This window comes from Solanum verrucosum, unplaced genomic scaffold, assembly GCF_900185275.1.
Source record: "Solanum verrucosum unplaced genomic scaffold, falcon-dt-bn FXZP01000278.1, whole genome shotgun sequence".
Lineage (NCBI taxonomy): Eukaryota > Viridiplantae > Streptophyta > Magnoliopsida > Solanales > Solanaceae > Solanum > Solanum verrucosum.
The window spans coordinates 3,436,979-3,509,067 of NW_026020332.1; the positions used below are offsets into that span (position 1 = coordinate 3,436,979).

The 72,089-nt window shown below is 30.9% G+C and overlaps 6 protein-coding genes across 6 annotated transcripts; 5 read left to right on the forward strand and 1 right to left on the reverse strand.

Moving 5' to 3' along the window:
- The first annotated feature begins 13,012 nt into the window (after positions 1-13,012).
- On the forward strand, positions 13,013-15,358 carry LOC125836227 (probable cinnamyl alcohol dehydrogenase 6). Its single transcript, XM_049515345.1, has 6 exons — positions 13,013-13,143; positions 13,255-13,368; positions 13,521-13,748; positions 14,226-14,514; positions 14,778-14,931; positions 15,019-15,358. The coding sequence occupies exons 1-6, from the start codon at positions 13,049-13,051 to the stop codon at positions 15,219-15,221; spliced, it is 1,083 nt and encodes a 360-aa protein (XP_049371302.1). The 5' UTR covers positions 13,013-13,048; the 3' UTR covers positions 15,222-15,358.
- Positions 15,359-19,541: 4,183 nt separating this feature from the next.
- On the forward strand, positions 19,542-21,015 carry LOC125836592 (O-fucosyltransferase 23). The gene has a single exon (XM_049515779.1). It carries the CDS (start codon positions 19,667-19,669, stop codon positions 20,975-20,977), a length of 1,311 nt encoding a protein of 436 aa, XP_049371736.1. The 5' UTR covers positions 19,542-19,666; the 3' UTR covers positions 20,978-21,015.
- A 2,237-nt stretch (positions 21,016-23,252) lies between these two features.
- LOC125836206 (E3 ubiquitin-protein ligase RSL1) lies at positions 23,253-29,169 on the reverse strand. The gene is made up of 3 exons (XM_049515324.1): positions 28,218-29,169; positions 26,746-27,506; positions 23,253-23,920 (listed from the first exon to the last, which is right to left on the reverse strand). The coding sequence occupies exons 1-3, from the start codon at positions 28,689-28,691 to the stop codon at positions 23,539-23,541; spliced, it is 1,617 nt and encodes a 538-aa protein (XP_049371281.1). The 5' UTR covers positions 28,692-29,169; the 3' UTR covers positions 23,253-23,538.
- A 4,373-nt stretch (positions 29,170-33,542) lies between these two features.
- LOC125836588 (putative pentatricopeptide repeat-containing protein At5g43820) lies at positions 33,543-37,180 on the forward strand. The gene is made up of 2 exons (XM_049515774.1): positions 33,543-35,564; positions 36,892-37,180. The coding sequence occupies exon 1, from the start codon at positions 33,580-33,582 to the stop codon at positions 35,209-35,211; it is 1,632 nt and encodes a 543-aa protein (XP_049371731.1). The 5' UTR covers positions 33,543-33,579; the 3' UTR covers positions 35,212-35,564; positions 36,892-37,180.
- Positions 37,181-39,727: 2,547 nt separating this feature from the next.
- LOC125836598 (fe(2+) transport protein 1-like) lies at positions 39,728-42,289 on the forward strand. Its single transcript, XM_049515789.1, has 3 exons — positions 39,728-40,482; positions 41,438-41,587; positions 41,826-42,289. The coding sequence occupies exons 1-3, from the start codon at positions 39,847-39,849 to the stop codon at positions 42,129-42,131; spliced, it is 1,092 nt and encodes a 363-aa protein (XP_049371746.1). The 5' UTR covers positions 39,728-39,846; the 3' UTR covers positions 42,132-42,289.
- A 22,823-nt stretch (positions 42,290-65,112) lies between these two features.
- Positions 65,113-66,414, forward strand: LOC125836599 (fe(2+) transport protein 1-like). The gene is made up of 3 exons (XM_049515790.1): positions 65,113-65,709; positions 65,830-65,979; positions 66,065-66,414. Exons 1-3 carry the CDS (start codon positions 65,113-65,115, stop codon positions 66,368-66,370), a joined length of 1,053 nt encoding a protein of 350 aa, XP_049371747.1. The 3' UTR covers positions 66,371-66,414.
- The last annotated feature ends 5,675 nt before the right edge of the window (positions 66,415-72,089 follow it).

Sequence of the window (72,089 nt, forward strand, 5' to 3'; positions counted from 1 at the left end):
AACACTAATTTACTAAATCTAAATAGATGAAGATGAACCAATTACGATAGGTTTTGATAAATGAATTTTGAAATCACCGGAGAATGAAAATGAGGGCATAATTAGGCTAAAGTTTGAGAAAACTTTGCTCAAGGATAAAAATGCAAACTGCATGTAAAGTTGAGAGAAATAGAAAACATCAATACCACATCTGAAGTCCTATTTCATTCAAATTCATCACAAATAAAAAGTTAAGGATCCTTTCACTTCATATGAGCTTTAAATGATAAATTGTTCATCAGTTTGCTATTAGAACCTGTCTATCACATTCAGGTTCTGTCATATTCATAATATATAAGGCTAATTAAATTAGTCGGCAACCATTTTAAACATCGAATGTCGAGAAAAACTTTGTATATATACTGGTATACATGAACATAGTGTAGCACAGATACATAATAATATGTACCTGATAGAGTTGAAGAGAAGATTGATTTTGAGTTTCAATTATCCAAAAAAAAAAACAGCTACAAGAAAAGGAAAGAAATTATCACAAGTACGGAGCCTCAATTGATTGGATACAGAAGTTATTTTTAAGTTCAAATATCGATTAAACACCAAAAAAAAAGATATGTTCAGCTCCTTAGAGAGTTGTCCATTGAATTGAAGAAAAGAAGAAAGTTAAACTTAAAGAACGACAATCCTTCAAGATTGAATCTTCATAGCAAAGGTTGATGAGTCTATGAATAGCTAATATTGTCCTAAATTGAAATAAACTTAGAAACAAACACTAATGATGAACAAAGAGAGTTCAGAAAATAATTATTTTTCCTCTTCGCAATAGAGAGTACGAATTACCAATATTTCCAGCAACCTCATAGAAGATATAGAAACCAATCAATGTGGAGTATATGAGTACAACTTGAAATAATTGTTAGCTTATCATTATCTTGAAAATGATTGAAACAAACAGGACATTCACATGAAGTTGTGGGTTTTTATGATTCAAACAAATCGGACATTTCATGAACCTGTGGATTCTTATGATTCAAACAAACAAATTGCAGCTTTTCTTGTATTGAATATAAGGAGTGATTGAATTAGAAATTTTATGCCTAAGAATTGAACTTTGTTTTGTCAAAAAGAGATTCGATATTGAAAGAATGAAGGAGAAAGATCCTTAACCAACAGTAAAAACAATGAACAAAAACAACAGAGCAATTAAAACAGGAGACTTAGAAAATTAGCAGAAGCAGATTTGAAGCAGTGAAAAAAAATAAGATGGGAAAGAGTTTAAAGTAGATTCGAAGTGAGAACTCTGGTTGTTGTTATTGGATTTTTGAGCACAGGTGGACAGTCGGTAAAAACCACTATTGATGCACTCTGTACATCAAAGTTATATACATATTTATTTACATTTTCAAACATGCACAGGAAAATAACATACAGTTTATGATACCCAACCTAAGAATCCAAAGAAAACCTAAGAATGGAAAGAATAATGGAAAAAACTATCATTATAGGTTCTTTTGAAGAGTTGGAGACATTACCGAAAAATTGGGGAAGAAGAGAAAGCAAAACTTACTTACTAAGGGTTAGAGAAACATCGAAGAAACATTTGAGGCAAAACTGAGATCCAAAAATGATGATCCGGATTTGAGGAAGAGCAAAAGCCAGTGATAGAAGAAATCTAGAGCAGACGGTAGACTGTAGCGATGAACAATGAAAGAAGGGACAAAGTGGATACACATGTGACAAACAAATTACCCCAAAGTTAACATTAGAATTACCTATTTGCCCTTGTTCGTCCTTCCCTACTCCCATTTCTAAATAGGAGTAATATTTCAAGTTAAATAAGAGTGTTGGTATATTATTGGATTTGATTCATGTAATCCTACATTTTTTATTTTTCACACGGTATTTGATATTTTTACCAAGGTTTTAACTATCCAAATCTATATTGTGAGTTCTTTCCACATTAATTCGGGTAAGAATTTTATTCATATTCCTATAAGGATATGTTCACTTTTCTTCCATAGTAATTATATTTCGAGTCCATGATAATGTGTGTATATTATCCGCTTTGATTCATTGAATTTGATTTTTTTTATTTTTCACGCGGTGATTAGTTTTCTTGTTGAGCCTTTGACTATCCTATCTGCGTTATGCAATTTTTTTCATATCTAGAACTCAAATTCGAGATTTCTAGATAAGGATGAAGATGTTTTATCCATCTACTACAATCCTTATTGATAAATATGACATATTTATCTATCTGAATTCTGAATTACGTCTTATTATAGAGATATTAAAAATAGAGAAACTTTCATAAATGATTAATTTTTATTTAATTACAAGACGTAGCTATAGTTTCATTAGCTATCAAGATTAGTATTTGTATATCTCATGTTTTTGAATGTCATGTATACAAATATAACTAGCAATTAATACCATTAATTGACGCGGTAAAATCAGTTTAAACGTAAAAAATATTTCACGAATCACGCTAAGTATATTTCCTTATAATTTCTTATCATAATGGACTCTTCAAGCTATAAACTTCTCCCTTGAAACTCTGATCTTTGTTTACTGATTTCAACAACCGAAAATCTAGTTTGATTCCTTCATTCATAATACAACAACAAATATTTTGCAATTTGAAACTAATAATACATTTTGATTTCTAAATTTCAAAGTTTATGATATAAAACTAATTATTTTTGTTTTGAATGAGTAATTAGAAATGAAGAACTGAATTGAATTATATATAAAAGATATACAAATGATAAATATATATGCAATTGATGCATATATATATATATACCAATAAGTAATTGTATATTATTCTTGGAAACATACAATAAATACGACAAATACATATACCATTGATGTAAATACAAAAACCTACAATATTAATAGCATTAATACAAATACAAATCCCCAAAATTCGTATACAACATCATGTAAAAATTAGAATAACACAACTCACGAAACAACACTTAAAGCGCATATTAACAACAAGTTTTTTATGAATTCCTCATCTTTGTTGAATCATTAGACTTTTGTTCTTCAACGTTTCTGCTTCTATTATTTTCTTTAAAAAAATTTAGAATTTGTTGCATCTTAATTAAGAAAATTTGGTGCGTAAATTCTTTATTGGATCTAATTTCTTTATCCAATCTAATTTAGCAACAGATCCTGCAATACTTTGAAATGCTTGAGTTAGACCCAAGTAAAAAGATGGGCTTCATCATTTATGAATATGCATTTATATACCTCACGTAATCTCTTTGATAGAGTTTGTTCAACCGTCAACTTGCATAAAATTTTATCATCTATTGAAAAATTAAGATTGAATGGAGGTAGATGAAAATTGTTAGAACAGAAATATATAACAAAAATATAATCTAAAAATTCAATTGAAAACTGTCAATATTGGTTACCTGAAATTAGAATATATAATCAAAAAAATTCAATCAATTTTCTTTGTGTTGGATTTCATTATCAGTCAAGGCATAGGACTTTGGACTTCATATTGGACACAGTCTCAGCCAATGACTCTCTTGGGCCTTACTTGGAATTGCTCAAAATCAAAATTAATGGAACTTTTGTTATAGTGGGTGCACCAGATAAGCCCATGGACCTTCCATCATTTTCATTAATATTTGGTAAGTTATATTAACAACACTTTATTTTATATTTTAAGGATTGTGTTTGCAGATTTTCTAATAATAAATAACCCTTTAAATTGTGAAATGCAGATAAGAGAACTGTGAAAGGAAGCATGATTGGAAGCATAAAAGAAACACAAGAAATGATAGACATTTGTGGGAAGTACAATATCATGTGTGACATAGAGATAGTCGCACCTGATAAGATTAATGAAGCTTATGAAAGAATTGAGAAGAACAATATTAAATATCGCTTTGTGATTGATGTCGCTGGTCAATCATCAAAATTTTAAGTTTTTTAGGGAATTTTTAGAGGTTTAAGTATCGATGATATATTGTGTTGGATGAGTGTACATCTTATTTCATGTACTAGGTACGCTTATTTTATAACTATGAAATTGATTGTTGTGGGTCTAATACTTTGTTTTTGTGCTTTTAGTTTTGGGAAAACTACAACCCATTAGGCAAAAAATTTATCCAAATTGGACCCAACCTAATATATTTACTCTGATTGGACCCAATTCAATTTTTTTATTCTGATTCACAGTTGATTCCATCGGAGTATGTATATACTCTAATGGTATTTATAGAGTTTGGTGGTATCTATATATTCTAATAGTATCAAACATTACTGTCCCTTTCTCCTTGATGTCATCAGAGTATTTATATATATATATATATATATATATATATATATATACTCTAATGGTATCAAACAATAAACATAAATTAGTAGTTAATATAAAAATAAGGGGTACCCGCTTGTAAATCGTTGCCTTTTTGGGGTACAAGTGTTCTTTTTCCTTTGGTTTTTTGTCAAAAGAACATAAGTTTGGGTTTTATCCATCCCATTCAAAGGCAGGTCGGTGTTATGGGCTTTAGCCCATTTATCAGATTGGGCTTGATTTTACATGATAAACTGGAGGGACAATTGTATATGTGACCCAATAACGTGTAGTCTCTTGGGCTTGACCTATGTTTCATCAACTCCATAATATTGCACCAAAGCTAATAGGAAAAACAAAGTAGAGCAACTTTCACATATAGCAAACATAAAAATCATATTTGTATGTTATAGTTATAGTTTGCATAATTGCGCTCCATAGCAAATTTTATGTTTGCTAATTGCTATGGATCTTTTGATTTGTACAATTCGCTAGAAATATCCAATTTTATACAAATTGTTCTGTTTTGTATAAATTCATTTATACATTGTAATTTGTATAATAAGATATGTATTTTTATAATTATAGGTGTATAGGATGAAAACATATGTATTTGTATTTGTATTTGTATATACATTTTTCTCTCGCTTTATTCAAGTACAAACTCATTTTATATATTTTATACCGAAATGTATAAAATGGCTAATTGTATACTGAATCAGATGACAAAAAAAGGGGATGTTTGCTGCGAATTACAATTAAAATAAACTATGGCTATAACATTTAATTTGAATTAATAGTTTGTTATTTTATACAATTTTATGTACTAGTTAGTAGTTACTTCTCACTCCACTATGACAAATAAAGAATTTAGCAGCAATAATATAATAATTATTATATTATATTTATCAATAAAAATAAATATGAATATTTATAATTAACATTTTTAAATGAATATGACTAAAGATTTTAGAAATAGGAGACAAGTAAAAATAAACAGAGGAATTTAATAAATTGGCTAATTAAATACTAGTAGTAGCAAATTGGTCGAAAAGGAAAAATTGTAGCAAGTTGGTCAGTGTAGTTGGGAAACAACCATACCGGCATCTTAGGTATTATGATAATTAATAGAAGACTTAATTCACCCCACCCTCAACCCCCTCCTCTTTTTATTTTTTTTCAAAAAAACTTAAAACAAGTCAATTTAAACAGGCTCTACCTCCTCTATCCTCATATAGACTTTAACGTATGTGAATTTAGCTTAGTTAAATTTGAATATAAATATCAGACATCAAATAAAAATAAAAATAATTGAATAGCGTGCACACTAGATCAATTGTGAATAAAGTTGGCCAAAGTCACAAGGTGTTAGTGAAAACTTACAAGATAACAATAATACAAGATTACAATTGAAAATAAAAAATGAAGAAATAAATCTCTTCAGATTGAGGCGCAGATATCTCGCTCTTTTTAAGGAGATTCAAGCCCACTGCAGCAAATGTTTTCACCGGTCCAGCAGTAGTCCTTCTTGACTTGTCCCCTCCATGATACAACAGTCTAATCACAATATATAACTCAACAACTCTGGACAAGAGTTGAGTCCAAAACTTCATAAAAAAGAACACCTCCCTTCAACTAATAAGAACTCTCTTTTTGACAAACTTTATGCACTATATATTTTTCTTGTGTGTTACAAATCAAATGAAGACCACCACTATTTATACTAGAAGAAGTCTTCCTAGCAATGAATAGGAAGATAATGGTGTAGTAAATAGTGAAGATAATGATCTTAGGAGTTACATAGGTTATAAGATGTAATGGAGAAATAAAGAGTAACAAATAATGTGGGCAACAAATGCCCCTCAACGTGTAAGTGCAACTCAACGGACAAAAGTCGATGTATGCATTCTCTAACTGCCAATGAAGAAGCAGTAAAGAAATGTCCACCAACGGCAGCAATGAATAGAGGCACTAACTGCTGAATCATTCAGCATTCTTGTAACTCCAAATAAAGCAAATTAATATATTAAGATATTAATATTAAAATGCTAATAAACCAACACAAAGTTCTCAACTGGTTCGTACACTATATAACCAACTGTCTCAGCTACTTGGTAGTTTGTATGGTTGTGTGCCAGACAAAAAATCAGGACGATTAGTTTAGTACTAAAAACTGAACAAATAGTGGGTTCACATGGTTAAAGATGCAATTAACAGACAATCAAATATAAAATATGATTCCAACTGATCCCATATAATTATTTACACAAATTCCCTTATGAGACAAGTTAACCCCCTTGACCAACTTGATTTATTTTAAGGTGGCCATAAATGATAAATATAGCAAATCTTGTAATGAATTTTATATTATATTAAGGTTGTTAGATTTATTTGAATCTCCCTCTGCACTTTGTCTTCTCTTTAAAGTAGTGAATCACTCCTCTATAGTTTCATTAGCTATCGAGATTTGTATTTGTATATCTCATATTTTGGAATGTCGTGTATATAATTATAACTATCAATTAATCCATTAATTGACGCGATAAAATCAGTTTAAAATGAAAAATATCCCACGAATCAAGCTAAGTGTATTTCCTTATAATCTCTTATAATAATGAACTCTTCAAGCGATAAACTTCTCCCTTAAAACTCTGATCTTCATTTATTGGTTTCAACAATCAAAAACTAGTTTGATTCCTTCATTCATAATACAACAACAAATATTTTTCAATTTGAAACTAATAATTCAATTCAGTTCTCCATTTCTAATTATTCATTCAAAAATAATAATAAAGTTTTATATCATGAACTTTGAAATTTAGAAATCAAAATGTATATAAAAATATAAAAGATATACAAATTATATGCTAGATAACTATTTGGGCACATGCGACTGATGTATATATACAAATACATAATTGTATATTAATTCTAAGAACGATAAATATATAACAAATACATATATCATTTGATATACAAATTAAATGTATATAATTATCATTAACAAATTCAATCGTATAAAATATACAAATGATAAATGCTAGACAACTATTTATACATAGGCAATTGATGCATATATACCAATAAGTAATTGTATATTACTCTTGGAAGCATACAATAAATATGACAAATACATATATCACTGATATAAATACAAAAACCTATAATAACATTAATACAAATACAAATACAAACCCCAAAAATTCGTATACAACATCATGTAAAAATTATTATACAACTCATGAATTAAACAACACTTAAAGCACAAATTAGTTATTTTTGAACTCCTCATCTTTGTTGAATCATTAGACTTTTGTTCTTCAACGTTTCTGCTTCTATTTTTTGCTTTCAAAGTTTTCAGAATTTGTTAAATCTTAATTGAGACATTTCGGTGCTAGAATTTAAACTTTTTAATGGATCTAATTTATTTATTCAGTCTAAATTTAGCAACAGATTCTACAATATCTTGAAATGCTTGAGTTAGACCAAAATAAAAAGATGGTGCTTCATTATTTGTGAATATGCATTTATATATCTCGCGTAATCTCTTTGATGAAGTTTGTTCAACCGTAAACTTGCATATAATTTTATCTCCTTATTGAAGAACTAAGATTGAATGGAGGTAGATGAACATTGTTTGAACAAAAATATATATCATACAAATATATAATCTAAAAAATTCAATTGAAACCTGTCAATATTGGTTACCTGAAATTGGGAAAACACAATTTGAAAGGAGAAGATCAATATTCGAAATTTGAAAATGCTCGAGTGAATTTAGGAAAAAAATTAAAGAATATAACGGATAAGAGAGAATTAATGTGATGTATAAGAGAAAAGAAATAAAATACGAGAGAGAAAGAGGGTATATACAAATAGAGTGTGGACCCCTTTTAAAATAACAATTCTAGTGAAATTGTAGTTAATTTTATTTTTGATAGACTTGATTGGGCAAAACTTTTTCTTGTAATCAAGTCGGAATCTTGGATTTTCTCATGCTTGGAAGATAATTAGCCATGAAAAATAGGTCTAGGTTATAGTATAACAAGTTACATATTTACAATATATGAATTCATATCTTTTATAAGCAATGTACTTCAACTCTTAATTAGCTAGTCAAACTTTCTTTTGACTTGATTTGATCAACCTACCGTCAATCACAAGAATTATATAAGTAGGTCGCGCCTTAGAGACAAGTTGATAAGGATGAGAGAAAAAACAAACAAACTTCTACGCTAACATATTCTAAAAGAAATGAGGAATATCTATACATTGGGTAGATCTCTCATAGGAAAGAAAAAGAGTAAAGGAAAGTTATTATAAGATCATAGAACCATATGGTCAATGGAGGAGATACATATAGTGGAGGTATGTCGATGAATACTTTTTTGTCAAAAAATTTTAAAATATAAATATTTTTATGTATATATATATATATACTAGTTTTTTGACACGTGCATTGCACGTGATTACCAATTTCAAAAATATATGTTATAGTAAATAGTATTGTTTATTTAAGCGAAGATTTGATTAATAATTTTAGCATAAAATAATATTGCAGATTTTTTTTGAATGTTCAACGTAGATTGTCATATATATTTCTTATTCGCACAAACCTATGAAGATGGCCAATGAAAAATTTTATTAGTTAAATGCAATAATGTATATATTTATTTCAAATTGATGAGGTTAATCATGTAATTAGTCTTATCTCACTAATATTACCTTATAGACAATATTTGCTTTGTATTTTTCTTCTCATCTAACCAGATGTGTTTTGCATTTGTATTCCACGTTAAATTGTTTAGATGTCATATGAACATGTGAAGAGAACAACTACATTTTATATATTCACATATTTTCACATCGGTTGTGATTTATTTTTAAAATAAAACTCGGAACATTTTAAAATAATATATTTTGAAGTTAGAAGATCTTGTTAACTTTATAATGCATTTGTGACATATATAATACTTTTATTTAAATACAAATATCTACCCAAATATAAATATATATTTGCATTAATGAAAATATTTATCTCATAAAATTAACTATTAAATAAATAATAAAAATTAAAATAATACAAACTTCAACTGGTGTTATTATAAGTTATATGAACTTTTCTTCATCTAAAATACTGAAATATTAAGATATAGTAAATAAATAAAACAAAAGGGAAATGTTTATATAGTAATTACTATTTTGAAGCAAAATCATGAGAGTCGAAATCACAACATTAATAAATAAAGTCATTCTTTTGTCTTGAACATCAAAAACAAATCGTGACAATTCTCTAAATTATGGAAAAGATATTCAGAAGCATACATCTACATCAGAAGATAAATTGTTAACAAAAACAAATGAATTTAGACTACATCATGTTAACTTCATCTATTGGAACATGACATACTAATGTATATATTAAGCAAAAATATAATTATTATATCATCAAAATTATTTTTCTCAAGTACTCGAGGTTATGGAATATACTCTCTTAGGATAGAATGATTTACTTCATCAGAATAGTGGTACCTCATATTCCGCTAAACTTTGAACTCGCTCAACGATAATAAATCACACAAAAAAAATTAAAATGCAAGAAGAAGAAGAGTAGAAGATTAAAAAAAAATTGTGGTTGAAAAATGAGAGGAAACCCCTCTATTTATAGTCAACAAAGGGTAGTATGAAAAAATGTTTTTTGTGTCTTATCTGAAAAATCATGACCTTTTCGAGAAGTCATAACCCTTTCGAAAAGTCACAACTTATTGAAAAAGTCACAACTCTTTGAAAAAGTCACAACTTATTGAAAAGTCACACTCTTTGGAAAAGTCACAATTCATCGAAAAATACAACCCTTCAAAAAAAGGCACAACTTATCGAAAAAGTCACAACCTAAGTTAGGAATATTATAATAATTTAACATTTAAGTTAGGAGTTTATGTTTTTAAAGTAATATAGATAGATATAGATAGATTACATATTAACATATTCTTTAACTTGTACATATTTTTATTTCTTTATATTTTGACACATTTTCATCGAAATTATGATTCCACCGCAACATAGAGTCAATAAAATCAATTATACTTGCGAAGACCCCGCAAGTCATGCCAAACATAATTGTGCTGCCTTCCTCAGCAGGAAATGGGAATAGTGCCTGCCACCCCCCACCAATCCCACTGATATATTTTGCATTGGGTTGTGCAACTACCAATTAATCTAATGTCTATAATTAAAATTTTGATATTTAAAAATTCTACGAAAAATATCATAAGTTGTATTTTTTCATGTTAATTATATAAAAAATAATTATTGAAATAATGAATCAAAGTTCATATTATTTGATTCTCAAAAATACAAACATGATAATTAATATATGACAACAAAAATATGGTTTTTTTTTAGTTTTTAGTATAGAAAAAACAAATATGACAATTAATATATCTTTCTATTTTTTCATATGATTGATTAGTTCAATTATTACTGATCATTTTTTAGATATAATATTTTTACAAATCAAGAAAAATGACTTTCTTGATAAGAATATAAAATACAATTCTTTAAGTAGCATTTCATGTTGATTGTCTCGTTCCCCCTCCCCCAAACATCCCTCCCAACCATCTTCCCAATCAAAAAACTTGACCCCAAATCAATTCCAACCCTACCCCATGCCGCACCAAAGCCCGGTAAGTCAGTTGGTGAGATTGTTTGATAGCTGAATAAGAAATAAATTATTTTTGTATTAATTTATGAGTATAATATTAGGTAGGTAAATAGTAAATAAGTTATTCATGTATGAACTAATACAATGTTTGATTCATCATTTAGAAATTCACATAACTAGTATATATATATATATATATATAAAATAGAATTTACAAATTAATTTTTATATAGAATAAAAGGTGGAACAACTAATACATGAATAATTAATCATTGCATAATTAATATCTACCTAAAATAATACATAAATTCAGTCGTAACAATCCATTTATTATCAATACCACCATAATTCTAATCATCAAAAACTACCCCTTATTTGCTAGGTGTACACTATACCATTCACAATTAGTGTAGTTAGGAGATAAAAAAGTCGAAGGAAGTATCCCAACAACATTCAACAAGCTTCGAAATTCTATTAAATTAATGTGAAAATAACAAGTAAATGGAGATGCAAGACTTTGAAGTCAAAAGTCTTTAAGGGATGACAAAGTCTCAACGTTTTCCACTAAAATACTTTCTAGGTTCATTTTGATTTAAACATTATTTTTAAAAAATATATATTTTCTACTTTACCTTCGACACTAATTACTCCCAATCATTTATTTGTTAAAGAACATGTAAAGTTTAAAATGAACAAATACAAATAATTGAATATAAATAAAGATATGAATACATTTCTTTACTAGATACTTGCACACGATTTTAAAAAACAATAATAATGATGTTGGTTCAGGAAAATGTATGGAAGAAATATAATAAAGACAAGGGAATGATGTATACTCAATAGTGGAATATTATGTAAGAAGTAAATTAGAAACAATATTCTAGGAAATTCATGGGTGAAATAGAGTAGGATTAAGGAAATAATTAAGAAATTTTCTGTTTTAGTGTATTCTTTTTCTTTGTTTTAATAGCCCTAACAACTTTTGTGATGGTCCACTAAGAAGTGGAAATGTGTGAACTTGAATTATTTGACTAAAGAAATTAAAGTATGTGGTGGCTGTTTTGTTCCTCTTTGTGATATTTCATTAAGTGGATGTTTATTTTTTATTTATCATGTTTTTATTTTCTTTTCTTCTTTTAATTGCCCCATAATTTTGGAGTAGCAAGGATGATTTGGAAGTTGATCTTGAGCTAACTTTTGTTTCTCAGTTTTCTGAAAATTACAATTTCAAAGTCGAAAACTAAAAATCCGCATTATCATGTTTATAATTCTAAGTTAAATTGTTTCTACTATAAATATAGGGCCTCAGATAAAAAAATTTAAGTTATTAAAAAGTTGGAAGAAACAAGAAAATATATGAAATTAAAGAAATTCTTATTTATTAGTCACACATTAATAGTACAATGTGGTAGTATTTTTTATTGAATCACTAGAAAAAAGAAAAAAAAGAACAAAGATAGTCCAGGATTAATTTTCTGTTGGATTTCTTGGAAATTACTGACAAAATCGGAGGAATTTCTGTTGGATTTTTATTTCTTTTCTTCATATATTTAGTCATTCATGAAAAAGAAAAAAAAGTAGGCCAGGATCTAGATTATAACACTACTATTTTTGTCATTTTATTGAATGTATTTTTTCTTGGAAATAAGTATAGGATACTTTTCTATACTTCACTCATTTTACTTGTCTATTATTTTTAAAAACAGATTTTCAATTTTAATGTTATTTTTAATATATATTTATAAAAACTGATATTTTTTTCATATTTTATTTTATTATTAATTATTGATTCTCTAAATCTTTTTCCAAGATATAATACAGAATATATATGGTAAAATAGTCATATCAATGGCTTATTTAATGATGTATCAAACAAAATATGATGACAAATAAAAGTCAACAGTAATACTAATAGAAATGTATTATTCATTAATTGCAATAGTCCTAACAACCCTTTGAAAGTCTAATTTATCACTATAAAAGGAGCTCTATGTTGTACTTTGCTTATAAACATCTCAAACTCTATTTTCAATCTGCCCCTCTCCCACTCTTCGAATTCTAATTTAATGGCTAAAACAACTCCAAACCACACTCAAGCTGTTTCTGGATGGGCAGCTCTTGATTCTTCTGGCAAAATCACACCTTATATATTCAATAGAAGGTATTCATAATTTTCATTACATAATATTAACTCCGTATATGTTCCAGAAAGAATGACACATTCTCTATAGTCTATTCGTTAACTCAATTTTTTTGCATCATGTTTATGTAGAGAGAATGGTGTAAATGATGTGACCATCAAGATTTTGTACTGTGGAATATGCCATACTGACCTTCACTATGCCAAGAATGATTGGGGTATTACTATGTATCCTGTTATTCCAGGGTAATAATCAAATCACAAATAAACTCCTCTGTTTTTTTCTTCTTTGTAAGGTCTGCGTATATTCTACTCAGACTCCACTTGCGGAATTATACTGAATATATTATTGTTGTTGTTGTTTGAATTTCTAATTTGTTTTAATTGTTGTAATTTAGGCATGAGATTACAGGGATTGTTGTAGAAGTTGGGAGCAATGTGAGCAACTTCAAAACAGGGGATAAAGTAGGAGTTGGGTGCATGTCTGCATCATGCTTACAATGTGAATCTTGCAAAAGCTCTGAAGAAAATTACTGTGACAAAGTTCAGTTCACCTACAATGGTGTCTTTTGGGATGGTAGCATCACTTATGGAGGCTACTCCAAGATGCTTGTTACTGATTATAGGTACAATTAGTTTCCTTTCTATCTCTGTTTTTCTCTTTATAAAAAACTAAATCTCTTTTGATTCTAAATCAGTAGTATAAAAAAAAACATGTATCTTTCTCTGTTCCAGTTAGGGGTGAGCATTGAATAATCATATTGAAATTAAAGTTTTTGATATCGATATTGTGGTATTTGATATGCATTTTATAATTCTTTGATACTCAATATTATATAAAGGAATCGAATACCGCATCGTATATAGCAAATATATAAAATAGTATTAGTACAAAACCAATTATTTTGAAATTTGTTGTACTTTCTTTTGAATATTTTTTTAGTAAGATACTAATATGAGATGTTTTTTGAAAAGTCTAGTCATAATTAATTAGTATGGCAATGATATAGTATTTTTAAAAATTAAAATTACGGAATTGAAGTTTTCAATACCGTACCATGCCCATCATGACTAATTTGTCTAGTTTTATTTTTATTTTGAAGGTTTGTGGTTGCTGTACCGGATAACCTACCAATGGATAGAGCAGCACCATTGTTATGTGCTGGAGTAACTGTGTTTTGCCCAATGAAAGACAACAACTTGATTGGCTCACCAAGGCAAAATATAGGAGTCATTGGTTTGGGAGGATTAGGACATTTGGCTATTAAATTTGCAAAAGCTTTTGGACATCATGTCACTGTCATAAGCACTTCTTTATCCAAAGAAAAAGAGGCAAAAACCAAATTAGGCGCTGATGATTTCATTGTTAGCTCTAATGCACAGCAAATGAAGGTTTGTCTGCCTCTTCATTATTTCTATTTTTGCCAATGTCATGTATGAAATAATATAGGGACTCAATAACAGAGAAATCAAGAATTGTGTCGAATCTAACTTTAATACCATGATAAAATGAAGTTTTGGCTCATCTCAAAAACAAAAAAATCAAGTATATTTTTTTTACAAGACTATGTAAGGATACATTTGTCATCCTTCATACATAAACTTTTAAAATTGCTATATTAATCAATTTTCTTTGTGTTGGATTTCATTATCAGTCGAGGCATAGAACTTTGGACTTCATATTGGACACAGTCTCAGCCAATCACTCTCTTGGGCCTTACTTGGAATTGCTCAAAATTAAAGGAACTTTTGTCATAGTGGGTGCACCAGAAAAGCCCATGGACCTTCCATCATTTCCATTAATATTTGGTAAGCAACACTTTATTTTATATTTTTAAGGATTGTGTTTGAAGATTTTTTCTAATAATAAATAACCCTTTAAATTGTGAAATGCAGGTAAGAGAACTGTGAAAGGAAGCATGATTGGAAGCATAAAAGAAACACAAGAAATGATAGACATTTGTGGGAAGTACAATATCATGTGTGACATAGAGATAGTCACACCTGATAAGATTAATGAAGCTTATGAAAGAATTGAGAAGAACGATATTAAATATCGCTTTGTGATTGATATTGCTGGTCAATCATCAAAACTTTAAGTCCTTTAGGGATTTTTTTGAGTTTTAAGTATCGATGATCGATATATTGTGTTGGACGAGTGTAGATCTTATTTCATGTACTAGGTATGCTTATTTTATAACTATGAATTCGATAGTTATGAGTCGAATACTTTTTTTTTTGCTTTTGGTTTTGGAATAACTACACAAATTGGACCCATTGCGCAAAATATTTACCCTGATTGGACCTAATTTAATATATTTATCCTGATTGGATCCACAACCCAAACTATTTATTCAATTCACTAAACAACTAATGATACCATCGGAGTACGTATATACTCGATAATATTTATAGACTTTGATGGTGTCGATATATTCTGATAGTATCAAGCAGTAATTGAGCAGTCTTTTCACTGAAACACTGTCAATTACTCCTTGGTGTCATCAGAGTATATATATACTCTAATGGTATCAATGAGTAACTAAATAGTGTTTTGACTAAAGAATTGTTTATCTTATATATATATTCTGATGGTATCAAACAGTAAATGTAAATTAGTAGTTAAAAACATGGGGAAAAAAAGGTTACCCACTTGTAAATAGTTTCCCTTTTTGGGGGTACATGTGTTCTTTTTTCCTTTGGTTTTTGTCAAAAGAACATAAGTTTGGGTTTTATCCATCCCTTCAAAGGCAGGGTGGTTATGGGCTTGATTCTACATGATAGACCGGAAGGACAATTGTATATGTGACCCAATAACGTGCAGTCTCTTGGGCTTGACTTATGTATCATCAACTCCATAATATAGTACCAAAGCTAATATGAAAAAGAAAGCATGTACTAGTTACTTCTCAGTTCAATTACAATATAATAAATAAAGAATTTAGCGGCTATAATATAATTATTATTATATTATATTTATCGATAATAATGAATATGACTATTTATAACCAACATTTTAAATAAATATCATTAAAGATTTTAATGGCTCTGAATGCAATGTCCCCTCAACAAAAAAATTATTGCCACTATATTCTCTTTTGTTGTAGTGGTATAGTCTTTGAAACATAATCATTATATCATTAACATTTTAATTTTATAGTTAAAAGGGAAAAAGATTTATCGAAGAAAAAGGAGTATTTTTTTAAATAATTAATATACATGGTAGTTATATAGCAGTGACCATTGACCAATGAGGAAAAAGTAACAAAGGTGCAATTAAAATAGAACAAAATAAATTGGCTAATTAAATACCAGTAGTAGCAAATTGGTCCCAAAAAAAGGAAATTTTGTAGCAAGTTGGTCAGTATAGTTGGGAAACAACCATGCCGGCATCTTAGGGATTATTATGATTAATTAATAGAAAACTTAATTCAACCCCCCACCCTTTCTTTCCAAAAAACTTAAAACAAGTATATTTAAACCTGCTATATCTTCTCTATCTTCTTTTAGACTTTAACGGATGTGAATTTAGATTAATTAAATTTGAATATGAATATCAAACACTACATAAAAGTAAAATTGATTGAATAGCGTGCACATGAGATAAAGTTGGCCAAAGTCACAAGGTTTTCAACTGGTTCCTACACTATATATCCAACTGTCTCAGCTACTTCGTAGTTTGTATGGTTGTGTGCCAGCCATAAAAACAGGACCATTAGTTAGTACTAAAAATTGAACAAATAGTGGGTTCACATGGTTAAAGATGCAATGAACAGACAATTAAATAATAAAATATGATTTTCAAGAATGATCCCATCTAATTATTTACACAAATTCCCCTTATGAGACAAGTTAACCCTCCCTGACCAACTTGATTTATTTTAAGGTGGCCCTAAATCGAGCAAATCCTATTGTGATTGGACTCTAAATCTAGAAAAAGCAAAGAATGGAGCTACTTTTCAATAAATATATGGTCCAATATGTTACAAAGAAGTCTTACAAAGCGGAAATTAAGTAGATTCACATTCATATACACAATAATTATATAAAAAATGAAAAACGAAAAATCTTTGATTTGAAAAAAGTAATAGGACTTTTGCACATTCTTGAAAATGAACGAAGTAAACAATAATAACATAATATACACCTAGTAGTCTGGTAGAGTACCTAGTAGAGTACCACAAATGAGATTTAAAGAGGTATATATATATATATTATAATACTACAAATGAAATCTGGAGCGAATAACACATATATATACCTTCTGCTATCTTAATAGATAAAGAAACGATTTTTGATAGATTCTCAACTCAAAAATAAATAAAGTCTTTGAAAATGAACAAAATCTAAATAGAAATTATATTTTTTTTCTTGTAATGAATTTTATATTACATACTGTTTGAATTTGAATTCAAAATAAGTACTCCTAAAAAGAACATAGTACTCCAGTATATATAAAATAAAGAAGGGGACAATTTTATTTTTTATTCAGAATATAAAAGAGCATATATATGATGTGGCTTTTCAATTTTTATAGGGAATGAAGTTGTCTTGTTCCTCCTCATGAGATTAGATAGTTCATTTTTAGGTTGTCAGATTTATTTGAATCTCTCCCCTCTGCACTTTGTCTTCTCTTTAAAGTACGTGAAATTTCTCATCTCTTCTCCTTTTCTCTCTGATATTGTTTTTTTTTGTCTTTTTGTTCTTCTCCTCAATCCTCATTTTATAATCCTTTTGTTTGATTAATCCATACCTACTTTTACTGTGTTTGTTTGTCACTTCTTCTGTCCTGAGGCAAATTCAGATATGTAGTGTTTTTAATTTAAAATAAAAATTATTTAATTGAAATTACAAGTCATAATAATTAATAATTTAAAATACTTAATTGTTATATGATTTTCTTATTTAAATCTCACAATTCAAAATGTGTCATATAAATTAGAACAAAACAAAACACGATTTTGTGTTGTCCCGTCCCAATCTTTGTTCTTGAATCTTCCAACTTCTCTTTTAGTTTCTTCTTGCTACTTATTATGCTCCTATCATATATATTTATCACTATCACAATATTAAATTTTGTATAAATTATTGTAAAGATCTCATAAATATATATTGAACATGTGAAAAATATTTAATTGCATCAAGACATTATACATATATTATGTAAATATTTTATAGTATTAGATTAAATTACGTATATCAAATGGTAGAAATTTATCAAATTCAAATAAAGGTCATTTGACAAGAGGAATAAGGAACAATAACTTTGAAATAAAATACAAGATTATTGATTAAAAATATTAGTTAGTTTAAAAATTAGTTGTTCAATATTTATACTATAATAATTAGATAAAATACTAAATTATCTCATATATTTCTATGAAATATCTCAAAGAATAATTTTGTCAATCCAATTCCCATACCAAACAACCTCATATAGTCAACACCCTATATATTATTAGAGTAAATAAGTAAGTATTTGGGTTACTCTATGAATTAATTATTCCCTTAATTAGATTTGCTACTTGTAAAAAGAAGTAAAAAAAAGATTTGCTAATTTCGGAAATTATTTTCTGTTTGGTGTGTGAGTTGTCATGATGGTGATGCATTGTATTTGTTGGCAATTGGCATTGCTTTCGCTATACGAATTTTTTTGAGTCCTCTTTTCTTGATTCCGTTCCATGCAAAACTCATCTTCTGTTTATCCCCTCTCTCTTTCTCTCACACACACACAATTTTTTTATTATTCTTTTCATCTTTTGGATTCATCCTTATTGTCTTTCAATCCCTTTTTAATTTTTTTTTTTCTCTGGTTGGCTTCACTTTACACTCCAACAACAACTCAAAGGTGAGAACTTTTTTCTTTCTTTCCCTTTTACCCCCTTTATTTTCCAACAATAAACCTTCTTCTTCTTCCTTACTCCACCCCTTTCAAACCCCACCTGGGTTTCTTGTTTTTTTGGGATTGCATGCATCATATTTTTTAACCTTTTCTTGATTTCTAGGCTATTGTTGTTCTATTTTTGGAAGTTTTCATTTCGGGTTTTAATGGATGTTTTGACTTTCATAGTTGGTTTAAAGCAAAAAAGATTGAATTTTTAACATGTTCAAGATCCATTTTCCTCTTTAATCGGTTTTTCTGAACTTTTCCAGAGACTGAAATCTATCTATCTGGACAGAGAGGAAGTGATTCTTTCTGGACTTTCAGAAATTGAATTTGTATTTGGCTGACAGAGGGTTTTGTTTTCGGATTTAAAAGGAGGTTAGTTGTGGTTATCTGTTTGTGGTTTCTTGCATTTCATTTTGTAATATATATAGTTGTCTTGTGAGAGGGTTCTGTTTTCACATGCAGTTGGAAAATATTTTGATTTTCCTTTCCTTTTTTTCTTGTTTTTTGTTGTTGTTGTCTGCTCAGAAAAGAGGTTGATTGGGTTTGAAATCCCTGGCTGGGGTTGAGGATTGAACAATTATAGGTTTTGTGTTGCTTGGTTCATTGAATATTGTTGTGATGATTTGTATATGAACTTATTGGATTGAATCTCAAATGGACTTGTCAAATTGTAAGCAATTGAGATTCTTTGGAGTCCATTTGAATTTCTTGGCTGCAAAATGCTTGGTATTGGTTGTCATTGCTTTGTTCCTTGGAACTGTTTTGCTTCCAACATTCTCTGGACTTGGTGGGGTCATTCGACAGAACAACTTTGTCTTTGTCCATAACCGTTCATTTCCATCGAATCAACCCATAAAACAGAAGTTTCTTGAAGTTCCTCAGATTGTGTGGGGATTGAACAATCAGAAGATTGCTTTTGCTAGAGCTTGTTTGACTGCACGTATGCTTAATCGAACATTGTTGATGCCTAAATTGAGTGCTTCTCTGTTTTATAAAGAAGTTGAACTTTTGAAGCCTATTTCCTTCGATAAGATCTTCCAATTCGAAAGATTTAATTCCATTTGTAAAGGGTTTGTCCAATTGAGTCGTTATTCAGATGTGTCGAATCAAAGTGATGTTATCGAACTTCAGAAAGGCAGTGGAAGAAGGTGGACATTGGAAAAAGATTTGGAACAGTTGAATCAATTTAGTAAGCATCCATATGATGCACGTGAGATCATTCGGATAGTAGGGAAGAACCCCTTTTTGTGGCATGATCATTGGCCAACTAAAGACTATGCAAAGGTTTTCGAATGCTTAGCTTTAGTAGAGGAGATATCGACGGAAGCAGATAAAGTTGTCTCAAAAATTAGAGAAATAGGAATGGAGGTTAGAAGTAAGAATGCAATGTCAAGCTCTTCATCACAACCGGTTCCCTTTGTAGCTGTGCACATGAGAATAGAAAAGGATTGGATGATTCACTGTAAGAAACTGGAGCAGAGATTAAATATTAGTGAAATTTGTAGTAGTAAGGAAGAGATCATGGCTAGAGTAGGAAACATCTCGGGTCTTAAAACTCCTGTTGTCGTTTATCTTGCTGTTGCCGATACTCTTCTGGAGGATAATACTGTCTTGAATGGCTGGAAAGACGGCTTGCATCCTTTTGAGAAGAAAAAACTAGGTGTTTTTGACATTTACAAGAAGCAACCATATCTATTTCAATCTGCTATCGACTATGAAGTCTGTTTAAGATCCGATATCTTTGTAGGGAACAGTTTTTCAACATTTTCAAGCCTTGTTGTTCTTGACAGAACCCAAAAGATGATTAAAGTGGGTGAGACAAAGTTGTGTGGTTCGGATGTTAGATGGCCTTCTTATGCATACAATATAAGAGGAGCAGGGAATAGCCCTCATCCGTGGGTAACAAATATGTCCGACACTAGCTTGACAGCAATTAGCTATGGTTCTAATCACATTTCTTGCTGATAGCTTTCAAGGCTTGAATTACTTGGTTGTTTGTCAGCCTTTGGATGCAGATGATTAGGTTCGATTTTTCTTCGAAGTTTCATCGTCTCTGCAGAACCTATGCTGCGATCTTTCGAGTCTTTTTGGTTAAAGAGATAGGTTATACAAATTCTAAAGCGGCTTTCTGGGGATCGTGACGAGTAGGTATACTTTGCATTTGTGTAGTTATATATATATCTCAGATTTTGCATTCACTTTTTGTTGATATGTTACAATAAATTGTTAATAGAGCATACACTTATATGGAAGTTATGGTATACTCTTTGTTTCTCATACTGAACAAAAGAACATAAAATTTGGCATTTTTAGGCCTTAATGATTCATTGTTTGCTTGAGCCCTCCAGTAATTTGTGAAGAACAATGTTTGGTATTCTCAGTTTCAACTCTTTTCTATTGAACTATGACTCTGTTTTCTTCTTCTATGCTCTTTATTTAGGCATAAGAATTCTATATCTTGTATCATCTATATGTTACTTAGTGGATTTTGGTAACATCGCGACGAGGAATTCGACCTTATGTTCCATTTGAAAGAGGCTAGTTTACATTGTTGTGAAGTTCGATTCCTATACAAATGAACTTTTTTTTTTCGTCGATTGTTTTGTAGCATTTTTTGTACTCGAAATTTAGATGACTTAATTTTTAATGTGCATAGCATAGGACATCTATGGTATCTCATTTTCTTACTAATTTTGTTATGCTTGACTTGAGCTGAGGTATATCGGAAATAACATCTCTATCTAAACAAGATAAGGGTAAGACTGTGTAAACACAACCCTCTTCACATCCCACTTGCGGAAGTACACTGGGTAAGAAAACAATAAAACATTATGTGTATGATTTGATATGTACTTTTAGAGCATGGACTCAAATTTTAGAATGGGTGCATTATTGGGGCCTCAAATGATTGGTATGTTCATTGAAAAGGTTGATTCAATGTTACCATTAACATAGCATAAAGTTGTTTTTTTATCCCTCTCTTGCTATTTATGGAGTACAATCCTAAATGTAAAAAGAAACTCAATATTTTATAAAAATGTTGTTAAATTGAAAAGAAAATAAAGATTTTGTCATTGTATTTTATTAGTTGTCCACTTCCATTTGTGAGTTGTCCACGCATTCGGCGGCTGATTATTTGGTCCCTAATTTCCACATTAATTGCCTACCGTTCAACTTATCCTTCCCTACTTGCAAATGATGCTTTTCATTTATTTATTTTTATATTTATATTTTTAAAAAAGTCAATTGGTTTATGAACTTTGAATTAAAAAGCTTCGGTACTCTCTACCACCCATGTGAGGACAATTTAATGTTTTATGTCTATCATAATTCTTGTTAATTGTGAGGTTAGCAATAATTATTGCTTGGTTGTTACTTATGACTTATGAGCTTGCTTTTATTTCTTCTTCAATCTTCACACCCTATTCAGTAGTCCATTTATGAGCAATAATTATTGTTGCTTGGTAGTTTCCTTTAATTCAAAATATAATTAAGCTTTAGCTAACTTTCCTCTTCTTCTCCCTTTTGTTTGCTTTCTATCATTTTTGCGCAATTTTCATGTTAGAAAAAAAATTTGTAATATATTGCATTAGAACTTGACAATAATCGAATTTCATTTGACTTAACAGTATTATAATAAATGCGCGGTAAAAATAAAATAAAGTTTTATTTCATGTCTAACAGCTATGTATAAACTGTATTTAAGTTAAAGATCTCTTCTTCAGAACTCCTATTACATTAATTTATAGACCATATATTTGGTAAAAAAATAAATTGCATACAAAAATCAATTTTACGATGTATATGATAAGAGGTAATAAATAACTATCCAAATACTGAAGAAAAAGCAAAAAAGTAACACGACATGTGAACACTTTTTATATAAATGAACGTCAAACTTCTTAAAGTAGTAAGGCTGAAAAAAGATTTTGAGTGTATTTTGATGTCTCACTTTGATTTCTGTATATCAACTTTTCGATACCTTCAATAGGTTAACCATATAAGCCCTTTGGTGATTTTTCATCCACTCCCCGTCGCAATTTATGTAATCTAATTTGACTTGACACGATGTTTAAAAAATTATGAAAATAACAATGTTCCAAAATTCTCCTTAAATAAGTAGAACCCAAGTAAAATGTTAATAGTGTCGTCAAATATTTGTCAAATAAAAAAATATGTCATTCTTTCCAGGACTAAATAAAAAGAAGAGCGTAATGTACAAATTGGGCAAGAGAGAATATAAGTTTAACATTAAAAATGTCTCCTTCGATTTATGCTGTTTTGCTCATCAGTTTTCTATGAAGAGGAAGCTTCTTGTGACTTCCAATACATCATACAATTAGGATGAAAAGAGGAGAGGGAAAAAAGGCCCAACAGCTCTTTTAGCATGAAGCAAATGAAAAAAGTACATTATGAAGGGGCCTATTTGCTTAAACTATCATAGGAGTCTTGAGAGTGAGATACTCATTTATCTCCCATTTGAAAGTGTTTTACAAATGCTAAATGGCTTCAAATCTATCTATACTTCACTGGATATGTTCTTCATAGTAATTGTCACTGATCACAGACACGAATCGTTCGAGCCATGGAAGCTGATGGAGATCCTTCATGGCATCAACATAAGAATCTGTACAACGTGGTGGGGATTGATAAGCTTGGTGGTCTGTGAGACTGAATCCACCAGCGAGAAATCTCTGGATCAATGCCAGCTGAGATCTCTCTTCATCTGAATATGCATCCATCATAGTAGGCAGCGACTCAAATGAGTCCCATGACCATTGCTCAAACTGTTGTGTCGGTTGAGTTACCAAATCTTGAGTGTAATCCTCATCCCAGAATGCACATTGACATGTCTGTTGGCCGTCCCTGTATTCCGCACCACACGAATAACAGAATTGATGCCCACACCTGCCATTTTTTAATACAAACACAAAAGCTGTCAATGCTTAAAATCATCATCCACCAACTTCGATTTCAGCAGTATATATACTGAACAAGTTCCAAAGACATAAAAGGTTAGCATATGCATTTGGGCACATATCTTCAATTTTACATTCCTACAGACGTTCATCTGATGCTCAGATAGATTATCCAATCGGAATGCATTTTTCCTCTACGAGACTGCAATACAGCCTTACTAATGAATTCAAACACTCACAAATATGCAACCTAAAAGAAAGATCTGTATAAGTCATAGACGGTTGATTTTACTAAGAATAACTGCTTGATTGAACAGCTCTAGCTCCATTTAGAGCATCAGAGTATTTGATGTAAACTTTCCCAACTATCTGAAACAATGTGCCTTCCCAATTTAGTGCTGTAGAAGACGTCATGAATAGTTCAAGAAAAATCAATAATGAATAAATAGGACAAGCTATATCAGTTGTGTTTCAACTGTTCTCTCCTTTGTATCCAGTCAAGCACAGACTGGTTTCAAAAGCTTTAATAAGCCAACTGTTAAAGCCCAACTTACTACAATGTAATTTTACTCACCAAGTTATTAGTTTTGGTCCTTAAACTACCACCCAACTCACCTTACTAAGTTCTTTTGGCAAGACATGAATCAGTTTTCTTTATCTATTTTCTGTAGATTCCTTTGTAGGTTCTTGTTTCTTTATTCCGCATGTACCCTGCTCTTACACTGTTATACACCTATTGCTCTTCTACCCCATTATTCTGATACAAGTAGCTATTCTTTTGTTTCAGTCAACTCCCTGCCCATAATTCATTTAATATTTAAATCACTAACTTTAAACCTTCACCATAATTGGCCTGCTTGGGTACTTATTTTTAAAAAAGCCAGCCTACCTGCAATGTAAGCAGTAGATGAAGGAGAAAGAAGCAGTAGCAGTAGAGTACAAGGTAGTTAGAGGATTTGAAGAGTGTTCGAGAGCTCCAACCATTTGGGAAGGGACAAATACAGCAAGCCAGACTCATATAAAAACAAGATACGATACTTGGAACCCAGAAAAACACTTGATGGCTGGAAACTATTGATTCTGAGATACAGAACTAATTTTCAATAGATTGGATCACCCTCAAGCTTGGATAGTAATGTAGCAATTATATTGCTAACTATTTTAGGACTTCAGTTTATCGACTGAAGTTTAAGGATACACTAAAAGCTTATCATTAATTGATGATCACACGAACATAGATGTAATCTGACACCCAAAATTACAAAAGATAATCTTGGCCTAAGATGACCTTCCCATCAAGTTGGTCAAATGATTCTTGAGGGCTCCTTAATAACAGCAGACACTGACAACACTTGCAGCCAATCCATTGAAAATCTCTTCTTTCAATAGAGCAATCCTTGTTCATATGCTTAACAAATGCAAGTTCGTAAAAGAGTGTGTGTAGGTATGCTTAGAGATTGTCAAAACACTATAGTAAACACTGATATTGAAACACCTAAGGACACTTGTTGACTAGATGCTTCCGGCTTTTTCTGGTGCAGATAACCATCAGAAGCCTTCCAAAGCCCAATAGTTTATCACCGGATAATAAGATTTGCATCAAGCTATCAGAGAGTGTTTATTAAATCATGATTAAGCTATGATGCACATAGAGGGACATCTTGTACTTCAAACTCCAAGCTTCTCACCCAGTGTACTCAGGCAGTAGTCCCTGCCTTCAGCTATTTCAGATCAGCTCCTAGCTGAGGAGAGTATCCCATTCCCCTCTCCCATTATCGGATAACTCCAAAATGACCAGTGAGCATCCTAGTCCTCATTTACATGATGTTTTATTTGCTATCTGGGAAACTCCAAATCTCAAAGAAAAGGGTGATCTGATCGCTTAACGGTAGTAGTCACATTGAGTCAATTTGTCCGTCAAGCCTTTTGAGGGTAATAAAAAGTTATAGAGGGATGATAGACCTACTAACCACTAATATCCTTCTACATAAATATGTATGTATATATGTACATGTACACATACAGTATATATGTATGTACATTTTTTATTCCAACAAGTCAACTAAAGATTCAATATCATACTGTGCTATTGAAGAATAAGCTTTCATAGTTGACAATGCACGGGAAAATTAACACCAATGAATAAGCAGATACCTCCAACTCTGTTTTAGATTGGGTAGGTTTTCCATTCAGGGGTTGTAAACCAGTACATTTATTAGCACTACCAGCAATACAAACCATCCTATTCCAGAATCTCCCAATAGTAAAACTTTGATTTTCAAAAGCTTTACAACTTGTAGGCAATTGGATGAGGTGCAGATAAAATGCAAGATTGTGTCTTACCAAGGTAAAATATATGTGTTAAAAGAACCTCCCTAAATGAAGTGTTAAACAAACTTATTTTCTGTTAGTGTTAAGGGAAAGAGCCAATCCTCCTCGATGGTTCTCATGCAAAACGGGAATGGAACATAAAGAGGAAAGATAGTTCTCTTTGTATCAGATATAGTTGATCATTCCTAGAGAACCACCACTTCATTTCCACTTACTTAGAAGAATCCTTGATTTCCAGGCACCTGAGTTTAAAAGTGCTTTTGTCTAATAATAAGTATCTGGAACTTAGAGCTTATGTTCCAAAATCTCAACATCAGTTTTCAGGAAATATTAATCAGATAAGGATCTACAAGTATATGATATGAAAACATAAAGATGTAGCTAACAGATTCAGAATATCAATGTATAATTCTCACCGATTCAGAAGCCAATATAGGATCCTGAATCTTGCATAAAAAAAGTTGAAGGAACCAAATATATTACCAGCATGTCATATGATAGCATCCATGTGTGAGCTCAATCATCCTCCTGCACTGTGAGCAGCGCCTCCATCTCTTATTTTGTGCCAGGCGATGCAAAGTTATGTCACCAGCATCCCTCTCCTCCAAAGGGAGATTTTGGTAGTCTTCACAAGTCATTGAAGAATGCCATGGGACCCTACAATCCACACACATAAACCTCTGACAAACTGGACAGTCCACACAACTATTCTCTGACTGGCTTGACGAACTAGCCCGAGTTGACATACATTCATGAGGATCCAGAAGAACAGAACAATTTGGATACGGGCAGTAAAGTTTGTCCGAGTTGAGAGCATTTGCTTCTTCAAGGACCCTCACTAAAGATCCATAGGAGTTAAGTGGGAGAAAAGATAGACATTCAGTGGCAGAGATTAAGTACTTGCATTTTAGCTGAGGGCACCTAATGGGTACTTGACCAGATTGGACTTTACCCTCAACATAAGTTTTCATACAGTGAGAACAGAACTTGTGGGTACATTTCAATGTCGTCACCATCACTAAAAGTCTATCCTCGCAGCATATTGGACAATTTTCAGTTGATTCATCTCCTTCGACATGGGAAGAGACAACCCCTATTGCTACCTTGGCTAAGTCCAAGGCCTTTGCCAGACCAGTACTGGGGACAAGTTTCAAAACAAAAGTTTCCAGATCATCAGCATGATCCAGGATCCTCTGCCGCAATGCCATGAGAAGCGGATTATCAAGGTTCTCTTCATGCATAATCTGATCAAATTATTCACCATCAAACAACAAAAATAAAACATTACCCATTAAAACAACGTAAAATAAACAAACACTACTACCGCAGAACAAATTTACAGCAAGTGAAATCGATGAAGCACTTATTACTGTCACATCCAAATAAGTAGTCAAGTTATCAATGAGATTTTACGAAAGAGGGGGGAAAAGTAATTAAATAATTCTGTTTTTCAGGTAGGAAAATACCCTATTGTTGTAGGAAAATCGAGTATCCAGATCAGACTCAACGTCTACTTGGTAAAGGGACACCATCTTGGTGGATTATTAATAAGTCTTTTGGCTTATCAAATAAAAATAGATTAGAGTCGGCATCTAAATCTTTTTGGTAAAAGAACCAAGAAAGCCTGAAATTTACAGTCATTTTCAACCGACAAATTCAATTAAGACAGATAAGCGAAAGACCAAAGATTTAATAAGTAATTGAGGTTTATTTCCTTTTTCTTTTGGGCTTGGGAAGGGGATGATCAAAGATGTAAAAATGTCATGAATATGAAATTATATTCTTCAGCAGGTGGAGGGCAGCAAAGAGGGGAAGTTGTTCATCTACTGACACTTCATTTGCAAAAGTGAAAGCAATTGCATTAAGGCAAAGATTCAACCCACTGAAGATGGAATACACCAAGAACTTAAAAGGCGAACATTGAGATACACATATTTTGCGAACAAATGTCTCACCTGCTCGTATAAAATCTCAGAGTCGGTAAGGGCATAAACCTTTCTAATCTTGTTCTTCACAGCTTCCAGCAATCCATCCATCAAAGCCAAGTAATCTGCCACAAATTCCTCCACGTAAAAATCAAGCTTTTTCTGGATTTGAATAGGAGGAGCACTTTCTGCCCTCTCTATAACCACTCCAATTCCAGATACCCTGCAACCAGAGTCACCAGGACCAGCTATAGAAATGCCTTTAAAGAATAACTTCACAGAATGTTCATCAAGATCTACATCACAACTCTCCCTTGCTGATTCCTTCTCGTCCTCGTCCTCTGTTACTTCATCCTCTTCTTCCTCCGAAGTTTCATCCACACTATCTTCCAATTCCTCCTCATCTTCACAGCAGCTACAAAAATCTTCTTCATCTTCTTCTAATTTCACTTCATTTGCTATATTCACCAACAACCCATCACCACAAACCATTTCTCCTTCCATTTTCAAAGATTCTCAGAAGTAAGTACCCACAAATAATTTGGGCAACCCTACTCCTCCCAAGACTCCAATTTTTTACAATATATATTCAAAATCCATAACATAACTCTAAAAACTCCACAGCTTTACAATCCAACAATTGAAATACAACCTAAGAAGAACCCATCAGTAATCTCCCCAAAAACCCTTAAAATCTCGGTTGAAACAAGACCAATCTCCTCAAAAGCTTTGATCTTTCCAACAGTTCAAAGCTCCTGTACCAAAATTCAAGAAATACCCATTATCGCTAGATCCACAAAACACAAAGAGTAAGTGAGAAATACCCTGAAACTCAAAAGGGGTCAAAATAAACATAGAGCAATTCTTCCTTGTACAACTCTAACTCAGAAAAGTCAAACAAAGAAACCCCACTGAGCTACCAAAATTCTAGAGCTTTCATTATCACAAAAAACAAGTTCCATAAATAAATACTAGTACAACAATATAAAAAGCGAATGAAACTATGAATAAATCAAATCCCCTAAATAAAAAAAGTGAAGCTTCCGTACCAGAGGTGTTGGTCTGGTCTGCTGTGGTGTATCAGCTTAAATATGAAAAGGAATTAATGTGAATCATGTCATCAAAAGAAACTGTTGCAAGTATAATTTAAGAAAAAAAACTGATCTGACAACATTACAGCAGCAGAGCTTTCAGTAAATTTTCTTTGTTTTTGTTCAGACGAAAGAGAAGCACCAGATGCTGTGGGGGTTCTTATATGTGGTTGAATTTTACACTCTTCTACAGTCTTCATCTTTTTTTTCCTTATAGTCTCTTTATTTTATTTATTTCGAGATTACAATATAGAAATCAAATATTTATTAAATAAATAAGATTTTACATAGCCAATCAATTGATCTCGATAACAACAAAGAAATCAATTAACATTGAAGAATTTTAATAAATGAATTGATTGATTATTTAAGTTTTTACTTTGTTAGTAAGGATTCACTTCTCCAAATTATAATTCCTTTCTGATTTCTATTTTCATTAGTATTTTAAAGTAACAATAAAAATGATTAATGACATAGATGCATCTTTCCAGCATAAAGAACAAATATTAAGCTATTGAAAATACTAAAAAAAAAATCTATTAAAAAACACTTCCACCAGGGCATGAAAGATGAACTTCAAAATCAACAATTTATCCAAAAGTAATTCCTATATTTAGAATTATTAAAGAACAAAAGAATCCATCTTAGATATTGATAGAACATATGACGTGGCAGAATCAGATACTCGTGTGCACAGATGTTTATATAGAGTGTCATGTAGGAAATAAAAACCGTAATGACGTATTTATTCGATTTAAGAAAAGATTATGTCAAATTCGTTTTTATTCTTTCACGCCACTAACAACTGAGAGCACATGTAGTGGATTTTGTTTGGGAAAATTTACTTTGACTTTTTCAACGCTTTCAATTAGTAAATTAATTTGATATTAATCATTTTAATTAAATATATTATAATTTAAGTTAAAATAATGATTAGATGTTGAATTAGGAGACACTCATGATTACTCCCTCTCTATTCTTTACTTTTTCTTCTTTTTCTCTTTTTTAAATATTGGAGATTGAGCTTGAACATATTTTATTTCTTTTTGTCAGTAAAAGGATATTTAGGATAAAACAAAGTTATCCATTTTCACTTGAAACTTTTTATTTTATTTTATTAAGTACGTTATGTTTGGAAATTAGTCAAACTTAGTTTGAAATTTTATCCTTCCACTATTTTGTTAAGCTTAGTGTGTTTGGTGAGGATAAAAATATTTTTGCTTTTTATATTTGGTTAGTAAAAATATTTTGAATTTTAATTTTTTTAATGAAAATAAAAAAAGTAAATTGCATAACTGACATTTCATATTGATTTTCTCGTCCCACTCAATATCTCTGACCCCCACTATTACCCCCGCCACCCTGATACCCTCGAACTCCCACTGTCCACAGCATTCCACTTTCATATTGTTTGTTAGATAACATATAAATATTTTTTTTTAAAAAGTCATACTTTTTAAGATGTGATATAAACCATTGATTTTGATGCAAGCATCATTGATTGTTTTCATGACTTAAATTCGTAACCTATAAATTACAAGAGACAGCTTCACCATTGTTCTAACTTCCGAAGCTCCCTTCGAAACTGATATTATAAGAACTCAATTTAGTGACAAGCATGCTATGTATTCTTTTCTCCATAAAACATTTAGTAAATACAAATAATTATACTAGAGTTGTTGATGATTGTTACTTGGAAGTAAATTGGAACATATCTATAGAGTGGCCAACATTATTATTGATGATTTGGCTAAGGAAAGAAAACAGATCAATGAAAGATTACATAGCATTTTGTTCTACATTTTTCGTTATTTTTTGGAAAAGATCAAATTTCGTAGTAATCCTTTTTAGAATTTCTCTAGGTTATTGAAAAATCTTATTTATTTTTTAAAATTCTATGGCAAATCAAAATAGATTATTTTTTTTTTAAATGGGGAGTAATTTTATTTGAAAACACGCAGAAAAGAAAGGTCATAGGTAAAATAAGAAAACAGCAAATAAGTTAGAGTATCATGTTGGTTGACGTCTTCTATTGGTCATTAATTGAGTATAGAGCAATCAAATTATTTATTTGCCGACTCAATTGTTACCAACTCATCCCACCTTCTACTCCAATAAATTATTATTCTAAAGTTCTAATTTCAAATGCTTCTCTTCTGATTTATGGATAATAATAACGTTACCAGAGTAATTGCATGTTCTAGTTGTTGATTGTTAACATTATCCAATTGGAAGTTGTATAAAAATATAGTTGACACCAAAGATTGTGGTGGAATACATTATAGGATCTCTCCGTCTTTGCTTAGAGGGTCTGAATTCGAGTCCAAACTAAAATGTAAAAATCTTTGTGAAGGTGCTTTTTTTCTTTAACAAAATTTACATGACGCGAATTTAAATTAATCAAACTTCCAAAATATCAAACTTAAATAATGTAAATAAGTCAATAGTGATAAATCATAATGTAGAATTATGACATATATTTTAATGGTTTAGGGGTCCATTTGAATCATCAAACAAAAATCAATTGGCTACCCACTTTCTATTTCGATGTTTTGGTAATTGATCATCCAATATCTTTTCTTGCCGTATTTTAGGGATTAAAATTTATAATATAGTCATAGGTGGAATATTCTTGGTGTTATTTTGGAGAGATGACATGTATTTCCATGAGTGAAGTGTTTTATTTTGTCCTCATTTGAAAAAAGTTATACCAACACAAACTTACACTTGTGCCATGCTCGGTTGGACCTTTTCAACTTTAATTATTGTTCTCTCATCAGTTTCTTCTTCAATACTCTATACTTCTTTGCTTATGGACATAAAAGGTATTTTGCAAGATTTTTTATTTATTTTTGTAATGTTTTGTCCCTAACTCATTATCATTTTCGAAATCAACATATCATTAAAATATATGAGTCATCTTACAAAATACAAATGACAATTGAATATTGGACCGAAGTGAATACTTTATTTGTTTTAATATATATGACTCATCTATTTTAATATTTTTGTAACAATTTAATTTTAAAATGCTTATTTATAACTTATTTTAGACCATATATTTGAAATTTTTTTCTTAAATTTTATGCCGAATCAAATTATATCATATAAATTGGCACACATGAAATAATATATATACTAGTGAGTAGTATGTTACTAAACCATTCTTAATTCTGAAAAATCTTTTGCGCATGATCAAACTTAATACTCCCTCCGTCCACTCTTAATTGTCATGTTGCGCTTTTTGAAAGTCAATTTAAACTAATTTTAAAAGTTAAATTAGATTACATTAATTCAATATTTTAATCAAAATTTTTAGATATTGAAAAACTATATGAAAAGTACTATAAATTGTAACTTTTTGCATAACAATACGATGAAAAAATACATCGTAAAATATTAGTCAAAACTCTTATAGTTTGACTCTAAAAAAAAATCATGACAATTAAAAGTGGACCGAGAAATTGACAAAATGTCATGGACAGTCAGACTTGCTATGGACCTTTTGTAAAATTTGACTGGGTCTTCTGAACAAGGCCCACTCTTGTTGAGATCCATCCAATTATACCCATGCACAAATAAAGCCCAACCCTTATCCTTCCAATTTGGCTCAAATTTTGGTGATAATACACTGACTCGCCACAATCTAGTCAACTTTAAAGGCTGATCACTTGTAATTTATTTTTTTTTCCATTCGATGTTTGATACTTATATTTGGAGTCTGATTATTTAGATTAGTGCCGCGTAAGGTCCCAATATTGAGAGCGGCGAGTGCTCTCTACCAAGTCAAACCTGAGATCTCAAGGACTTTTGATGCAGTGGATGTGGAGCTTCATCTACTACCTAGGCTCGAACTCGAAATCATTAATTAAAGGAGGAAAGACTCATCCATTGCACCCTAAGACCACTTGTTACTTTGATTGTAAAACTTTAGGCTCTCTTTCGCCATGCATGAACATTTAATTTTGTTCTTATAAATTTAACATATTATAATATACTGTATAAAATATATTTACATGTAAGGTTATTCAGTTCGGCTTAAATTTTTTAATTTTTTTTTCATTGATTAAAAAGATCGTCCCAATTATTCGAGATGGTTACATTTAAATAAAAATCCACAATTTTATTGAAAATTAACATAAATTGGTTCGATTCAGTCAGGTTATGTGTTTTTCATAATTTTTGATCCCTAGTCGTTAGTAGGAGTAGTCGAACTAATACGACGTCGTGCAACGCAGCAGTGACATTGTCGTCTTCAAATCAAAGGGGAAAATTAATTCCCCAATTCACAGGGAATTACGATGCTTGTGGCAAGATTTCTCAGTTCCAGGTGCAGTTCTCCGAGTCTTTCATTGTTAATTTCTACATTTACTCACTCAATTTCATCACTATCTGAGAAATTCCCCACTAATTTTGACGAATCTCATGTTCTGAATCAACTTTCCGACCTTTTACCCATCCGTCGAACCTCTTCAATCGGAAAACCCATTCCTGCAGATTCCTCTGAACCAAAAAATCAATTTAGGGTTTTCGATGAGCTTTTAACTCCCGAAGATAAGTTACGCGGCATTTTTCTTCAGAAACTTCAGGGAAAAACAGCAATCGAGAAGGCACTGACATCTGTTGACGTAGAATTAACGGTTGATTTAGTTGCTAAAGTAGTAAACAAAGGGAATTTAGATGCTGCATCAATAGCTACATTTTTCAATTGGGTTATCAAACAACAAAAAATACCTATTGATAATGATACTTACTGTATAATTCTTAAAGCATTAGGGAGGAGGAAGTTTTTCGGGCAGATGGTTGAAATGTTAAAGGAAATGAGGAATCAAGGAGTTATGCCTGATTCAGTGACACTTAACATTGTTGTTGATAGCTTTATTCGAGCTCGACAAATTTCAAAGGCTATACAATTGTTTAGTGGATTAGAGAACTATGGATTGAGATGTAATACCGAGACACTTAATGTTGTTTTACAGTGTTTGTGTCGTCGATCACATGTAGGTGCTGCGAGTTCATTACTTGTGAAAATGAAAGAGAAAGTTTCATTTGATGTCACAACCTATAACATAGTCATTGGTGGGTGGTCGAGATTTGGAAGAGTTAAGGAAGTCGAGAGAACCTTAAAAGCAATGGTGGATGATGGATTTGAGGCAGATAATTTGACTTATAGTTGTGTTCTTGAATGTTTAGGGAGAGCTGGTCGAATTGATGATGCCATTGAGATTTTTGAGGGTTTGGAGGAAAAAGGGCGTGTATTTGATGCTGAGATATACAATGCAATGATTTCGAATTTCATTGGACAGGGTGAAATTGATGAATCATGTAAATACTACGAGAGGATGTTAAATACGGAATGTGAGCCGAATGCTGATACTTATATGAGACTAATATCTGCTTTTCTGAAAGCTAGAAGAGTAGCTGATGCAATTGAAATGTTTGATGAAATGTTAAGCCGGGGGATGATTGTAACTACAGGGAATGTAACCTCTTTTCTTGAGCCTTTATGTAGCTATGGTCCACCTCATGCAGCTCTAATGATTTACAAGAAGGCGAGACAAGCTGGATGTAGGATATCCTTGACTGCATACAAGTTGCTGCTTATGCGGCTTTCTAGGTTTGGAAAATGTGGTATGCTGTTAAACATATGGAATGAGATGCAAGAAAGTGGTTATTCTTCTGATATGCAAGTTTATGAGTATGTCATCAATGGGCTTTGCAACATAGGGCAGCTTGACAATGCTGTCCTGGTAATGGAGGAAGCTTTAGAGAAAGGATTTTACCCTAGCAGGCTTATTTGTAGCAAATTAAACAACAAGTTACTAGGTTCAAACAAAATAGAGATTGCATACAGGCTTTTTCTAAAGATAAAAATTGCACGTGGAAAGCAAAATTCACAGACATACTGGCGTGCTAAAGGGTGGCATTTCTAATCTTTGCACAGTCAGCTGGTTAGTGCAACTGTATCTGCTTTCAGAGTGATGAATATGACAATAATCAAGGGTCAAACTTCATTGCCATTAGCTGCCACTGGCAATGAACTGAATCTGCTCTTTTGCTTTCCAAATGGGCATCCATTGCCTTGTACAGAAGGGTAATGTTTGAGAAATTATTCGAAGCAGCAGGGACTGAAGTATTGTTTTGCATTATCATGGCGGGGGTAATATATGAAAATTTTGTTGAAGCTGGGGGACTGAAGCGTTACTTTTCTTTGCTAGAAGTTGTTCTGCGGAAGTATGGAGAAGTCATTCCAATCTGAGTCACATAATTAACTTTGACCATTGAGGTGAGTGCTTCTAGATGTCGTCAAGTTGTGCAGTTGGTAGCGAATGTATTTTAACCTCTGTGCTAGCAGCAACATAAAAAGTAATTAAAAGAATTCTCTATCTTGTTTATTATGAACAATTCATGTAGAAAAATTAGAATCATGTCTCTGACTTGTCTATAGTATTTGTTTTTGATACATAACTGCCTTTAATCCCAGGGGGAGGGGGTAAAAAACATGAAATTTGACTTGAAAAGAATAAGGCTTGAGACTCGCTTAAATGATATGGTCTGGTTTATCGGTGACAAAAAGTTGGCTGATTTTTTATTTTTAATATACAAGGAAATAGCTAGCTGATTCAAAACTAATAAAGAACTTCTCAGAATGCATCTCCGATGGTACCGATGTACTTCCATGTAATATGGGGGAAGGTCTGATGTTGAGTGAGGAATAATGATGAAATGGTTGCATCTCTAGGGTAGGAACTGGGAAGGTTGATATTGTCGTTGGCGGATGGATGAAAAGATATTTATCCATCATAGGAGTCCTCCTTAAACCAGATCTGAGGTCCACCTTAACGGTGCAGGAGGGTAGAGAATGCTATATTTGGAAGAAGGTACAGGAGAGATGAAAGAAGGGTTCTCAGCATATACATTTATAAGTGTGCTTTCGCATCAATAGGTGACACCCTTATGCTTTAGTTATAAAGAATAATGAAGTCATTTGAACGCTCAGAACATGCATATACAATCAAATTATAAAACGTACTCTCTCTGTGAATTGAAATGTATAAACTGGTTCTCTGTGTGTCTCTCTCTCGCTTGGTTCTTTTGTACAGAAAGTTCAAAAAACTGTCATAGAGAAACTTGTATTTAGTTTGGAGTGAGGAACTAGTGATTTTAGTTCCACAAGATTGTATAAGGCTGTAGAACTGGTAAGAATTCCTGTCCATCTTTCTTGGACAATCTTGACAAGTCTTTTTCTCCTTTTTTATTCTCCTTCTTCTCGGTGTACCTTTTTTTGTTTATATGCTTTACTTTGATGATGTGGGATAATTAGTTGGTATAGAGGATTACTGGGAGAAACTGAAAGTTCATAGAGGCTTATATACAAGTTTGTTCAGGGAACGGCAAAAGAAAATCTCTTCTTATTGTACATTTGACACCTGTTGATCAATTTAATCCAAGATATATTTTTAGCTTGTTATTTGATTAATTATTTCCCTGGAGGTAGGAGTGACTGATAGGCCTAGATGTGCTTCCTGGGATTGTGACTTGGTCTGTTATTATTGACATTGTAGCAGCTTAAATAGGTGGTCACTGATCCATTTAGTATTTGTGCTGTGCAGGTTAATTGGGATGGAGCAGGACATGAGCTTTGTCTCTCGTCAGTTTTGGGAGTGTTGTTTCTTTATCAGCAGACATTTCCTCAAGGAAATCGTCAAAGCTGGACTCTTGAAAATAAATGTTTCATCAATCTCCCAGAAGTAAAGGTAGATATTTGGAATTTGCTTGTTTGCATTTGATGATCAACTGTTTCATGAATTTTGTGACTTGGTTTCTTGTTCACCTTAATCTTTTGCACGATGGAGAACTATTCTAACATTCCAATGTTACTTCTCTGTGTTCTTGTACTACTTTATCATATCTGGGTTTATATGGCTAGTGGCTACAGAACAACTTTCTTAGGTAAAATTTATCAATTTCATGAACCAAATATGTTGGGGTGGTCATCTAGTTCTAAAATATATTGCCTGTCACTGCACATTTTATCTTGAAAAGATCTTATTTCATTTGTTTTTCTATAATTAAATTGGATGAGTGGTGCTTCAAATTCCAATTCTGGTGAAGGTACATCACCATGGTATTTATCATGTTTCCATCCATTTGACTAATATGATGCTTTTTCCTCCAATCGTACTTCCCTGAAAAAGAGAGACCAATTTGAAATGTAAGCTATGAGCTATGTGTGTTTATCTATTCTATTCATTGTTAAAAAATTCGCTTGGAAAGGTTGGGATTCCATAAAATCTCAGCATTTCCCATCTGTTTCAAGTAGTATGCAGTTGGAACATATAAGATTGGAGGAACTGTTGCAACAGTGGTTCTTGTCTGTACATAGCTTGGTTATACATGCAAGGATGTAAATTCACTTTTATGTTATGAAGCATGATTGGAACTTGATGTCTTTGTATCAATGCCTTGATAAATATGTTGCCAATTTTGACTTGCAGAAATAGTATCTGATGCTATGGTTGTAACTTGTAAGGATTTAATATCATGGAACTCTTTGATATGCCAGATAAATCCCTTAAGTACTTTCAGGAGATGACGTTAAAGGACATTCAACCTGACCTGCTCCTGTAGTGAGCTTTTACGCCTCTAGTATTGCTTGAACCATAAAATTCCTCTGAGCTGTTCTTTTCATTGATTTATATACTTGAGGAAATGTTGATTCCGGAAGACATTACTTTGGTGGAATGCCATGGTTGATACGCATTCTAACTTGGGTTTTAGTGATTGCACTCATGAGAGATCCATGTTAAGGATGTAGTTTTGTGGAACAGAGTGACCACAAGTAATGCTGAAAATGGCCTTGCAAGAGAGGTTATTGAAGTATATGACAGTGACGAATGGCCATGATGCATTTGCACCAATCCGAGGACCTAGGATGATCATCTTACCAGCACGTGCCATTTAGGCGCATTGCAAGAAGAGTGATCGAGGTGACTCATGGGCATGTGTTCGAGGTTGTTCTTCATCTGTCTGTCTTTATTTGCACCTTCCTCATCGACATCTATGAAAAAACATGCAAGAGGCTGGACGATCATTGTCATGGTATCCATGGGAACAGTATGATATCTCTGCAACTATTTAAGGATATGCTGGAAATACATGTTTTCGTTCTCCACTGTGAATTGCAGGCCATTAAGGATTAGTTGAAGAAGGTGATCATGCAAGTATTTCTGCGCAACGGAGGAGTTTGTTATTAAGCCTACACTAAAGCAGTTTAGCTGCATGATGGTACTGTTTTCTAGGGCCTTACAAGCATGTCGTTTGTCCAGATGCTTCTCTCTGGGATGCCCATATTGTTGCTTACAGAGTCTTTATGGAAATACAGAGCTGGTTAAATTGGCTTCAGATAATTTGTTTGAAATCAGATCCCATTTCCCGAGACATCGTTCTTGTTGGACCTTGGCATATGTATTGCACTCTTATTCAATTCCAATAGCATTATTTTAGTTAGTATATGATTCTTTACACCTGAAATCAGTAAAAGATGACACATAATACTTGTAACTGAAACACATGAGAAATTTTGTAGGATACTTTTCTTCTATACAATTGCATATAAGTTGATAAAAGAGAGCGTGTCTTCAAAAATTTGTGCGTCAGATTCATGCACCTATATTTTTGAGCATTCACTTCCGTTTCTTGCTACAAACATGTTTTAATTTTGAGAGAAGTATTGAAAAAACTAGTTGTAAATTATTAGTTTTAATTTGTCTTCGAACTATTGACTTTCTTAAAAACAATCCTCTACTTGACTAACTAAATTTAGGTACACCTTCGATCTACAACATGACATAGTAAGTGATGTCAAACTCTTGTAAAAGCATGAAACTGTTAACACAAAGCCGAGAGAAGTGTCGAAAACACCAAGTTTACACAAAGGTGAGAGAAGTGTCGAAAACATCATAAACTTGGTGAGAAATTAGGATATTTCACTCATGTAAAAAGGGTGTACCTTTAAAGATGTCAATAGTTTGAGAATGAAACCAACAATTTACGCCGAGTTAATGGGTGTTTTCAATACTTCTCTCCTTAATTTTCTATCTCTCCTCCCCCATCCCCCACCAACACAAGGGTATGAAAGTTTCATGCTACCATTCAATTAAAACTTTTGATACTGCTGCATTTACTTTCATTTTGTAGTTCTCGAGATTTGACATTTACCTGTTTTTGCAATAAAATAGGCACTTAACAGCCTTACAATGTATATACTATATGAGGAATTAAATCAACAATTTGGCCTGCCATTTAATCAATTTTGAATTGATTATCAAGAAATCTGATAAAATTCAATAAATCTAAAACAAGTAAAATAAAACTGTTACACCAACATGTCAGCTTAGCATTTAAGACCTTACTATATTATTTTTATCCATGCACATGATCGATCGATATATCACCAAATTAATTCTATGCCTATATAGTATCTCCCTGATATCACAACTCACACACCTCAAACCAAAGCAAAAATAAATATTCACCAAAACCAAGAAGAAATTAAAAATACATCAATGGCTTCTTCTAATTCCAAGATTATCTTTATCTTCTTCATCCTCATTTCCATTTTCACACCTCAAACTTCCTCACAAGGTGACTACTCATCGTGTGAATCACAAACACATAACACATGCAACAACAAATCCAAAGCATTAACCTTAAAAATCATAGCTATACTTTCGATATTAATCACTAGCATGATCGGAGTATGTTTGCCTCTCGTTACACGTTCAATTTCAGCGTTAAGCCCTGACCGTAACGTTTTCGTTATCGTTAAGGCATTTGCTGCTGGAATTATACTAGGAACCGGTTTCATGCACGTGTTACCAGATTCATTTGAAATGTTGTTGTCTAATTGTCTGAAGGAAAATCCTTGGCATAAGTTTCCTTTTACTGGATTTGTTGCTATGTTATCAGCTATAGTTACGTTGGCTATCGACTCTATGGCAACTAGTTTGTACAGCAAAAAGCACAATAATGCTCGTGTAATTAATCCAGAACAAGTACAAAATGGAGTACATAATATTATTAATGGTACTGGTGATCAAGAATTGGGCATGGTGAATAATAATGTGCATTTCCATTCTCATCACCATGGTTCCCTTTCGAAAGATGGAACGAAACTACTTCGTTATCGAGTCATTGCCATGGTTAGTCTATCATTTACTTAACCTGCTTAATTTATGTGACATTGTTTGAATTATTAATGTATTGATGGAATTATATGTTATTTGCACATGGAGAGTGCTTAACATAAATGGTTCATAATCTGAAGAATAGATTCCTGTTGACTGCTATATATACCATTCATAGATAGATCCAAAATTTGTAGCCAGAGTGCACATGCATGTCTTTTTCTTGTCAACAACAAATAATAATGACATTTTTACCGAATTTTAGCTAGGTTACGTTGTTGCTCCAAACATTACTAAATTAGCTAAAAACCTATTTTTGAAATGGTGGTCCATGTGCTTATGTTGCCTAAAATGCTAATTCAAACAAGTTTTCTGATACTAGTCTTTTCATATTTTTAAAAATGGTGTGAAACATTAATTATTGTGATTTATAGTATTTTTTTACGTAGTTTTTAAATATATAAGATTTTATTTTAAAAAGCTTAAAGATTTCATGCTTGAATTTACCGTCAAATTAAATTGTTTGAGTATCCAAACCAACAATCCCACATTAATTAGGACAATAGTTTTCAATTGTTTTTTTTTACTAAAAAAATCATTTTGATCATTTATCTATGATACTTTTTAAAATAATAATAATAATAATAGATTGATGCTTACTTATTTACTACATACAGTATTTACTTAGAGAGGAGGAGCTGCAAATGTTGACAAATTTATCCCATTAGTATTCTTATAATTTCGCAATCATAAATTATTAATCCCTATACCCCGACAAAACACAATAGTTTTATTGTTAAGTTTTGTGTATTAATAGTGTATTATTTTTTCAATCAGCAAGTTAAGTTGGCCTACAATAACATATAACTCTTTATTGCAAATTAATATTGTAACCCGAAAAAATTATAACTACAATCGATTAAATCGAAGTGATAGGTACATCATGGAATTCTTATTTATTTATTGGCAGGTATTAGAACTTGGTATTATAGTTCACTCAATAGTAATAGGGATTTCACTTGGATCTTCAAACAATACATGCACAATAAAAGGACTTGTTGCTGCACTTTGCTTTCATCAAATGTTTGAAGGAATGGGACTTGGTGGCTGCATTCTTCAGGTAATTTTCTTAATAAATCGAAAGAGATATTAATTATAAAGACAAAAAAAAATGGTAGTAGAGTAGTAACCAATTAAATCACGTTACCAAAAAATAGGATCAATAATTGAATGAAGTTGGATAATAAAGACAGTAGTTGATGTTACATAAAATTGAATGATTAAATGACTTTAGTGAAATAAAGTAAAGTTTGTTATAAGGTCCATGAAAGAGTCTTGAATTTTTCCCCAATATATAGGCAGAGTACAAAATGTTGAAAAAGGCAGCAATGGCATTTTTCTTTTCAGTAACAACTCCATTTGGTATAGCACTTGGAATTGCACTATCAAATACTTATCAAGAAAATAGCCCTCGTGCTTTAATAACTGTGGGCTTATTGAATGCATCGTCTGCTGGCCTTATGATTTATATGGCTTTGGTGGATCTTCTTGCTGCTGATTTTATGGGTGACAAATTACAAGGTAGCATCAAGTTACAAATCAAGGCTTTTATTGCTGTACTTTTGGGTGCTGGTGGCATGTCTCTAATGGCCAAATGGGCTTGATCTCATATTTAATTCATCCTAATAGTTTTGGATGAGGACAACATCAATAATTAATCCTTAGTCAATGTTATTAACAAGTTTGCTATGCTAAAGTTTAAGCGTTGCGCCACTCAATTTCTCTCTTCTATAACTATACATAAGAAAGTCCTTCCTAAGTAGATTAGGTGGTGCCATAATTTGAAGTTTTATGAGTTCAGTATTTTAATCTGTTTACGTTATTTGGTTCAAAATTAGTAGTTTATACATATTTATTACATTTCTTAAGACAAATATATGATTTGGACTGAAGCTGTTGAATTCAATCGAACTAGTTATAGCTCTTATTCTACGCCATTTTCCTAACTTATTACTATATATGAAAGGTAGAAAAGAAGTAAGAGATAGGTCTGAAGAACACAAAATCGTTGAAAGTATTATTTATCTATAACTTCAAGTATCTAGTCAAGTTTTATTAACTTATTTGTGTTCGAACTTAAATTATCAATTTATATTTACGATTACGATTCTTCATATATTGTTAAATTTGTTTGTGATAGTAATATAAATTCAATCAAGCTATTGCTTGAGGATTTTATGCACAACACGTAATTCGTAAGACCACAAAATCAAGATAACTCACGTGTAATGAGATCTTTATACGAATAGTCCAATCTGATTTGCTGTTTATTTTTTTAGGTCGATATACATAGATTATACCTTGATCATATATAATTATACACATACAACCGCCAACTATTTAGAATTATATATTGATCATATACAATTATACATACTCATACATCCGACTATTTTTAATTTAAGCTGTTTGATGAGCAACTAGGGGTGTGCATTCGGTTTGGTTTTGCACTATTTGGTTTGGATTTTTCGGTTTTTGGTTTTGTAAAAGTGTAACCCGATCCGATTCAAAATAAATTTGGTTTGGTTTGGTTTTCCTCTATTCAGTTCAACTTTTTTCGATTTGGTTATTTGCGGTTATGTCAATAATTAATAACATAACCAAAGTAATAATATTGAATCTCTTAAATATACTTTCTAATATAAATCATAAGTAAAACTTAAAACACAATACTTATAAGTATACCTATTATAGATGTTCAAACATAAAATATAAATGTAATCATCATGAAAGACAATAACCAAAAAGGGACAAAAGTGGTTAACTCCAACTTAATTCTAAACCTAAGTATTATATATATATATATATATATATATACTAGAAAAAATGGCCCGTATCAGCATGGCCCCAACATTTATATATATTACTAATGTTCTAAATAAATCTAAATTCCTAATTATTTAGAAGTATAGTATGCATTTGCAAAAGATGTTTTCCAAATAGTCAAATTCTAGAAATTAAAATAATAACCACATTGAATTGAACCAGATCAATTATTAGGTTTCTTTAATTAAAATATAGGTTAGATTTATTTTTATTTTATAAAAATAAATTATCAAATATTAATAAAATTTACCTTAGTATTTCATATAATTATTTAATAAAAAAGATATATTATGCGAAAATATTTTTTTACTTAATTTGCTAAAATGAACAAGTGTAAGAGCAAATATTTTAATATAAGATTTAAATTAAAAAAACAATTATATATGTTATTAATTAAAATTAATTGATATGAATTGATTTCACAAAAAATCCCAACAAATTGGAGAATAACATTTTCATTGTATTATTGGTTCTCCTTATTATTTATTTATTTCCACAAATTACTTTCTCGATATAACTTTGAAGTATATATTCTCTTGTTCAATTTTATTTGTCACATTCATCTATTAAGAAAATAATGATTAACATAACTATTATTTTCACAAAATACTCCTATTAATTAATATTTAATATTAGGTATTGAAAAATAATTTTAAAAAAAATAAGTAATTAATATTAAAAATATGGGCCCAACATTATATTTATATACAAAATATTAGGATAAAATTATGCATAATTTATTTTTATAAATTCTATATACTATTGATATTCTAATTAATAAATCTCAATTATCTAAAATTATAATATAGTAGAGAGGATGTTTTTCAATCACAATAAATTATTTCTAAGTGTAAGGAGTCTATCAACTTTTTCATTTTATTTTATATGATATTTTTTTTAATTTTTTTAAAATTTAAAATTTATATTTAATCATAATTGATTTTAAAGATCATATTTATCAATTATGAATATTTTGGAAACAAAAAAACTATAAAACTATCTTCCATCCGCCTTTATTTTACTCTATATTCTCTATATTTGGAGAGTAAAATAAAGAATGTTTTCTTCAATCATTCTCTATTTCACTCTCTATTCATCATTTGTAGAGATGATTGAAGAATTATTATTCGCACTCTCTATTTTACTTTTTGATTATTTTATTATTATTTTTATTATATAATATTTGTAATTAACATATCATAAATCATATAAGACCATTTATTAAATTTTTAATATTCGTAACTTTTTTAATGTAATATAACACTTCAGAAAAATATTATTTAATATATACATTTTCAATCTGAATTAATAATACTTCATTTAAAAAAATTATTATTTAGAACCAATTCCAAACTCATCACTGGACATTTCATAAATAAAATGGCTAAAGTGTTTTATTAGAAAAATAAACAAGGCAAAAGTTGAGGGAACACTGACTGACCACAACTCCACAAGTGTAGTTCAATGGGGTCCCAATCACATTTAATGATATTTCAGTGGATGGTATCAATTGTAATTTAACAGAAAATGATGGATCTTTTATGGACCTATTGATGTGGTCTAAAGAATAAAGCAGAAAATACAATTCCTTTTACACAAATTGATCTCGGAAAATACTATTATACCCTTAGGGCATCTCCAACCCTATACTCTATTTTACTCTCCAAATATAAAGTTCTCTATTTTTTCAGATAACCAACTCCAATCCAATTCTCTATTTCACTCTCTAAAAAGGAATCTTTTTCTCTCTCCTCAATATTATATTATTATTTCTATTTCATTCTTATTTTCTTATTTTATAATATAAATCCTTTATTTCTTTTTTCCCAATAATTACTTTATATAATTTTCATGTGAATATTTAATATAAAATTATATTTTATTCTAAATTTTTAAATAATATAAATTGCAAGAAAATATTATATAATATACAAATTAATGGACAAATTCAAATAAAAGTGAAATACAATAACATAAACATTACATAAACACTCAATTTTTGAAATTATTATGTTGCTCCCATAAATGCTCTATTAATGCATTACGGAGTTCAAAATGAACATTTTTGTCCTTAACTTTTCTATGTCTAGCTAAAAATTGTTCAAACCGAAGATTTTCATCTACCACCTTTTCTGTTGTTGGAGTTGGAGCCTCTACAACATCTTGAATTGGTGCATTAAGATCATGTTCATCCTCAATTATCATGTTGTGCAGTATAATACATGTAGTCATTATATCATGTAGCACTTCCTTTTTCAAAACACGTGACGGTCTTGCAATAATTGCAAAACGTGATTGCAAAACTACGAATGCACGTTCAACATCTTTTTGGCATGATTCTTGTTTCATCGCGAATTGATTATTATGTTATGTATTGTATTTTATCTTGTATTTAAATTATTATGTCATGTATTGTGTTGTTATCTTGTATTTAAATTATCATATTATGTATTGTATTTTTAAATTAGTTTTTTCATCTTATCATTTTAATTTTGTGTATTCTTTATAGTGAAAATTAATAATAAAATCAAATTATATTATTGTCGAAAATTAGAAAAAATTAAAATACTATTAATTCGGGATGAAAGTAGTATATATTAAATAATATATTTTTAAAAATATAATATTACATTTAAAAAGAATTATGAATATTAGATATTTATTAATGACATTATATGTAAAATAATATGTTAATTAGAAAGTAATAGAAATAATAATAAAATATTCAAAAAGTGAAATAGAGAGTGTGAATAGTAGTTCTCCAAATTTGGAGAACTACTATTCACCTCTCTAAATATGAAGAATGGAGAGTGATATGGAGGTGGATTGGAGTGCCCATTCTCTATTTTACTCTCCAAATATAGAGAATGAAGAGTAAAATAGAGGTGGGTTGGAGATGGTCTTAAACTTTCATCTAATGTCACCAAGTGCCATGTTGAAACTCTCTCTTCTAATATATACTAGAAAAAATGGCCCGTGTCAGCACGGGCCCAACATTAATATATGAGCAACTTTCACATACAGCAAACATAAAAATCATATTTGTATGTTATAACTATAGTTTGCATAATTGCGTTCCATAACAAATTTTATGTTTGCTATGGAGCTTTTGATTTGTATAATTCGCTAGAAACATTCAATTTTATATAAATTGTTCAGTTTTGTATGGATTCATTTATACATTATAATTTATATAATAAGATCTGTATTTGTATAACTATAAGTGTATAGGACGAAAATATATGTATTTGTATATACATTTTTCTCTCGCTTTATACAAACTGTAATGACCCGAAAGGTCATTTTGGTGATTTTTCGTGGAAATGACTATTTTGCCCTTTCGGTAGTTGCCCCGAGTCCCATGTTTTGTGGTTGTAAAGTTGGTTTGAGGAAAAGTTGGTAAAAAGTTGAGTTTTTGAGAAGTTGAGTTTTTTATGAGTTAAAGTTGGTTAAAAAAAGTGTTTTTTCGAATCATTTGGAGTTTCGGGACTCGGATCGGATTTTTGTCGATTCCGGCAGTTTTAGAATGTCGAAATGGGTCTGTGTGAAGTTACGAAGTTGAATTTGGAGTTGAAACGAAGAATTGAGGTCCTAAGTTGCTAAAGTTGTGAAATTTTGATAAAGAGTTGACTTTGGTCAACATATGAGGTTCCGAGGCTCAGATTGAAATTCCGAGAGTACTGTTGGTTTCGGGAGGCGATTCTAAGTCTAGAATGAGTCTTGGTTGAATTTTTAGACGCTCCGTTTGAGTTTCGAATTTTTTTGGCGTTAAACTAGTTTCTTGGCATCTTATTGAATTTCGGGTCAAGGAGTCCTCGAATTCAAATTCCGATGGTTCCATTGAGTCCGGAACATCGAATTTAGTGGGGGTACATATTTAGTTTGTGTGCACGAGATTCCGAACGAATCCCGAGGGTCCAACGGAGACTTAAACTTTGGTGTTATTGTTGTGTTTCAGCTGCAATAGCAGTCCTTTTTAAGTCAAAAACCAGTAGCCATTTTCCCCCAACTTGAAAAATACCCATTTCTCCATTTTTAGACTTTGAGAGCTCGAAAATAGGTGATTTCAAGTGGGTTTTCGCAAGGAATTCATTGGGTAAGTTATTTCCAACTTATATCTTTGATTTCCATCGATTATTTATGGATTTTAACATCAAAATTTCAGATCTCAACTGTAAAATTTGGGGGGTTTTGCCTAATCCGAATTTAATAGAAAATTTGAATTTGTGAACTCATTTCAACTCCTTTTTCGAAACGGTTTTCACAATTGGATTCTAAATTTCTTGGGGAACATTTTTCACTAAAAATTTCCAAATTTCGAGAATATTTTCCGGAACGAGATTTTTTGACCATTTTACCCTTTTTCTCCAAATTTCACGATATTAGTGTTGTTAGATTCGTATTGATTGTGGAATTCCATTTATGAATAGATTGTGGTGATTTGGAGCGTGCTCGGAAGGGTAAAACTCAGATTTGAGTTACTAGTTGAAGTGTTTTGAGGCAAGTGACTTCTAAACTTTGTTAAACTCTTAGACTACACATGACTACTTTCCTAATTGTGTTGGGGAGTAATGGGGATTGAGGATGAGTTTTATTTGTTGATTGAAATTGTTGTAATTGAAAGATGGGGAATAAACGAGCTAAATGTGTTATATGTGACTTGAATTTGTTGAATAAGTCATGTGATAACTGATATTGAGGGGATAGAAGAGCATGAGTAGGCTATGATTGATACAGACATTGATGTTGAGACAGATGATGTGTAATACTATGATGTGGTCGTGATATGGTTGTGATTGAGACAGACGATGTGTAATACTATGATGTGATCGTGATATGGTTGTGATTGAGACAGATGATGTGTAATACTATGATGTGATCGTGATATGATTGTGATTGATGACATGTGCATATTCATTATTCATCTCATGTGTGAACTATCTGTTGCATGAGTTCTGAGACACTGATATGAAGATGGATGGATATGAGACACAGTTGAGACTAGCTCCGGCTAGAGATATATGAGATGGACTAGCTCTGGCTAGCGATTTGGATGCCGATGGGATCTGGTTCCGGCGGTGATACATGGTCCATGTGTGGCCCCTATGGGTTCTGATTTGAGTATTCAGCGCGGTCTGATTACGTCAACAGATGTGTATCTTAGGACAGACATGCATCACGACTACATGACATCATTATTGCATTTGCATCGCATTTGACTTCATCTTTGTCTGTGGTGTGTAAATTTCTTTCTATTTGCCTCTCTTCATGTGATATATGATCTATTTGCTCTTACATGAGGATATGAGGTTGATGTTGAGACACTGTTGGATATATCTGTTGATTATGAATTGTGTAGTCTAGGTTGTTGGTTCGCTGTTAGAATGAAGTTTCGGTGATTCGATTGGGATTGAAAGGAGTTGTTTGTAGCTGCTAGTTTAGCTTAGTTTAGTGTTACTTGCGAGTACCTGTTGCTTTTGGTACTCACCTTTGCTTCTACACAGTTGTGTAGGTTGACAACTCTATCAGATCCGACTTATTACTCATCTTCAGATTAAAGCTTCCAGACTTACTTGAGAGGTAGCGGTTCATTCCAGACGTGCCCTCAAGTTATCTATATTTACTGTTTTGTTCTATTCTAGAACTTTACTATGAGACTTGTATATTTTATTCAGATTCTGTATTAGAGGTTTGTACATGTGACAACCAATTCTGGGGTTATGTTGAGTTTATTTAAAGACTTCCGCTTATCTTTCTATCTTATTCTTGTTTTATAAATTCTGTATAGTCGGGTTTTTGGGTGTTAGGCTGACGTGTCCGGTGGGGTTTGGGCACGTGCCATCACATCTGGTTTTGGGGTGTGACACAAACACAAACACATTTTATACCGAAATGTATAAAATGGTTAATTGTATACCGAAAATGGCTAATTATATACCGAATCAGATGGGAAAAAAATGGAATGTTTGCTGCGAATTACAATTAAAATAAACTATCGCTATAACATTTAATTTAAATTAACAGTTTGTTATTTCATACAATTTTCTTTAATATATATTACTAATGTTCTAAATAAATCTAATTTCCTAATTATTTAGGAGTATAGTATGCATTTGCGAAAGATGTTTTTGAAATAGTCAAATTCCAGAAACTAAAATAATGACCACATTGAATTGAACCAGATCAATTATTAGGTTTCTTTAATTAAAACTACAGGTTAGATAGATTTGTATTTTATAAAAATAAATTATAAAATATTAATAAAATTGACCATTAGTATTTCATCTAACTATTTAATAAAAAGATATATTATACGAAAATATTTTTTTACTTAATTTGCTAAAATGAACAAGTGTAAGAGCAAATATTTTAATATAAGATTTAAATTAAAAAACAATTATATATGTTATTAATTATAATTAATTGATATGAATTGATTTCACAAAAAACCTCAACAAATTGGAGAATAACATTTTCATCGTATTACTGGTTCTCCTCATTATTTATTTATTTCCACAAATTACTTTCTCAATATAACTTTGAAGTATATATTCTCTTGTTCAATTTTATTTGTCACATTTATCTATTAAGAATAAGAAAATAATGATTAACATGACTATTTTTTTCACAAAATACTCCTATTAATTAATATTTAATATTAGGTGATGAAAAATAATTTTTTTAAAAAAGTAATTAATATTAAAAATAAAATATAAGAAAATTATTGTCCTAACTTTGCATTTTAATAATAACAAGTTAAAATAAAATCTATCTTTTAATAATGAATAAATAAAATTAACACACAAAATAATATTTAACTTATGCCCAATACATAAAAATAGTGTGCTTCTATTCACCACTAGATAAGTATGCCCGTGCTTAGCACGGGCCCAACAAATTTGCATTTTTAGGGGTCGTTTGGTAGAGTGTATTAGCAAAAATAATGCATGCATTAACTCTGTGTATTAGTAGTCCCTTGTTTGGTACACTTTTTCATGTTATGTATAACTAATGCAAGCATTTAGTTATACACTTTATTGTGTATTGAGGGGTGTATTACTATTACCATGGATTTCTATGTATTAGTAATGCAAAGAGATTTAATACATGCATTAGCATAGTTAAAAACTCAATTACCCCTCAAAAGCACTTTTACATCTTCTCCACCATAATTGTGGAGGATATTTTTATAAATAAATATTTTTATACAATGCATACTATTTTTACTACACCAAACTAAACAATACATAAAAAATAATCTATGCATAACTAATACAAGCATTGCTAATGCAAGTATTACCAATACACTCTATTGAATATTACGTTTCTACCCTCTAGCATTATGTTTATACACTACCAAACGACTCCTAAGTAATTTGTCCTTGTTTGGTGCTTGTAAGTTGCGATTTAGAATGTGATTTCTCGTTGTTTGCACAAACTCAATATTATAAAATTGTGATCTAGAATGTGACTCTTGTTGTTTGGTGATGAGCTATAACACAAATCCAGTATTATAAAAGTTGGAATTATTATATTTAATTAATTAAAAGCCCATTTGACTTTTTTTTTTTAAATAGCTTTTTAAAAGTAGTTTATAGAAAATTAAACTTTGGTAACTTTTGAATTGAAAAATGAAAAGTAGGTGAAAACATACTTTCAATTTTTTAGAAATCATTTTATACTTATTTTAAGTTATTTTTAACTTTATCAAACACTCTAAAAATTAAAAATAGATTTGATCAACTTTTAGTCAATCCAAGCTCTTAAGCACACGTTTTGATTACCTTTATGAGCGGACGTTTGATCTTTAAATTCTTTGTATTAATATTATTCCACATTTATTGACTTACACAGACTTGTAGATGTAAATGTTTACTTTCTCGGCAGATCATGATGAGTCGGACATGGTTCAAGTGACACAACGGCGTGCACCATTCGTCGCATTGTTTAGGTCAGTAACCGAAACTTTATCAACTTTCATTGTCTTACAAGGTTAAGCCAAAAATAAATATTAATCATAATTATGCTTCCCCTGCTTAGCGAACTTTAAGAGCAGAGCACTGTAAATGTATCAAAGATTCGCAACACACAAACATTAAAATATGTCATTCAAATGAAATTTATTTTGAAAAATTGCTAATATGCATGCAAGTGATCGCCAAATCAGATAACAAAAACATCGCATACTAATTGTTGCATACAAAATCACGCTCCGAAATGTAGTGTGGCTACCAGATCTACTTTTAATATATCCATCTGAGTATGCGAAGTGCGACATTCACTTATTCACATACATGAGAGTGTAAATAATATACATACACTACTTATAAGCCAAAGCTGATGTATTCTGCAAATGCTTCGACAAAAAAAGTAGACTCAAGGTTATTTAAACCTAACTTCTTAAGAGCAATATGAATCAAGCGTGAAGCGGTAATATATTCCAGTAGGAAGGCATTATTTAGCAAGGTTGGACCGCAAATTCGATAAATGAAACTCTACTGACCCCAATCTGAGATCAATCTCGGTCCTTCTGACCCGACCCTCCAGTCCAAAAGGGTTCAAATTCCCGTCAAAAAGCCATTCTCGATGACGACATTGTTATCGCCGACGAAAAGGTTGCAAACGTGTATACGACCCCCTGATAGGACTGCGACCTAACTATGACAATCATTCCACCTTTCTTTACCCAGATGCAAATCCATCTCTCATTCACATTACACCCAGAAGTATATATTTAGCAACAATAGTTGGAAGGCAGAATAGAAAAATCTAATCAATAAACAACATCAAACCACTTCCTGCAACACAGTAACAGATCTCCTAATTGATATGGAAGTGTTCTTCAAAAAAGCTCTTGATCTTCTCCTAGTAATTTGGTAGTTTCTCAGGGCAAACCTCAAAGAAATCCTGAAGAAAATTATGAATTCTTAAAGCTTTAGTACTCATTAAAAAAAAAAAAAAGGGACTGACTTGTATCCATATACTGAGGAAAGGTTTCAGTTTGTAACTTTAACATACAATGTATGAATATTCATGATCTTTCCGAATTTTATTCAACTCCTCAATAATCTCTTAAAATGTAGGCATCAAGTCTCTAGCAGAGCATTCCAAGTTCCGAATTTTTTCATATAGTAATTAAGAAGGGAGTAGGACAAAACCAGCAATCAACTTGTAACCACTCTTAGGGTTGGTTCATTATTTTACTCCTTGTTCAATTTGGACCAATGATAATACATCCTTATCAATGTAGGATTTTCATCTATCAATGACAACATAAAAAATATATCCACCTGTTCAATTTCTAACCCAAAATACCAAGAGAGTTGGCAACAAATTAGATTAGCAGTATTAATTGAAAAGTAATTTATCCACTTAGCCAGAATTTACAAATGTGAGATCCTTGTTCAGAGAACTCAAAAACTTATCGAAAGGTATTGGAGGGAACATGGAAGAGATAAACTGCCCTAACACCTAGCGATTTTTTTTTGAATGGGTGTTAAAGGGGGATTTTCTGTTCCTCATAGATAATTTATACAGATATAATTCTTAGCCTGATCTTTACCAGCAAGCTTGTCAAGAGACACAAATTTCTTTGGATCCTGGTGCTGAGGAAGCCTCTAGTCCTCATCGCTGTCATCCATGTACCATACATATATGACGTCCTCTCTTGGATTCAGGGGCGAATTTATGTACTAATTTTGGGTCACCCGAACCCGTGGTCATCCAACTAAACTCGATATATTACTTCTATAATTATAAAAGAATATATTAAATTAAAACTTGTTGAACCCGTTCTCAAAATGGCTGGATGGTTCACTGGTACCACTGCAAGATTTCAACTCACAGGTCGCAGGTTCGATCCCAGGCAGCCCCAATTCGCTTCAATTTATTTTTATTAACTAAAAACACATTTTTCATTAAAAAAAAAAAGAAGAAGCTAAATTCTGAAAGTTTAAAAGTGAAAAGACTTCAAAAGATTCCTTCCCACACACTTTCCAAGTTCCAACAATATTTTTCTTCTCTCTTCAAATTTGTTTTCTATTTTCCATACAAAGAAGAAGCTTCAAGTCTCCAACTTCAAGTCAAGAATTTAGAGAAATCATCATTGTCAAAGGTTAAGGTAATTTTAGTTTATGATTTCTCTTTTTAATAAACAAACTAACAAGATAAATATATATATATATATATATATATATATATATATCACTTTAATTTTAGGGTTTTCATATAAAAAAATCTTGTCATTACTTATATTAGGAAATCATCAATAGCTAAAGAATTGATTATCTCAAACTTACATATTTTGTGGATGTAACTTGTAAGGAATGTGTTTCATATTATATTATCAATTTTGAAGGGTATGATTCCTTTTTTTTAATGTGAAATGGGTGTGATTCCCTTATTTTTTTTATGTGTAAGGGGTGTGATTCCCTTTTTTTTTTTATGTGTAAGGGGTGTGATTTCCTTATTTTTTTAAATGTGAAAGGGGTGTGATTCCTCTTCTTTCTATGAATATGTGATTTCGAATGCAAAAGAGGCATAAGTCCTCTTTTTATTATGAATGTGTGATTTTCTATTGTTAAATGTGAAAGGGGTGTGATTCCTCTATTTTAGTTAGATTTGCAAGGATTGTGATTCCTCTATTTTATTTGAACTTGCAAGGGTGTGATTCCCTTATTTTTTATTGTGAAAGATATGCGATTCTCTTATTTTATTTTAAATTTGCTAGTTAAATTTGTGACTAAGTTGAATAGCATTGGTGAAGAATTTTTGAATGGATGTTTAGTTTGTAAGATAGAGCGGAAGATATTTGAAAATGTAAGTAATGATGCTATTATAGATCGTTTTCAAAATATGAAGTCTCGTTGAGTACAATTGTAAACTGATGATATTTTTTGTGGTAATGTAATTTTTATGTATTGCTCGCTTAGTTATTGTTATTATAGATTTTTTGATATTATCTTTAAAGCAATGGTGCACCCGTTTTCTTAAAATCCTGGATTCGCCTCTGGTAGCCATCTTTAATCTTCACTTCTACATGTCATCTTTGCTAATATCTTACTAATCTTTTGAACTTTTGTAACATCAAACCTGCCAAACAACACTAACAATTCAAATTAGGATACCAAAGATCTCAAGAAACACAAGCACCACAATACTATTATGCTAATTTCACACAAAAATACTTCTTAACTGATTACAAACTTACTTCCAATGAGCCTTTTAACATCATATATAATATGTTCCGAGTTAAGACCTTACCATACTCCCTTGCTTCCCCCTAAATTTACAAAATCACAATTCCATAAACTACCCCAAAAATCTATAGGAAATTTTGCAACTTCAAAAACATTACATGCATATCTTAGTCATCATTCATTGTGAATACCTTATTTGCATAGGAACCAACCTATCTTTCTAAGAAACAATAACATAAATACAAATTTGTTCAATAGATTGAAAAAAAAGTAACACCAACCAAGGAAATGTAAAATTGTCATCATATGTATTTATTGGGATCATGTCTTCTAAAAGTCAGTAATCATTCATTCAATGGCTATTTATATTGAAAGTTGAAACACAATTATAAATTTGTATTTATGATTTATGAGAAATATAAATAATGATAGGAAGGATAAGATAACATATACATTCATATTCCAACAACTTCAATTATTAAAGGAATAGTTATAAAGATCCTCAGAAGTATAATGTAAGAGATAGTTAATTCATATACTGCTGCCTTCCTATGAGTGCCTGTTCAGTCCCAAAGGAGCGAGCCTCCCATAGAGGCAAGTGAAGTTGGTGAGCCATATGATGGGCAACTATCTCCTGCGGTTTGGAGAGGTCTCATCGTATCACATTCTGTTCTGCGAGATTAGAAAATCACCATCAATACCTCGGTCTAGGTACTTTTAAAAAAAAGAAGAGAAATCTGAATAAGTGTTTCCTTCCTATGAGTGCCAGTTCAGTACCAAACTTTAAAAAATAGAGGATCCTGAGAATCCTTCCAACAGGGGTCTATTACAATTTGCAAAATTGCAGGCTTCTTAAGTTAAACTCTATTCTATACTTCTTCTTAAGTTAAACTCTATTCTATACTTCCTTCAAGATTCTATAACGGGTATAATATTTTTCCTTTCTTTTTTTTTAAACAAAAAAATTAACATCATTCAAGGATAATCAAATATGGCTAAACCTCTACTGTCCATTTTATCTAACAGTAAGATGAAAATGAAAGGATTAAGAATGCTTTGACAGTTTAAAACTCAGTTTTGAGATCTACATAAATATAATCTTTAACTTTCATCATTCAGAAAAGAGATCAGATCTTTGATATATTCAAATATATCAAGTGTCAAACCATAACTTTAAGAATTAAGAAACTAAACAGAGTAGCTACCTTGGGAAAAAAATTGCATGTTGCTGTATGTAAAGTTGAGTTCTTTCTCCTTCAGAAACACCAAAAAAGAGTAAGCAAATTTTAGTTTCACATCTTCATTGTTGATGATGTTTATATTTAAATGTTGCTTCCAAGAAAAAATAGGTAATACATTTGTTGGATCTGTATTCAGCCTGCAAAATCTTGAGGGAAAAAAGTTCATTTGCTAGATTTAAAAGCCCAGAGCAAAATCATTTATTAGAGTAAACATGCACAAAGCTCCATATCATATCTTTCCTTGTAAAAGGAAGGTTGATATTTGATAATGACCAACACAGTCCCTAAATGTACATGAGAAAAGGAGGAATAAAAAAAGAAAAGAAGATCAAGGAATTTAACTGAGAAGATTCAATGAGAGAGAGAGGAGAAATTTGGTTCGACATGAGTAAATGAAACAACACGTGTCTTCACCGCTACAAACATACAATAGATATTTCTGAAAGGGCATTAGTATACAGGGCTTTTCAGATTTCCTCCATACAAAGCTATAGGCTTTTAATAGAAGAATAGTTGAACCAAAGTAATAAATAAAATAAAAAGTAATTAAACCAAGGATTTTACTCCCTCAATGGTAGATGCTTCAACATTTTAAATAAACAAATTCTTTTACCGTCTCACCCTTGAGTTTATAAACTCTATTATAAATGATAACGCAGACATAATATCTCTCTAAATAGACAACAAAACAGATGAAAAAAAAAAGATAAATCTCTGAACAAGAACACTACAAATTCAATGAAGAAGATCAGTGAAAAGGGAAACGATCAATTTAGAAGATAAACTTACTGATGAAGGAAAGAGAAAGGCATAAGAAAAACAGGATCTAACCTCTATTGCTGAAATCCTGTCCATTTCACCTTTAAACACAACTTTAGTAGAATAATCTTTGAGCATTTTAGAAAATCAGTTGATGTCTCAATAATCATATCTAGCTAGCCTCTTTATTTTACTATGATAAAATATGAGAAACAAATTTTAAGCTCAAAGACAAAATCTAATGCTAAGAGCTCCTAAATTTAAGTGCAAATAGTGAACATCTTAGAAAAGATAACAATCAGTGAAGTAAGTAAAAACTTACTGCATTTAAAAGTATATATTGACAATACAACCAACTCTTGAAATGATTACTATTTTTATTTATCAATCAACAACGTATCTGGTACATCAGAAACATTGAGATCAATGAAATTTCTGTATTTGCCTTTAAGTTTAATATCATAAGTGCAATTGTTCAAAAATAATAATAAGAGAACCGCCATTCACCCAAAAATAGAAGGACATAAGAACTGTAGTCAAAGAGAAAGGAGAACAAAAAAGGAGGCATAAACTGACGACAACTCATCCAAACCATCCCACAATGAGCAAATGTAATGGAGTTGGCGAGAATTACCTTAGAAGACGAGAAAATGTGTACGTACTCGCAACCCAATGCCATTTGTTGGTCGTCAAAAGTCATTAATCCTGCAAAAATCAAGTAAAATCATCGAGATATAGTAACGGGATCCAAGTTTTCAACAATCAATAGAACGGAGCTCAGCGTCACAGTTGTGTTATACTGAGAACATATGAAAAGATTATAGAAATGAAGAAGTGGAGACAGAACACTAATTTTTCAAACAAATTTTGATCTTACTACTGTCAAGAGAGAGAAAAGGAGAAAAATTAGAAAGCAAAAATTGATATCCTAATAAATAGAATAACATAGTCATGTTAACGGTCAAACGTATATAGAACTGGACAACCAAGAATTAATAAATTCAAAAATTAAAATTATATAAAATCAAATGATCCTATAAAGGAATCCTTGACAATTATCAAAGTGAGAGCCTATAACATCAACCCCAATAAATTAGGGTAGGCTTCAGAATCTTACGGATCATGTTACTCCATTGAACATCCAATTCCCAAACTTATATAATCCACATGCACTGAAATTGTTCACTTGTATAATTTTGAACAATTTCACTGTTAAACCCCTAATTTCCATAAACTGTTGTGGGGTGGAATTTGTGTGCATATATTAATTTTTTGATTGCTTGGTAGTGATATGGGAGGAGAATTTCGCTCTAAACCCAATTTTCAAACTTTGAATAAAAATTTCAAACTCCTACACAAAAATATAAAGTGAAAGCATAAGGACATAAATAAACAAACAAAAGAAAGAGTGGCAACATAACACACCATCAATAAAAAAATTATACACTTAAAAGAGTGCAGAACATAGAAAGGGCATATAGCAATATATATGGACCCGAGATCCGACACTGAAGTTTAGAAACTATAAAAGCAGTAAAGCACAAAGAGAAGGAACCTACTCATAGTATAAAGCTCACCGGGCAAACTAACAATGGAGGAACTTGCATTAACAATGCTTGGTTTTCTGCTTTTGTGTTTTTGTGTTGAAGCATAGTACAGGAAGTACAAGGACCCAAAACAGGCCTTGAATATTAGAATCAGGGACTTGATGAATATAATAAGCCTTAAAGAGAAAATAGGTCATATTAGCCAGATTGAGAAACATGTAAATTTACCTTAAATCATGAAGAAATACTTCGGCAAGGCATCCCAAACAAACAACAATCTTGAGGAAACCTTCACAGAGAGATTTAAAGTGTCTACACAAAGAGAAGACATTCAGCAACAAATGGATTCGCCATTGAAGAGTTGAGATCTACAAAGAAGAGTTGAGAAAATAGACCAAGCTTAGCAGAGGAGGAGAGAGAAATATATAGAGAATTGTGAGATGATAGTGCAAAACTTGTACACAAAGTGAAGCAAAATGAGACATGTGTTTATTCATCAATGAAAAAGGGCCAAATTTACTGTACAATTAGTACTACCTTTATTTAATACAATTAGAAGATGCAGTGTTCATCCTTTTTAACTCCCATTTCTAAATAAGAGTAACTAGATAATGTTGTCCATGCTATGCACGGGCCCAATAATATAAATGGTATATTTTGGGGCTAATAACCGAGTTTTTGAAGCGATTGTTTGCGTGGATAAAGGAATAAGTTTTTTTTATCACAAACCTGCACTTTCTTTGACGCAATTTAAGGTATAATAAGACTACACACATACAACATTTTTGAAATATTTTATGTTGTCAATTATTATGATTTATAGTATTTTTACGATTGATTCACTTCAAGAATCAGTGGAATTTTTTGTATTTTTTTCAAAACATATTTTATGTTGTCAATTATTATGATTTATAGTATTTTTACGCAGTTTTTAAATATAAAAAAAATAAGACAAATAAATTAAAATGGACCCAATATATGTTATTTTTGTTGTCTCAATTTATGTGACACAAATGAAATTTGGAGAGTCATCCAAATTTTCATATTTTTAAAAAATTGTTTGAAGTTATTAATTATTGTGATTTATAATATTTTTATGTAACTTTGAAATAATGTACATTACTCGTCACTTTGTCCTAATTTATGTGATATGGATAAAATTACAAAATTAACCCTTTGAAAATGTCTTTCAGATATTTTAAGTTGTTAATTATTATTATTTATCATACTTCTTTGGTAATATTAAAATGATATCTGTTATTTTTTCTGTCCCAATATATGTGAACCTGATAGAATTTTGAGAGTCAACAAATTTTATTCTATAGCTTTTAAATATCTTAAAGCTTTTTAAGTCATTTGTAAATGATATATGTTGCTTCCTTAATTGGGACTTTTCCATTTGTGAGATAAATATATATATATATATATTCAAGAATAATATATTGTAGAAAACAAAAAAAAAAAATAAAAAATATATATATATATATACATATTCTATATTATTTTAAAAGGGAGTTTATGCCCAAATTCTACTATATAATAAATATAATATATAATAAACTTCCTTTAAAAAGTACTTCCTTTTAAAAGTCCCACAAGTATATAATATATAATATTCAAGATTGGGAAAAGTCCCAATCTTGAATATTATATATTATACTTTGCTCTAAACTCTCTTTTATAATATAGTAGAATAGAAAATAGAATAGAATATACAAGTATATAATATATAATATTCAAGATTGGGAAAAGTCCCAATCTTGAATATTATATATTATACTTGGCCTAAACACTATTTTATAATATATAGTAGAATATACAAGTATATAATATATAATATTCAAGATTGGGAAAAGTCCCAACCTTGAATATTATATATTATACTTGGCCCTAAACTCACTTTTATAATATAAAGTAAAATATATAATATAAAGTAAAAGAAAAGTATAATATATAATATTCAAGATTGGGAAAAGTCCCAATGTTGAATATTATATATTATAATTGACCCTAAACACTCTTTTATAATATATAGTAGAATATACAAGTATATAATATATAATATTCAAGATTTGGAAAAGTCCCAATCTTGAATATTATATATTATACTTGGCCCTAAACTCTCTTTTATAATATAGTAGAATAGAAAATAGAATAGAATATACAAGTATATAATATATAATATTCAAGATTGGGAAAAGTCCCAATCTTGAATATTACATATTATACTCGGCCCTAAACACTCTTTTATAATATATAGTAGAATATACAAGTATATAATATATAATATTCAAGATTGGGAAAAGTCCCAACCTTGAATATTATATATTATACTTGGCCCTAAACTCTCTTTTATAATATAAAGTAAAATATATAATATAAAGTAAAAGAAAAGTATAATATATAATATTCAAGATTGGGAAAAGTCCCAATGTTGAATATTATATATTATAATTGACCCTAAACACTCTTTTATAATATATAGTAGAATATACAAGTATATAATATATAATATTCAAGATTGGGAAAAGTCCCAATCTTGAATATTATATATTATACTTGTCCCTAAACTCTCTTTTATAATATAAAGTAAAATATATAATATAAAGTAAAAGAAAAGTATAATATATAATATTCAAGATTGGGAAAAGTCCCAATTTTGAATATTATATATTATACTTGGCCCTAAACTATCTTTTATAATACAAAAAAAATAAATATAATGTATATAATATATAATATTCAAGATTGGGAAAAGTCTCAATCTTGAATATTATATATTATACTTGGCCCTAAACTCTCTTTTATAATATAAAGTAAAATATATAATATAAAGTAAAAGAAAAGTATAATATATAATATTCAAGATTGGGAAAAGTCCCAATTTTGAATATTATATATTATAATTGACCCTAAACTCTCTTTTATAATATATAGTAGAATATACAGGTATATAATATATAATATTCAAGATTGGGAAAAGTCCCAATCTTGAATATTATATATTATACTTGGCTCTAAACTCTCTTTTATAATATAGTAGAAAAAGAAAATAGAATAGAATATACAAGTATATAATATATAATATTCAAGATTGGAAAAAGTCCCAATCTTGAATATTATATATTATACTTGGCTCTAAACTCTCTTTTATAATATAGTAGAAAAAGAAAATAGAATAGAATATACAAGTATATAATATATAATATTCAAGATTGGAAAAAGTCTCAATCTTGAATATTATATATTATATTTGGCCCTAAACTCTATTTTATAATATATAAATATATAGTAGAATATACAAGTATATAATATATAATATTCAAGATTGGGAAAAGTCCCAACTTTAAATATTATATATTATACTTGGCCCTAAATTTTCTTTTATAATATAAAAAAAATAAATATAAAGTATATAATATATAATATTCAAGATTGGGAAAAGTCCCAATCTTGAATATTATATATTATACTTGGCCCTAAACTCTCTTTTATAATATAAGGTAAAATATATAATATAAAGTAAAAGAAAAGTATAATATATAATATTCAAGATTGGGAAAAGTCTCAATCTTGAATATTATATATTATACTTGGCCCTAAACTCTCTATTATAATATAGTAGAATAGAAAATAGAATAGAATATACAAGTATATAATATATCATATTCAAGATTGGGAAAAGTCTCAATCTAGAATATTATATATTATACTTGGCCTTAAACTCTCTTTTATAATATATAGTAGAATATACAAATATATAATATATAATATTCAAGATTGGGAAAAGTTCCAACCTTGAATATTATATATTATACTTGGCCCTAAACTCTCTTTTATATTATAAAAAAAATAAATATAAAGTATATAATATTCAAGATTGGGAAAAAGTCTCAATCTTGAATATTATATATTATACTTGGCCCTAAACTCTCTTTTATAATATAGTAGAATAGAAAATAGAATAGAATATACAAGTATATAATATATAATATTAAAGATTGGGAAAAGTCCCAATCTTGAATAATATATATTATACTTGGCCCTAAACTCTCTTTTATAATATAAAAAAATAAATATAAAGTATATAATATTCAAGATTGGGAAAAAGTCTCAATCTTGAATATTATATATTATACTTGGCCCTAAACTCTCTTTTATAATATAAAGTAAAATATATAATATAAAGTAAAAGAAAAGTATAATATATAATATTGAAGATTGGGAAAAGTCCCAATCTTGAATATTATATATTATACTTGGCCCTAAACTCTCTTTGATATTATAAAAAAAATAAATATAAAGTATATAATATTCAAGATTGGGAAATAGTCTCAATCTTGAATATTATATATTATATTTGGCCCTAAACTCTCTTTTATAATATAATAGAATAGAATATACAAGTATATAATATATAATATTAAAGATTGGGAAAAGTCCCAATCATGAATATTATATATTATACTTGGCCCTAAACTCTCTTTTATAATATAAAGTAAAATATACAAGTATATAATATATAATATTCAAGATTGGGAAAAGTCCCAATCTTGAATATTATATATTATATTTGGCCCTAAACTCTCTTTTATAATATAAAAAAAATAAATATAAAGTATATAATATTCAAGATTGGGAAAAAGTCTCAATCTTGAATATTATATATTATACTTGGCCCTAAACTTTCTTTTATAAAATGTAAAGTAAAATATATAATATAAAGTGAAAGAAAAGTATAATATATAATATTCATGATTGGGAAAAGTCCCAATCTTGAATATTATATATTATACTTGCCCTAAACTCTCTTTTATAATATAAAATAAAATAAATATAAAGTATATAATATATAATATTCAAGATTGGGACTTTTCCCAATCTTGAATATTATATATTATACTTTTCTTTCACTTTATATTATATATTTTGCCTTACCCAATCTTGAATATTATATATTATACTTGGCCCTAAACTCTCTTTTATAAGATATAGTAGAATATACAAGTATATAATATATAATATTCAAGATTGGGAATATTATATATTATACTTGGCCCTAAACTCTCTTTTATAATATAAAGTAAAATATATAATATAAAGTAAAAGAAAAGTATAATATATAATATTGAAGATTGGGAAAAGTCCCAATCTTGAATATTATATATTATACTTGGCCCTAAACTCTCTTTTATAATATATAGTAGAATATACAAGTATATAATATATAATATTCAAGATTGGGAATATTATATATTATACTTGGCCCTAAACTCTCTTTTATAATATAAAGTAAAATATATAATATAAAGTAAAAGAAAAGTATAATATATAACATTGAAGATTGGAAAAAGTCCCAATCTTGAATATTATATATTATACTTGGCCCTAAACACTCTTTTATACTATAAAAAAAATTAATATAAAGTATATAATATATAATATTCAAGATTTGGAAAAGTCCCAATCTTGAATATTATATATTATACTTGGCCCTAAACTCTCTTTTATAATATAGTAGAATAGAAAATAGAATAGAATATACAAGTATATAATATATAATATTCAAGATTGGGAAAAGTCTCAATCTTGAATATTATATATTATACTTGGCCCTAAACTCTCTTTTATAATATATATAGTAAAATATACAAGTGTATAATATATAATATTCAAGATTCGGAAAAATCACAACCTTGAATATTATATATTATACTTGGCCCTAAACTCTCTTTTATAATATAAAGTAAAAGAAAAGTATAATATATAATATTCAAGATTGGGAAAAGTCCCAATCTTGAATATTATATATTATACTTGGCCCTAAATTTTCTTTTATAATATAAAAAAATAAATATAAAGTATATAATATATAATATTCAAGATTGGGAAAAGTCCAATTTTTAATATTATATATTATACTTGGCCCTAAACTCTCTTTATAATATAGTAGAATAAAAAATAGAATAGAATATACAAGTATATAATATATAATATTCAAGATTGGGAAAAGTCCCAATCTTGAATATTACATATTATACTCGGCCCTAAACACTCTTTTATAATATATAGTAGAATATACAAGTATATAATATATAATATTCAAGATTGGGAAAAGTCCCAACCTTGAATATTATATATTATACTTGGCCCTAAGCTCTCTTTTATAATATAAAGTAAAATATATAATATAAAGTAAAAGAAAAGTATAATATATAATATTCAAGATTAGGAAAAGTCTCAATCTTGAATATTATATATTATACTTGGCCCTAAACTCTCTTATTCAGCACTCGTTTAAAACACACCCTTTGCCATTTTGGATACATATTTTCCGAATTTGTAAGTACAAAATCCACATGTATATATATTTATTGAACATTTAGGCCCACTTCATGCCTTTGCTATGACATAATATATACTATAGCGTTTACTTCTATTCTAAAAAAAATATTACGTATTACTATCTCCGTCCATTTTTAATTGTCATAGTTTTCCTTTTCGAGTTAAACTATAAAAACTTTGACTAACATTTTAGGATGTATTTTTTCATCATATTGATATGCAAAAAATTACAATTTATAATACTTTTCGTATAAATTTTGAATAGCTAAATTGTTTGTTTAAAATATCGAATTAATATAATCTAAGTTAACTTTGAAAATTAGTCAAATTGACTTTCGAAAAGCGCAACATGACTAATAAAAGTGGACAGAGGGAGTATTTATTTTCACTTATTCCAGCCATTTTCATGCTATCTTTGGTGAAATAGTATTCGGCTTCAATGTGTTATCCAACTTTAATTATTTTTAAAAAAATGACATAGCCACCAATTATTGTGTAGCTTACCCTAAGTTACGCTTGGATACGGAATTTAATATATTTGAAATCCTAGCTAGCACACGGATTAGCAAAAGTCTAAGTATATATAAATAGTAGCTCGCAAGATATCATAATTCATAACCACAAGGCACAAACAAACATATTCACTCAATATCCATTATAGCTAGCATAATGGCAAATTATTGTTTCAAGCACATGGCCATTTTCTTCATTCTCATCTCAATTTTGGCCCCTCGAGTTTTATCAGTAGTAGAAGATTGTGGAGCAGAAGAAGACAATTCATGTGTCAACAAATCCAAAGCGTTACCCTTAAAAATCATAGCCATAGTTTCCATATTAATCACTAGTATGATTGGAGTATGTCTTCCATTGGTCACACGTTCTATCCCGGCCCTAAGCCCGGATAGAAGCCTTTTTGTGATAGTCAAGGCATTTGCTGCCGGAATTATCCTTGCAACGGGGTTTATGCACGTGCTACCGGACTCATTTGACATGTTGTCGTCGAGTTGCCTTAAAGAGCACCCGTGGCACAAATTCCCCTTCACTGGATTTGTGGCTATGTTGTCCGCTATAGTAACAATGGCTATTGACTCTATAGCTACTAGTTTGTATAGCAAAAAACATAATGGTGATGTAGTTAATCCAGAAGGTGATCAAGAAATGGCTGTGGCTGGAAATCATGTTCATTCTCATCATCATCATGGATCCCTTTCGACTAAAGATGGACTTGATGGCAAAAAACTACTAAGATACAGAGTAATTGCCATGGTGAGTTTCCTTCTCTGTTCTATTATCTAACATGTACAATTTATCTTTATAGTCTGTTCAAAAAGAATTATGTACAACTTTTCTATATTAACTTTGAACTATACAAAAACGTTTTTGCAGGTGTTGGAGCTTGGAATTATTGTTCACTCAATAGTGATAGGGATTTCACTTGGAGCTTCAAACAATACATGTACAATTAAAGGACTCGTAGCTGCACTTTGCTTTCATCAAATGTTTGAAGGAATGGGCCTTGGTGGTTGCATCCTCCAGGCAAGTATTCATTTTATTACTAGACTATTCATAAATATATTTTCTTATTACTACATTCACAAATTCAACTATTGTTCTAATACAGGCTGAGTACAAGTTTATGAAGAAGACAATAATGGCGTTTTTCTTCGCAGTAACAACTCCATTTGGTATAGCACTTGGTATAGCATTGTCAACTACTTATGAGGAAAACAGTCCGCGGGCGTTAATAACTGTTGGGTTACTGAATGCATCATCTGCTGGCCTTTTGATTTATATGGCTTTGGTTGATCTTCTTGCTGCTGATTTTATGGGTGACAAATTACAAGGCAGTGTCAAGCTACAAATCAAGTCATACATGGCTGTTCTTCTTGGTGCTGGTGGAATGTCAGTCATGGCCATTTGGGCCTAAATTTATCTTCATATTTTGTTTTGAGCAATAAGTGTGTAAACACACCCTCCCCCCACCCTCAGGCGTTTTTTTTTTGTCCGTCCTTCCTTTCATCTAAGTTTGAAATTGTAATTTGGTATCATTTTCAGAACTTATTGTGAGTTTGCAACATATTCTGTTCTGTAAAATGCGTCTTTACTTTTTTGGTCTTAATTACAATACGTCTATTTAGAGCTTGTCATAGTCAAAGTTAGACGTTTGTTGGTGCTGGAATCGGCATAACTCATACTCCCTCCATCCGATTTTAGTTGTCATGATTTCCTTACGGAGGGAGTATTAGTCTTTCTAGCGAGTGAACCTTTCCAGCGAATTAAATTCTTCTGCAAATATATTAAGTAGAGGGAAAAAAAAGATCCGGCTTTACTATTTTTTCTTCTTACTAGGTGAATTATCTACACTTTCATGATAGTAAATCATCTCATCAACCTTTCATATAATTAATTTATAATATTAATTTTACCTTGTAGATATTATATTACACAAAAACTTATTTGTCTTCGATATTGACAATTTTTAACCAAAAAAAAAAAAAGATATTGACAATTTATCTCCATCATCTTCAGTCTTTGTATGCTTAGTATAAATAAATTTAACAACTGTAATGACCCTCTTGGTCATTTCTGTGTCTTACCTTCTGTGTGTCGTTTAGAGCGTTCCTATAGCGACCCCAAGTCATTTATGACTTGCTGGGACTGACAGTTTGGTCACCTGGTCGTTCGTTTGGTGTTGGTGTGAGTTTTTGTGTTTTGGAGCTTATAAACCTTGAACGATCATTTTCGATCAAAAGTTCAAGAAAATGACATCGGAATCCAATTCTGATGATTCCATCAGCTCCGGAAGGGTCATTTTACGCTAGTAGCATGGTCTTCATGACTCCCGAGATTTTCAGTGTGAGTCGGTGCGATTAGGCGTTTTAACTTTAAGTTTAAACCTAAGTTTGACTTTGGTCAACATTCCGAGTAAACGCGCTCGGATGAGAATTCCGTCAGCGTGGTTAGCTCCGGAATGTCGATTTTGGTCTAGATTGACCCTTCTTTTGTGTCTGGAGGTTTTCGATATCTTTCCGAGCCCTTTTGTGGGTTTTGACTTAAAATGACTTTTGGAAGTGGGACCCACTTTTTATCGAAATGACCTCTGATGGAAATTTCGACTGTGCCATTGAGTCTGGAATGTCAAATTTGGTATGGTTGCATATCTCGTTTGCGTGCACGGGGTTCCGAACGAGTTCGGAGCACCACGTTGGAGTTTTTAGTTTTTGAAAAAAGTTGCAGAAAATCTGCTATTTATTGCAGATATATCAGCCAATTTTCCAAAACTTCAAAACCCTCATAACTCTCTCATCTCTCAACCGATTTGGGCGATTCAAAAGGCAAAGTTGTGAGATTTTTCGAGGACAACGCGTTGGTGAGCTCGGATAGTGATTTGGGGTCTCCGTTTGAGGTAAATTTCGTGAAACACCTGCTGCCACGACCCTTTTGTGAGCTTGATTTTGGAAGATTTTGAGGCTTGTTTTCTCAGCCTTTCTAGGTCCGATTTCAGTGATTTTTGAGTCTCTCTTGAGTGGTTTTTCTAGGAGAATGTCGTGGTGTTATCGTATTTCATTGTAGACCTCCAGTTTCTGGTAAATACACTGATTCAACTGCTGTCCCATTTCTAATTTTTGAGAAAATTTGGGTTTTAGTTGCATGTTGATATTGTGTTGTTCCCGAGCCCCGAATTGTGTCCCATTTTGGGACATGAGCTGGGGGAACTGGTTAGGACCCACTTTTGGGGTTAATTCCAGAATTTCCTGTGCGGGTCCCACTTTCCCCATTTTGACTCCAAAATTGACCCGTCTCCGTTTGTTGTGATGTTGGTGTCTAAGAGACTGTAATAACGTTGTGATTCTATTTTTGATAGCGGGGCAGCGTTTCGAGGACGTTCGGAAAGGGAAAGCTCCGGAGAAGTGATTTTGGAGCACGTGTGATCGGCCTACATGTAGGCTACGGTTTCCCTCTCTTAGATTGAGCTTGAGAGTGTGAATGCATGTTGATTAGTTGAGATTTGGGTTGGTAGTTATTGAATCACGTATAGGTGTTTAAAAATCATGTTTTCGGCGTATTTCGAGAATTATCGGGTAACTGTGAGCATGCTTTATGTTATTAATGGACCCTCCTCGCTATGTGGAGTGTTTGCATGCTTAATTATTGTTTATTTGAAGCATGTTGGGCCTTAGTTTAGGTTTGACTAGGGCTTGCCTTAGAAATACATGATTTGGATCTGATAGGCCTTAGTTTTGCCCCGACGCCGCTCGGCCGGCCTAGATCCTTGTAGACTGGTGTAGCAGACTTGAGTCTGATAGTTTGGGCCTTAGTTAGGCGATACTATTTCTCCGACTATAGTTATCCTTATTTTCCCCGATGTTACGGCTTTACGAGTTACATCGGCGACACTAGTTCTACTTCGCGATTTGAATTTGATTTTCGATTTGGTTCCAAAGACTTAAATTGATTGGCTAAGTATGGACGGCGTTCCACGGACATTTATGAGTGTGGATCGATTAGGACTCTTTCAGCAGCTACATTGGCACCTTTATAGAGCATCCGGTTTAAGTTCCGGCCTCTATTGCCCAGATACTTATATAGAGCATCCGGTTAGAGTTCCGGCCTCTATTGCTCAGATACCTATACAGAGCATCCGGTTAGAGTTCCGGCCTCATATACTTGATACCTGTGATTGGTTACTTAGGTACTTCTGGTGAGCATCCGGTTCGAGGTCCGGCCTTCGTACTGTCAGATTCTACTAATTTGGGTTGAGGTTCTGGTTCAATGTTCTTCGTTCTTGGGTTCTTTTATGCAATTCTCTTTACTTATAGTTAATCTGTGTACTCGTCGGGCTTATGGGGGTCCGTTCGGATTTTTATTTAATTTGCGCACGAGTGTACCTTCTAGCTTATAAGGGTCCAGTTAGGTGTAGTTAGCTTATAGATTACTTTAGTTAGTTCTTTCTACACTCGTGTGCATTCCATTGTTACTTAGATTTCCACTCTTGACCATCGGTTTGTATAATTCCTTCTTTTCATATTGTCTTTACTTTTCAAGTTCAGTCGGCCTATGATGCCTACTGGGTACCTGTTGTCTTGGTACTCATGCTACGCTCTGCATCTATTTCGTCATGCAGGTCCAGGCACTAGTAGCCAGCGTTGATCAAGCTTGGAGCAGGCTGATCCGGAGACGGGAGTGAGCACACGACGTTTTGTACTATTTCAGTCTCCATCTGTATATATAGACTTGTCTTTTACCTTTCGAGACAGTCCAGTCTCTGTTGTCCACTTTTGGGACTTGTACTCATTTTGTTAGTAGCTCTGTACTAGTGACTTTCAGGTTCTGGGAGGGATCTTTATTTGTATATATGTTTTTGGTTTGCTTCCGCCTGTTTATATTGTTATTTGCCTATTCTTGTTTAGTTTCTACCCTCAGACCCATTACTTATTGTTCCGAGTTACGAGTTGGCTTACCTACTGGTGGGTTATAGTAGGTGTCATCATGACTTGAGAAATCGGGTCGTGACAACAACACATGTATAAGCATATAAAATTAAATTTATAGATCAATTGAAAGATAATGTAAAGCATTTTATTTAATTTATAATGGCCTTGTTTATGTACATGTTAAATAAAAAATACATTTTATTATATACCAGGTACAACATCTCTAATTTCACTACGTATAACCATAATTATGTATTTTATATTTTTTCAAAATAAGCTTGGGCACTTTTGATGAGTCCGGAGTCAAAAGGGCAAAAAAAATAATCAAAAATTCCAAAAGGGCACATCATATTTTTTTAAAACCAAAACGGCAAAATTGCTCCTGTCGGAGCGATTTTCCTCTGACACATATTAACGTCGCGTACTCCATTAAAATAAAATCGCTGCCAGGGCAGCAATTTTTGTCCAATTTTTTTTTCCACTAAATTCGCTGGCACAACAGTGATTTTTTAACTCTAATTATTTTTACTCCAACTAATATCGCTGCTATGGCAACGTTTTCATAGAAAACAAAATTGGCAGCTTTTTTGTAAAAACTTTTTTTTTGAAAAATCGCTGTCTTGGCAGCGTTTTCTTTAAATTTTATTTTATTTTTGAAAATCTTTTCTTAATTTTTTTTTTTTAAGTTTTATGAAAGAACAATTATTTTTTTAAAAAATTTGCTGACAGGGAGCCTGATTCCACCCAAAAAATTGGACTCGACGTAGAAATCATCAAAATGAGGCACAAACTTTAATCGGTGTCGAATAAGGCTGCTTTTTCAGCAATTTTTGTTAAAAAACTTGTTTTTTAATAAAAACGCTGCCTCGTTTTCAAAACGAAAAAAAATTAAGAAAAACAATTTTAAAAAAAATAAAAATTGAAGAGAAATGAATTTTTTTTTTAAAAAAAAATGAACTAAAAAGCTGACAAGGCAGCAATTTTCAGCCCATTTGGTGGCGATTTTGGTGGAATTAGTTTTTTTTTTTAAATCGTTGCCTTGGCAGCGATTTTTGTAGCAATATTCTTTTCTTTTATTTTATTTTTTCAAATTTCTGTCAACAAGTCAACATCTAAATTTTTATTTTTATTTTAAATCGCTACCCGTGCAGCGTTTTTGCGATTTTAAAAAAATAAAATTAAAATCACTGCTATTACAGCGTTATTATAAAAGCAAATTTTATTTTTTTTTGGCGTTAATTATTTTTAAAAAAATTGCTGCTGTTGCAGCGTTATTATAAATTTTGTGGAAATTTTTTTTTTTTTAAGAAATCGCTGCCTTGGCAGTGCTTTTGGTGGAACTATTTTTTCTAAATTTCTATCAACATCTAATTTTTGAAATCGCTGCCTTTAGTGAAGAATTTTTTTAAAAAAGGAAATCGTTGCCAGGGCGGCGAAATTCCCCTCTAACTTTTTTTAAAAAAAAATATCGCTTCTGATGCAGGCATATCATAAATAAAAATTGTTATATATATTCATGTCATGCTTGCCTTTGGCACTCCGGAGAAGCAAATCTTGATTGAACCTATATAGAGTGAGTGCCACTGGCTGTTTAATTTGTTTGTATGTATCTGCTCTACCCCCCACCCACTCTCCTCCTTTAGTACGTACGTACTATTATACGGTTGTTAAAGTGTACACCTGTACACCTTCGTTACATTTTTACTATTTTATCATCATTTCATTTCCAGTATCCTTGCATTGATCATTATTTGAATTGGAGTGTGCCAGATTACAATATGGGAGAGTCTAGCCATGCTTCCATGCACTTGAATTCTTTTCAACCGGAGCCAACTGATAGGTAAAAAATATAGCGTTTTCTTATTTATTAGAATTAAATTTTTTAATATGCAATATATTTATATTATTATATTTTATAGGTGTGACCAACTTCAAGATGCAGTGAATTATTGTATACAAATTGTGAATAATAATATTATGGGTGATGAACGAGTTGGTGAGTTGCATAGTGATGAACCTTTGGAGCATGAATTAACCGACAATGATGAAATGTATGAGGATGATGATGATGATGATGTGGATGATGCACCTAATGCATCCGTTGAAGATCAAAGTATTAATCATCATTCTACAGTGATTCCATACTTAGATCACACTGAAAAAAGTGCAGAAGATTTTATCTATACAAGAGATGATGGTTCTATCCGAACG

Coding starts and splice junctions, on each gene's coding strand:
- LOC125836227 (XM_049515345.1), top strand. CDS start 13,049: ATGGCTAAAACAACTCCAAACCACACTCAAGCTGTTTCTGGATGGGCA. Junction 13,749..14,225: donor ATGCTTGTTACTGATTATAG/GTACAATTAGTT, acceptor TTTATTTTGAAG/GTTTGTGGTTGCTGTACCGG. Junction 14,515..14,777: donor CTAATGCACAGCAAATGAAG/GTTTGTCTGCCT, acceptor TTTCATTATCAG/TCGAGGCATAGAACTTTGGA.
- LOC125836588 (XM_049515774.1), top strand. CDS start 33,580: ATGCTTGTGGCAAGATTTCTCAGTTCCAGGTGCAGTTCTCCGAGTCTT.
- LOC125836592 (XM_049515779.1), top strand. CDS start 19,667: ATGGACTTGTCAAATTGTAAGCAATTGAGATTCTTTGGAGTCCATTTG.
- LOC125836598 (XM_049515789.1), top strand. CDS start 39,847: ATGGCTTCTTCTAATTCCAAGATTATCTTTATCTTCTTCATCCTCATT. Junction 40,483..41,437: donor GTTATCGAGTCATTGCCATG/GTTAGTCTATCA, acceptor ATTTATTGGCAG/GTATTAGAACTTGGTATTAT. Junction 41,588..41,825: donor TTGGTGGCTGCATTCTTCAG/GTAATTTTCTTA, acceptor CCCAATATATAG/GCAGAGTACAAAATGTTGAA.
- LOC125836206 (XM_049515324.1), bottom strand. CDS start 28,691: ATGGAAGGAGAAATGGTTTGTGGTGATGGGTTGTTGGTGAATATAGCA. Junction 27,507..28,217: donor CTGAGATTTTATACGAGCAG/GTGAGACATTTG, acceptor TAATTTGATCAG/ATTATGCATGAAGAGAACCT. Junction 23,921..26,745: donor TGCTATCATATGACATGCTG/GTAATATATTTG, acceptor AAAAAATGGCAG/GTGTGGGCATCAATTCTGTT.
- LOC125836599 (XM_049515790.1), top strand. CDS start 65,113: ATGGCAAATTATTGTTTCAAGCACATGGCCATTTTCTTCATTCTCATC. Junction 65,710..65,829: donor GATACAGAGTAATTGCCATG/GTGAGTTTCCTT, acceptor ACGTTTTTGCAG/GTGTTGGAGCTTGGAATTAT. Junction 65,980..66,064: donor TTGGTGGTTGCATCCTCCAG/GCAAGTATTCAT, acceptor GTTCTAATACAG/GCTGAGTACAAGTTTATGAA.